Source organism: Lottia gigantea, assembly GCF_000327385.1.
Source record: "Lottia gigantea unplaced genomic scaffold LOTGIsca_92, whole genome shotgun sequence".
Lineage (NCBI taxonomy): Eukaryota > Metazoa > Mollusca > Gastropoda > Lottiidae > Lottia > Lottia gigantea.
The window spans coordinates 6,484-64,263 of record NW_008711014.1 but is presented as its reverse complement, the minus strand read 5'-3'; the positions used below and the strand labels follow the sequence as shown (position 1 = coordinate 64,263).

Below are 57,780 nucleotides of genomic sequence, written 5' to 3'. Positions count from 1 at the left end.
GGGGGGGGGGGGGGGCAATGAATCAGGTGTACAAGACGCCTGAGCATGCCATGCTCCACAAGCAACAGCTACAAAAATATCATAGTGGACCTCAATTTCTTTGGATATGGACTCAAGGCTTTAAAGCTTATAAAACGTTGCCCCCATTCAACAATTAAGTACATATTACCGTTCCTTGTATTGTCAGAAACCTACAGACCGATAAGACACAACTATCTGATATGTTATTTCTTCAATTTCCGGTTGTTAATCTTAAAACAAAACGAAGTAATCTTTTGTTTATTGAAATAGTCTAAACTATCATTGGATAAGCGCGATGTTATGATGACACAACAGGAAAGAAAATGAAAAAAGAAATGGCATTTTATTGATGGCGGCGAAGATATGCAGTCCACAAATAGAGGATTGAAGGCTTCAGTAATTGGTTGCTTGATTAAAAGTAGGAAATCGAAGAAGCCTATTGCTAGTTGTTTCTATTTGCATAAATCAGGTTTTTGACTAAGTAGATATGTAATTCCGTTTCATTTCATTTTAATGTTTGATTATCAAAAACGAAGGAATTTTAGGTTCTTGGCTGTTCGTACTAGAGGGTCAGACTACAGCCCGCATTCATCTTCTCACTATCTCAGCGTTTCTTTCACCCGGCGCATTTAGTGTTGTATTTCAGAACATTGTTGTGTAATTAGGCCTGGGACATAAATGATAAAATTGTATTATATACCAGCTGCGAAATGAGACATCTTGCTGTTTTTAAGCCGATGTAGTGTTGTGTATCAGAGAATTGTTCTATAATAAGGCTTTAGAACACAATTTGTATCAACAAGATTCTTGTAATGAGACTATTGACATTGCAGCAATATCAGATAGATAGAAACCTTTAATACAGGGGTTTTCAACCTTTCGTTGACCCCTTTCAGGAATCTTGATCGATTGCATTACCACTCTTCCCTCTATTAATCCTTACTACTACCCCTCTAAATCCTTACTATTACCCCTCTTCCCCCCACCTACAAACCCTTATTATTACCCGTCTTCTCCTATAAACCATTACTATTTCCACCCTTCCCTCTATTAATCCTTACTACTACCCCTCTACTTACTCTTCCCCCACCTACAAACCCTTATTATTACCCGTCTTCTCCTATAAACCATTACTATTACCGCCCTTCCCTCTATTAATCCTTACTACTACCCCTCTACCTCTCTAAATCCTTACTATTACCCCTCTTCCCCCACCTACAAACCCTTATTATTACCCGTCTTCTCCTATAAACCATTACTATTACTGCCCTTCCCTCTATTAATCCTTACTACTACCCCTCTACCTCTATAAATCCTTATTATTACCCGTCTTCTCCTATAAACCATTACTATTACTGCCCTTCCCTCTATTAATCCTTACTACTACCCCTCTACCTCTATAAATCTTTACTATTACCCCTCTTCCCCATAAACCATTACTATTACTGCCCTTCCCTCTATTAATCCTTACTACTACCCCTCTACCTCTATAAATCCTTACTACTACCTTTTCTCCTATAAACCATTACTATTACTGCCCTTCCCTCTATTAATCCTTACTACTACCTCTCTACCTCTATAAATCCTTACTACTACCTCTCTACCTCTATAAATCCTTACTACTACCTCTCTACCTCTATAAATCCTTACTACTACCCCTCTCCTCCTATAAACCAGTTCTATTACTTCCCTTCCCTCTATTAGTCCTTACTACTACCTCTCTACCTCTATAAATCCTTACTACTACCTCTCTACCTCTATAAATCCTTACTACTACCTCTCTACCTCTATAAATCCTTACTACTACCTCTCTACCTCTATAAATCCTTACTACTACCCCTCTCCTCCTATAAACCAGTTCTATTACCGTCCTTCCCTCTATTAAACCTTACTGTTTCGTGATTTTCTCTTAAGATTTCCCTGCGACCTTGTTCATGTCATAGAATTAAGCCTGACTGAATAGAACGACTTAAAATATTTTATGCTTGACTACAAAGCGCCTCATAACCCCCTCCCTCTCCCCAAATTTCAAAATTATCCCTCTGGTGGTAATTATCCCTAGGTTGAAAACCCCAGCTTTAATAAAATCATCTATTACGAATCAGCCTTGTCACCCTAATTGAACCAGAATTTAGTGAAGATGATCTAGCATATTCAATAGATTATTACCATTATATTAATACTAGTAGTAAAACGGGCATTTAACCTTTTTTAGACTGCAATTAACTTGGTTTTATCATATTCATGACTTTTAAAACATCGTTATCCTCTGACTAATATAGGAATAATATCTTGTCTCTAACGAGCACTATTTTCTCAGAATAAGTAGTTCTTGATAGCATTATTAAATACATTATTCAATATATTCAAAATTTGACATTTCAGCAATGTATTTATAATATATATTACCAATAAACATTATTTAAGTATACTCTCGGACAGGGATAAAAATTTGTTAAACCACATCGCAAAGTGGCATGAAATGGAATAGAGATCATATAGCAAGCCAGAAATAATATTGACTGGAGTAGATCTTTCATCTTTCTATAGTCTGCTTTTGATATTTAAGTCTATTGAAAGTGAGCCTCTTGTATAAAACCAACACAAACTAATCATTTATGATGAAATTTTCTAAAAAAAAATAGCTCGTTAAAATAAAATGTCAATTGTTTTCCTTGTTTTTATATTATTAGAGAATTTTTTCCTTGATTATTTCGATAAGTAAATTTCTTGGTTTAATTAATTGTAGTTCAAAGGTTTACTCCATGACAGGAATTCAAGTTTTAAAGGGCAAAATCCTTCGTCTTATATGTTCAAAACCATCAATAGTACATCGTACGAGGGTTTATAGATAGTAGCTGTAGTACACAGGAGAATGTTTGAGCTGATTGTTCCGTTCCCTGGAATTGAAAGGGCAATATTCGGATCCAATCACTGCTTTAAGCATAGAATTCCAAACCCACAAATTTAACTGAACTCCACTGCAATGATTTGCGGTAGGTAATGTCCGATTTGAGCAATTAGTAACCCTCCTGTGGTGTGTGAAGCCAATCTGTGGCCGAGATACGTCAAGTCGACACAATTTACATATAGCTGGTATTGTTTATATCAGAGGTTTTCAAACCTTTCCTTTCTATTACCCATTTCAGAATCCTTTTCCCCCTATAAATCCTTAAAATTACCCCTCTTCCCTATAAATCCTTAGTATTACCCCCTTCTCCCTATAAATCCTTACTATTACCCCTCTTCCCTATAAATCCTTACTATTACCCCTCTTCCCTATAAATCCTTACTATTACCCCTCTTCCCTATAAATCCTTACTATTAACCCCTTTTCCCTATAAATCCTTACTATTACCCCTCTTCCCTATAAATCCTTACTATTACCCCTCTTCCTCTATAAATCCTTATTATTACCCCCTTCTCCCTATAAATCCTTACTATTACCCCTCTTCCCTATAAATCCTTACTATTACCCCTCTTCCCTATAAATCCTTATTATTACCCATCTTCCCTATAAATCTTTACTATTACCCCTCTTCCCTATAAATCCTTATTATTACCCCCTTCCAATATAAAACATTACTATTACCCCTCTCCCCCCTATATATCTTTACTATTAACCCCTTGCCCCTTCCCCTATACAACATTACTATACCTCCCTCCCCCCTATAAATCCTTACTATTACCCCTCTTCCCCCTTTAAAACATTACTATTACCCCTCTTCCCTATAGATCCTTACAATTTACCACTCTTTCCCCTATTGATCCCTTCTATTAGCCCTCTTACTATTTCGTGATTTTCTCTAAGGTTTTCCCTGCAATCTTTTACATGTTGAAGAATATAGGCGGACTGAATACTACGAATCAAATTATAATTGTACAAAAAATGAGGATGGTATATAGGTTTGCAACCCTGCAGCCCTTTCAGAGAGTCCACAGAGGATGTATCTTGTGGATGCCAAAATGTTATTCGAGCTCCACATCAGTGGTGAGCGTCTTCGGTGAGTCAATAACATTCAGTGATGTGTAATGTCAAATCGAGTGCTGAGAAGTATAATAGGACGTAAAATTCCATTCACTTTATTTAATTTCTTTAAGAGTATAAGTTACTAAATAACGCCCCTGTCTGATAATATAATATCTCATCTCTTCCTTCGCGCTCTTTTTGATAAATTTGTCTAGTTAGTGTGGAGTTTATAAAATAAATTGAATTAGGAGTCTATTGTATTTGGAGGTAAATCTGTTCAGAAAAGTTCCAATCTATTTAATCAAAGGAAAACCTCCTTTAAGTCTGCCACTGGAAGTTTGCTATATTAATCGAGTTAACATCCAAAGTCTAATGCAGTGGTTGAAGTCAAGGCATTATAAACTTCACCAATTAGTTAATTATTGGGCGAACAGCATGTTCTGGAATCTGTTTCCATATTGTACGAATTACTCTGAAGTCTGAGAAATCTTACTTTAAATCCAGGCAAGTTTGCTTTTATGAAAATGAAGGATTCGATTAACATTAAGAATTATGCTGGCTGGAAAGATGGTATGGCGGTCAGTACGCCAGTGTTCACCTCAACGGCGTGTCCAAGAAACCTCTGCAATAATGGTGGAAACTAGTGTTCTATAATCGTCAAGTAGACTGCACTATTTATGGTTTGGTACTGTTCATGAACACCTTAATGTAAATTAAAGACTTCTGTTATCCTATAGAATTATGATTGACAGGAGGAGAGAGCGTCTGGATATCAGTGATCTATGCATCTACTCTGAGACCCCTCCCTTCCAACCTCCAGAAACAAGAGAACAACACTACAGGGTACATGGAAAGGCTCCATTTGAAAAAGGATTATCTAACTAGCAAGGGGATTTTACCAACTATTCATGGTTTGGCGAAGATCACGATCTCTGTTCACCAAATCATACCTTTAATCAAAGCTTTGCTTCTTCAGTTCTCTTCTCATCAGTGACAGATGTAATGATAAAGTGTCGAATATAAATGATATGGAAATCAAAGAAGTTGTGGTTGTGTATTATCATTTAGCATGATGCTATTCTGCTACTGGGTTTGTGAACACCTCATCCCTTTCAGAGAGTGCACACAACTAATATTATTTGTATGATCCTTCAAGGTGTGGGCACAAGGGGAGACAAACATCTTCAGTCAGTCGTTTTCCACCTTATCGATAATGTAACAGTGGAACATGCAATTTAAAGGGAAATGAATCTGATTGGATGATGCCGGTCTGCATTGCAGCCGATAAAAGATGTCGGAGAAAATTATCTGATATTATAAATCCTATCGGGAATGCAATAATCTTGTTGTGAAAGCACGGGCACACGCGAGATTTTTCTCAAGACTCTATTCGGCGACAAAAATCTCTGACCAAGACCGTTCATGTGCCCGCACCTTTAGCGACATTTAAGGGTAGAGTATACCATAAAATTGTATTATGTTATTTAATATTATTTATATTAAGGTATTAAGGTTGATAAACCCAACATCCCGACATTATATTGGGTATTCAGGTGTCTCGATTCCCTTTCCAGAATGGCTAAAATTGTTCATTTGGTATCTAAGTTTGCACATTCTGTATCCCTTTCAACATAGCCGGTATTGTTACTATAGTATATAAGTTTATAAACCCTTCATTCTCCCGGGGAGATCACATAGCTTATATTGACATTGAGGCTAAAAGTAAATGATTTTCTTAGTAGAGAATTAAAACTATATGTAGATATACCACAATCCCTGGAGTTAAGGTAGTTCGTATGAAACACGAATTCAGTTTTAAACCTAAACGAGGTTCTGATAGCTGTATTATATTAAACGATGCCGCCGGGACGCGACTTCAAATGGTACAACAACTAACTTTACATTTTACATTGTCTTAAAAACAGTAAAAAAAAAACAATTTGGAGAAGATGATTTGCTTGGTATGTTCGTGTTAACTTCTATTTGCAGTAATAGGTTGAAGCGATGAAATATAGACTAGAGAGATAGCAATCCTCGCAGGAAAAGTTAAAAACAAGTTTAAACAATTTACATCTCTCCGCTAGACTATAATATTATTCACCGCCGCTATCTTTTACTATCTCTTTCCCAATTTTAACATGTTTAAAAAACAATACGATTATCTCTCCGTGGTGCAAGGCTCATAAAGTTAAATGTAAGTCTCTCGTGGGGATTTCTTGTTTATATTCGAATTGACTCTTTTAAACTAAATTATTATTTTCTGTTAAGAGTTGGATGAGTTGAAAATTAAAACTTTAAAGATGGGTTCCCTTATTTTCATTTATGATATTATGCTAATACTTGTATGAATAGAAAGTAAATGTGTTCTAATGACTTGGAAAAATACCAGTTTGTCTCACATGTACATAATTAATTCATAATTAGCTAAATTCGAAGAGAATTACCAGCAGAATTCCAATGAGTGACCGATCAAGATAGGTCAAAAAGCCTTTTTTTACAAGGACATTTATGATTGATTAAAACTCTTAATTATATGCAATAAGAACATAATGATATGATAAAGAATACATGATAATTCATTCGAAACTTCAATTAATTAAATAGTTTGCCTTATTTGACACTAAAAAAAATAAGGAAACCAATCTTTAAGGACCAAGGGAGTTTACGATTCTTTACAAAACGGTCAAGTCCTGTCTTTTTGAATCTTATCTTCTTTAAACCTTCCAAACCATCATAAGTTTTATTGTGAACCAAAAGGCTAAAACAATGAATAACGTACATGTTCTAAGACTCGTCTGGGGTACCCTCAGTATTAAGTGTTACTAATCTCGGAGCGCACACAAGAATTTCATAAATCTCAATTACATTACTTCAGTACATTAATTTTTTGGATTGATTGTAATTGTTGTAATTAAATCAAAAAACGAAAAAATTGTAATTTATTTGTAATTCAAATAAAACGTTTAAAGAGTAACGAACTCTAAACTCAGTTGGTGCGATAAAATGTCCCCTTGCAGTGTTAAAAGCAATCTTAATGCAATATTGGTTGAAAATCAGTTGATCTCCCAGGGTGAAGTTTGGAACTTAAACAATTATTCAGATCATTCACAGTGACATTTTCAATCGATTTCCAACAACAAGGGAAATAATTCAATTGTTTTAATAGAAAAATGTGTTAAAAACAATTATTGTTAAGAAAGGATAACGTGTAGAGAACTCTTCAGGTGTATACAGAAAAAATCAAATTTACCAAACGTCGATTCTCATTAAGATTTTCAAACATTTCTAGAATTTAAATACCAGTTTTTCACATCACGATCTGTCCCGTTTACTGAATTTTAAAGCCACGGATAATCCATCTTCACAATGTCAAGCTATTACGAACTGTGTAAATCTAAAAATACACGGTAACTCGAGGCGGTCTCTATAACCTTAATGAACTAACGTCGGTATAAAATCTGCAACTTACTCGAACATTTTAAATTGCTATCAAAATTATATGAAATGCGAATCGATATTTAAGTTGATTAGCCAAAACTGCAATTTGGTGCGATAAATCAAATTTTCCAAGCGAAATTAAACCGTTGCACTTAAAAAATAATTGTCGTTTGTGTCATTTTTAAATTGCTAAAAAAATGGTACTGGATAATTATTGTAAAGTGCACTTCACATGTTTTTGATGATGTGAAATCTTCTAGTCGTAAATTGAAGATGAATTGCAATCAAAAGAAACTAATATATGTCTTTAAGATATTTATCTCAAAAAGGCAAAAACTCATAAACTAGTTGATTAAATAGCAGTTGAAAATATCATTCAAGCCATTAATGATAATTTGTCGAAACGTTTTTCTGATTTATAAAGCAATTTAAAGCAGATTAAAATATCTGAAGTGGTGCAGTTTTTTTGATCAATTTGTCGAGGACTCTACTGGTATATCAGATAAATCATGAAAGGAAAAAGAAACATCAAGTAGATGTATCATATATATATATATGTAAGTAAAGATATCGGAGAAAAACAGTGTTAAATTGTTTAGCTTTTACCAGAATTTCAGATGTGACGTTTCATTTGTCTTTCAGTATATCTTATCATATAAGTTTATTCTTAATTAACAGTTTAACAAAAGAATCACTTATCTAGTCATCTGATTTTTAACATTTTTTATGGCTGTTACTAAAATTTTAATTGTATGGAAATGAATGGAATTTTACGTCCTACTTTTCTGAACCATTTGCAGAGGGGGCACCCCCGAATGCTAGATTGAAGATGATTTTATTGCCATGGTTGTTGGTAACCGAAAGGAGATAGAAGGCAAATACTATAAAATATGGATTTATATATTGCAATAAATAAAAAATTATTTTGATGGTAATGATTAAGCGATTGATTATATATTTCTTTCATAATAAACTGAAAGAAAATTCTGGTCCATTTAGCTATTCTTCGACAAATCATTTAGAGCTGAAGAAATGCATTACTGCAATAAAACTGGTAAAATTAGCTACATATAAATTGCCTTTTTTCAATGCAAAAAATACGAATTAATAGAAAACATTTAAATTCATTGCGTGATGTACTTCTAAAATGAAAAGACCGGAAGAGCTGATAAAGTGAAAACTAGTTAATAAGAAATTTCCGGTTAAAACAGTATGCTTATTTGATAATGATTAAATGGATTGTTAATAAGACGTTTTGCTCTTCTAAGATAGCTCCACTATGACATATACACCTTCTTTCTGACATTCACAGCTTCTCTGTGACGTTCACAGCCTGACTCTGACATTCATAGCTTCTTTGCGACTTTCACAGCTCGACTCTGACATTCATAGCTTCTTTCTGACATTCATAGCTTCACTATGGCGTTCATAGCTCCATAATGACATATACACCTTCTCTCTGGCATTCATAGCTTCTCTGCGGCGTTCACAGCTGGACTCTGACATTCATAGCTTCACTATGGCGTTCATAGCTCCATAATGACATAAACACCATCTCTCTGGCATTCAAAGCTTCTCTGCGGCGTTCACAGCCCGACTCTGACATTCATAGCTTCTTTGCGGCGTTCACAGCTCGACTCTGACATCCATAGCTTCTTTGCGGCGTTCACAGCTCGACTCTGACATTCATAGCTTCTCTGCAGCGTTCACACCTCGACTCTGACATTCATAGCTTCTCTGCAGCGTTCACAGCTCGACTCTGACATTCATAGCTTCTTTCCAATATTCATAGCTTTTCTCTGACATTCATAGCTTCTTTCTAACATTCATAGCGTCTTTCTGACATTCATAGCTTCACTTCGACATTCATAGTTTCTCCCTGACATTCTTAGCTTCTCCCTTGCATTCATAGCGTCACCTTGACATTCGTAGCTTCTCTTTGATATTCGTAGCTTCTATTGGACATTCATAGCTTCCCACCGACACACATAGCTTCTCTCTGACATTCATAGCTTCATATTGACATTCATAACGTCACTTTGATATCTATAGCTTCTATTTGACATTCATAGCTTCTCACCGACACACATAGCTTCTCTCTGACATTCATAGCTTCTTTCTGACATTCATAGCTTCACTGCGAAAGTCATAGCTTTACTCTGATATTCATAGCTTCTTTATAACTTCCATGACTTCCATCTGCATTATCCATTATGATCTTCTTTCGTGCGTTTGATTAGTATTATAACAGGAAATGACCTCTTTACATTTTCTTCTGATATCTCAGTCTTGACAGACGTCATTTCCTGTCTTTTTAATTTGCAATAACAGACCTTGCACAGGTTCTACTTGAGTTTCTCATGATGGAAAATGATGCTATAAGTATCCTTCATTCATTCAATCCTTTAACGATATGGCGTGACTCGAATATTTTGTTAAAGTATGTAATTGGTATGTAATGAGTATGCTTGGCGTGTTATTTTATAAATAACTATTATTACCTTCTTGGTTTTGCTTTTTATCGAGTCAATAATAACTGTTTTTGTATAAATGTAATATAATATTGAGTTGCAATTATTGTAGACTGTTGTGATTAACTTCGGAACGTAAAAATTTACAATTTACTTTTTTCCCCCGAGGAAACAGTTACTGCATTTTGCTAGCAAAAATTATGGAAATTCTCGAGTTTTGTTTTCTTTATTTTCACTTTAATTCTTATACCAAGAAAATAATATCATACGAAATGAATGCCGACCCAGAAAAAATCACAACGGGTATTCGGGAAGAACCAGCTTATTAACCTCACTGAAGATATGATTCTACCTTGCTTTCGTAAAGAGTTTTCTGTGCCCTGAAATTTCGCCTGTATAGGTTTAATGCGTTTAGCAATAGAAGATTTCTTCCATTTTTCTTTTTTTTTGTTAAATTCAGTTTTGCTGTGTACCTTTATTTGTCTATTGATAGTTGATACGTATTACCTGGTTTACCAGGGAAAGTTTGTTGGGTTCTCAATTATGAAAATTGACTGTTCGATTGCCTATCGCCCTATACCCTTCCGATTTTCATCTATCAAAGAATCTTTTGCCGTGCACAGCCTGTAGCATTTATTGAACCCCTAGACTCTGTTCTAGACTGGTACAAAATACAAGGAGACTTTGCAACTGTCTTGTACACTCCAGTGGGTATATATTATTATCTGTGTGCAGTAATAAAGCGAAGGTTACCACTGAAAGTTTATTATGCTATGATTTCTGAATGCGATAAATTGAAATTTGAAACAGACTTCGATAAGACATACATCCGCCGGTCTAAATTTATCTGCAGTATAAACTTCTGTTGGCTACAACAAGCTGTGAATAAATGTAAGACGATAAAATGAATATTGAAAGAAATTGATGCACATTAACTGATAACATTATAAAACGTAAGGTGGGGTAGTCTCGTTCAAACTCAAACATAAACAAAGAATTCACCAAGTTTGAATTGTGCATTGTCTTAAGGTAGGAATAGATCATCGTCTACAACACCTCCAGTCGTCATATTTCCTGAACATGTCAGTGGTGCCAACCTCCCTAGACTGGGTATACAAATAAGGAGCGGACTCCCCTGGGGGCGGGGACCGAATTCGAAATGTGGCAAGACTGTGGACGCGTCATAGTCTTAAGCCTTTCATGAAGCGTCTAAAAGAGTTTTCCAGGATAATTTTTCGACAAATTGAATAGCTTTGGTGCATCTGACACATACTTTAGGTCAAAGCGTATAAAAATCATAAAAATACATAATGGATGTAATTGGCGGTGCAGTGACGACAATAGTTAATCACTTATTTTACTCTTAGACACCTGAAACCACTTTTCATTATGAAAATATTTACTCCATTATTTATTTTTATGATATACTTCCTCATGTGGAAAGTTCATAAGCTGCAACTAATATTTCACCAATATGTTGTATGGATTTCAGGTTTCGTTTTGTGGTTCTGATCGTTAGTTTATTTATCCATGGTTATCATTCTTCCCAGCATACATTACTAATGTTATGAGACCATATTTTGTAACGACCTGAACGGGGAAAATTCCTGGGAATATAATGCCTTAGCAGATTAGATATATTCTTGGGACTTAGGCGTGATATAACTCAAGTGGTGTTTTGCGTCCTACACCATGTCTGTACCATGTGAGCTAATGAAGACGGACAGCGCCATGCAAGATGCAATTAGAAAAATTTTGCCAGGACAGCGGCATTAGCATGCTCTTTTTCGATTTCAAACAGTCGAGGGATCTTTAACGTGCATAGCCTGTAGCACACAGGGGCTTCGGTATATTGTCCCTTTCGAACGACTAGACGCTTTGTCCATGTCAGCCCTCTTATCTGCATCATCGAAAAGGGGAAACCTTGTTGAAAAATCTGCAGGTATCATCTCGACCTATGACGGTACCTTTAAATCAGCGGACAAGCGTCAGCGGAAATATCTAATTTGAGGAATTGTCACTTCATTTATCAATAGTGAAATAGTAGCCTTGACTGCCTGAATATATCCATCAACAATGACACCATAACGTTCCTATATTGTAATTAGTATTGAAGACGGAAATTATTTAAAATATTAGACACATTCAGCAGAGCTAGGTTTTGGCTTCAATATCACGTCAATTCTAAATGATGAGGTTCTGTAGCACAGTCGGCTAGAGCGTTGGTTCTTCGCATGACGTCAACATTAGCTTGATGACGTCTAACAATAGTGTTATCGGGTTCTTTCCAAGGACCAGTTCACTCATAATTTCAGTTGACCCATGGGTATTGATAATCAGGAAAAGATTAATGCCATGAAGTTTGGCCAATAGATAGCTTTTAACCGTGTAAACCTTAATTATTATCATTAAAAAAAATTCTTTCGAAAATAGTAGACTGGTTATTTATCAGAAGATTGATGTTCGATGTACAACTCATATATTATTCTTTATTATATTATCCAGCTAGACTTGACGTGAGTGAAAAAACAGAACAGTAATACCACAGAGGCTTTAAACATAAATACAGCTTGCTCAATCGTTAACTAAACACCAATCTCTTTAAAACGTCAAGGTTATATAGTGTCTGTGAAATGTTGAATCCTGACTCGTTTCTTAATCTGTTCAATACTTCTTAAAAGTGTTAAGTTGGCTATTCGTTTGACCAATCATACCTTCGACTCAGAAACTGGAATTTTTTAGTTAATCAGTAATAGTGTTCACAACTCACTGCCGAATATTTTGAATCTTCAAATGCATGTGTGTCCGGAATTATCTGCGTTTGAAAGATAAGTTGACGACTCGTTATTTCTTGAAACTCTATCATAGAAATATAGAAAAGACAAATAATGGACTTAGAAAGTGAAATTTCTAGGTATATTTGAAAGAATTAAGCGATTTTGGTGAAGACTATTTCATATCTTCAAAACCCCAAATTTACCACCAAATACTTAACCATTGCCTTTGATGCGTTGCACGTATACAGGACGTAACACTTCATTTTATTGTTATGCTTCGGTGCGGTTGAAAGTATATTAATATACTCTGATTACATGATAATAAAAACGAGAAATTCACAAGAGAGAATATAATTAATCTGCTAATAATTCCCTTGGTTACAATTTCACGCTTAAAACCTCATTCAATTATTACTATACTGCTGTTTTTCATTGTTCAGACTGTCGTTGGGTCTTCAAAAGTAGTTCATATTTCCGACATTGGAGTGATTTGAAATCGATCGGGTGGGAAGTTAGTCTATACGTGCGAATTATCGAGGTATGGTGTCTGGTGCGGTGGACGTAGCGAAATAATAGATACCATAGGAAATTGACGAATCGTATTCTTACTCTGTTTCAATTTATTTAATCATTTAACAAACATAGGTAAAGATTGCCTGTGAGCCCACTTTGACAATTCTTCGCTGCGGCCCCTACTCAACCCCTAGACAAATAACTCTTCTTCTATCATATCGAAAATCCATTTACTATACATCACACCTTCGGGACACCCTCTTCGTCTACTTTCATCTCAACTTTTATTCAAGTTTCGACAACTCTATAACAGTATTTACAGACAACATATGAATAAAGGTTTTATTTTACTTCAAAACAAGGGTTAATTTTTTGTATGTAACATTCAAAGGTATTTAGCTGAATTAGCACAAGCCCATGTGACAACCAAACATAGCCTCTGTGAAAAATTGTGATGGATTACAAAAATGGTTGTAGAGAGGACCACCCACTGGAATATATCCCGGGGTTCATTATGTTATTTTAATAATTACCCGGCGGCTCAGTGATAAAAAAAACATGAATTAATGATAAGAGAGGACAATAGTAATATCACATTATAGAAATATTTCATGATTTGGTGCTATAAAAACAGTTATTCCATTAACCTAATAGTCTATAACGTAATTAGAACTATTGATACGTTGTATTTGACATATTAGGTGCCGATTTGAACAACTGATATACTACAATTAAGCATTGTAGTGACGTAGTTATGGTAATTACATTTTGCAATATTTAATTTAGACTTTAGAGAATTAAAACTAATTCATCTACTTTGTTTTGTTTTTTTTTTTTGTTTTTTTTTGTTTTGTTTTTTTTTTTTGTTTTTTTTTTGTTTTGTTTTGTTTTGTGTTCTGTTCTGATTTTATTTGGAGAGCAGCAACACCGTGCAGATCGTTTCGTTGGACCCAGGGGCCAGTTTCAACTTTGGATTTTTTTTAGTGTTCTTGTCTTCTGATTGCTCGGTGACTAAAATATGAATTTAAAATTAGCCTCACATTACCTTAACGATGTACAGTTGCCCATAAAATCAAGGTTGTGTCGGGTGTTTCTCGAGGTTTAAAGGCTTGCCAGCTGAACTAAGGGTCCAAGTTGTCACCCAGGCATAGATAGAGATCATCCTTTTTTATACCAAGTTTTCATGTTGCACATTTCAATGCCTTGCTGACTGTCATTAACTCACATTGAGCCAGAAAAAATATACTGGAACAGAAAAAGCAGGGCGTAGCATTCCAATTCCTTTTTATTTCACCGTGTTTCTCAAGCCTGAATGTGCCAAATCTGTTCTTTGGTTTGCAGTTTTTGTCTACAAAAAAACACTACTTCACTAATATTAAAAGCTGTGAATTGTTTTAACAAGTAGTTAATCCCGGAAGATATATATATAGTTAATATCACAGTCTTCAACTGGAATATAATAACATCTTCTAGTTTGTTATGATATATAGCGTGTTTATTGTTACCTTTGAGAGTCTGGAAAACATAGATATTATTCACAATTATGGCTTTATCTTTGTCAAATCTCGCTTTTCTGTCAAAATAAAAGAATAAGTGTCATAAACAGCTTCATTTAGTCGAGAATGTGGATCAGTTATGTTTTAATCGGAACATTCGAGGTAGTCTAATGTGTTACCTTTTAACGCTATTTGTGTTAGAGTTTCTAGACTTTGCCCGACAATTCTTGACCTACCAATTTCTCAAACATACGTGTTTTCTTAACAGTTAGGACTTTTTTTTATGGGAGTTGAGCCACACTTTGACAAAACCTTCGTTTACTATACAAAGCTAAACCATTAATGAGTCCAACACGGCCTTTCAAGTTAATTTACCTTCCTTAGGTGAAATTTTCCACGGACCTTCACCCACCACCATTGCGGGCCGTGCAGTCAACATGTGTGTCGCCCCACCCTCTCTCCCTTGAAAATATCTGAGTGGTGTTAGTTCCCACTCTCAGACGTTTGTCTTCATTCATAGAGCCTTCATCCATTCCCCCTATCCTTATATGATCTGTTCCCCAAAGGAAGCCACATATGGCATACGATCATCAGTCATGGCGTCAATATACGGCTGTAATCCGACATCTCCAATATATTGATAGTTAATTACCAATTCCTTGGCATATCAATTCCCTGGGTATGACATAAATACATGGAATAACGAACTCGAGTTTCTTTCAAACTCATCAAATTTGATTGTACTGAATTTATTGATGTAGAAATAGGAAAATACGTGAATTGTTTTATTAGTGTTTCCACAATGTATTTATAAACAATGACTGATTGATGATAACATCAATATTGGACCTACTAGTTCGTTGGTACATCGAGTTTTACGGATTATTTTCATACGAATTTCAGCTTCAGCTTCAAAAGATACTGTTAGTATAAATATAACTTTGCATTGATAAAAATAAAAACATTAACTTTGAACAAACTTCCTTAAACCGTCAGCACTGTATTGAAGATGATATTCAATATACGAACATGTTCAGACAGAATACAGTTTGAACCTAAGCTAGAGCCACGAGTTCTTAATAATTATGTTACAATTTGTATTACTTTTTCCTTGAAACAGTTAATGAAGACGTACATCATGCAATGGACTTTATTGCCAGAGAAGCTGCATAAGTTTACTCGTGATCGATTTGGCTCGAATACTGCGAACTTCGAACACTACTCTTTAAATTGTTCTGTAAACCAAACAATTACATGGGTTTGGTGTAGGCGTAAAAGTTACAGTAATTTGAACAAGGCATATATTAGAAAAGAATAAAAGACCAGAAACTAAATTATAGTGATAATCTATAGACTTTCATCTCATTGAAACAATTTGAAATAACAAACTAGCAATAAATTCAGGGCAATTATCAGATATATTGGCGCCACTTCATCTTGTAGAGTAATTTATGTGATAATGTGTAGGATTGCGACCATAACTCATATTAAAATAACTACAGTTGACGTTCAATAGAATTAGACTATATTACTTGAATGGAAAGTAATGAAAATGTACGATTGGCTGTTAGAAGGACAATCAAGCTCACTGGTTCCCATTAGGGATAATAGCACTCCGTCAAGCAAACACCACATAGGGTAAATTTGAAATCTGGTAAATCCACGACACCAGTAGGGGTCACCTAAGCGGCCCTTTAGATCTTAACTCAGATATCTCCTTTCAGTGTGTAATGAATGGCATTTTGTTTTGGACTATCCTACACTTTTTTTCGATTAGCTGTTATGAGAAAATTCAACCGTACACAGCTGCTAATGGAACGTAATCTTGGTCTAAACTGCCCAACTCTTTTCTGATATTAGAATTATCTACCGTGCAAGGCGTCAAAGGGAACATAATTATTCGTAGTTGGACTGCCGAACTAGTTTTGTCACTAGAATTGCCTACAATAAACAATTAGTAACGGATTGTGTTCTTAGCTGGACTCTTTTCTGATGTCTACCACAACATTTGCCATCCGTACACAGTTACTAATGGAATGCCCATTTTTTCCATTTCTGCCCGCATAATTGCCGACAGTACAAGGCAGCTAATACAACGTAGCTTGTTCTTAATGTCTCATTCACAGTTTTTTCCTTCCCATTGCTCTAAGCTCCATTTTTTTTACATAGGCCTATTCTTCTAAGACGTTCTCTCCTGGGATATGTGAAAGTATATGAGAATCTGTGGCTAATGATTCTATTATTGTGTTCGTCGTGTCTTTAGGGAGCTGTTGAAAGGAAGCTGTAAGCTGGGTAAATGATCTCGAGCTGGAGTAGAGGATTAGATGTTAAGAAATTCCTTTCTGGTTCATTAAAAAGGAATTAAAATTGGCTTGTTACTTTAACGAACCAAAAATCTTTATTATTTCCAAGGCTCGTGTGGTTTTAGAATTTTCATACAAAATCCTGTCTACAAGACGCCAATGGCTTCAAGCTAATATATTTGGGTACAACCATTATGTTTTAAAAAAACAAAATCCATTCCACAACATGCCAATATCTTTAAACTAATATCGCAGACCACAAAAAAATGCCACATATATATGCAAATGTTAGAAATATCCCACCTGAGAGAAATATTGTTTTAATCTTTTCTTTATCTCATTTCACAAAAACAATATACATAAAGTTATTTAAATAAATCTATAAACCATTAACAACAATGACACCATAATGTGTAAGAGCTGAAAGAGTAAGCTGCAACCGTCTAGAAAACAATGGACCAGCTGATTTAGCAAAAGAAGTCAGTTTCGAGACAACTTAAATATAGTTTTTTTAGTGATTGGTTTATTTAAGTACAGTATTATAAATCAATTGCAATACGCAACATTTCTGACCTTTATCTGAGGGATGAGCTCTGTTGTAGCTAAAACTTACACAAACTGTGAGTATTATGCCAATATGTCAGTCACTGGCTATTTTTTGTAACGTTGCTGCAAGGAAAGTATCAAAACATTTTTTGACAACTGCCACGTTAGCAAACGTGGTAATGTAACACCAATTATACGTCGTTTACGAAAATATCATCGATGACTGTGGATAATGGTAGCACATGTGCAAATGGCGACGAGAACGTGCGGTTTTAACCAGGGTTGTGCCCCTAGGTGATAATCTTTTAAGACAACTACTAAATTTATTTCTATTTTTTATACATTTAAATTGTCACAATGCCATACTTAGCATTCCATCTCAGTATATCAATCACATCGAGATGAAACATTTTCCGACCACTGAAATATTGTCATATTAGACTGTCACGAGGAAAGCAAAGGAAAGGCAACATGTTTTAGTGCAAATAAGCATTCTCAAAAAAGTCAAAGTAACCTTTTCAACCAGGTCCCCTGCGGCTAATCAAATAAAAGCCCACCCAAAATTTTAATCAAATCTTAACCATTGCAATTATGTTTTAACTTAATTTACCTGCATTTCTTAATTTACAAACCTATATTTCTATGTTTAACAACAATCATTTTGAACCGATGCCAAGAGATATACTTAGCTTCAAGTAGAGAATTTCTTCTCAATTATTAACGGTTACATTAGATTTTTACCAGTGTAATATAAATATTTTGTTTTTCATGCTGGATAATAATTTTAATGAAAAATATTCATTATTTGAAAAGAATTGTTCAAAGAGGAAAAATAATTCAAAAACATGCGAAAGCAAAAACAACAAAAATATGCTTTAATTCATAGAACACTGTTAACACAAGTCAGAAGCAATGTTTGCATTATGCCAATAAATTGAGAAAAAAAAAACATCTTCAGCAGAGTAGGCCTATGCAATATTTTTGGATTATTTCGTAAAATCAAACAAGAAAATTTCTAGATTGAAGTATCTTTATTCCAAACGTAGAATTACAAAACCTAAAATGTCTACCTTAAGACATACTGGGAAAATAAAAGTCTTAATTAAAGTGTCAAAAAAAATAAAAATAAGAAAAAATTCATGGACCGCCAAGGTGGATTTCACTTTCGAGTTTCCAACGAAAAGGTTTCAGTAAATGCGTTTTCTATTATATTTGCTGGCATTGGTTGCCTGAATTGTAATAATTATGAACCCCCGTCTTCATTAGCCGAATCAGTTGCAGAAAAGTAGGAGAATTTCATTTAATTTCACAAAAAATGTTGTCGGATGTTGAACGAGACAAATTGAACCCATTTCGACATTTGAGAATCTTGCGCACTTATCTATAAGTAGAGGTTTTATATCTTCAATATCCTATTGACTAGGTTATACCAGACAATTTCTTTCTGTGCTAGACTGCATTTAAACGAGAGTAAAGTCAATTAAATAAACGTTTAAACCTTGCTTTTATTAATTTGCTATCGATATGAGACGAGCTGTCAAAGCAATAACATTCTAAACATAACGAATTCCAAAATTCCTTTTAAACTTTAAACTATAGGAAATTTACTTACTTTTTCTATATATGTCTTTTCTATATATGACAGAGTATCTTAAATTGACTGGTCGTCTTTTTAACATTCAATCGCGGGTAATTCTAGACACACACGAATTAGAACGCTCAACGGTGAGATGTGAACACTATCACTGATTGGCTTAGCTAAAAAATTCCAGTTTCTGAGACTAAAGTATGATTGGTAAAAAAATGGCGCACCTCCCCCACCTTTTAATATTCACTGACATATATTGCAATTACACTAAAAAACAAGATTATTTTCTTTTCTACTTTGCACATATTGAAACAACAGACAAGTTTTTGGATTCTCCACGAGGAATGCCTGAAGGTGTTGGTATTCAACGCACACACCTACAGCAAGATTTTTCATCGGAGATAATATCACTGTGGGCTAAAAGCGCATATGCCTGACCTTACCAGTTATTTCCATCTTCAAAAGAAAATAGTCATTCGACCCTTCTCTTGCTTTGTGGATTGCAGTTATTTCGGAATCTCAACTTGTCTTGGTGTCATATATTTGATTGGAAATGCTTCTGAGCACTTAACAATTTGAGTATGCTACAACTGCCTACAAATATACAATATAGGACAGACAGTTAATATTATAGCCTACAAATATACAATATAGGACAGACAGTTAATATTATAGCCTACAAATATACAATATAGGACAGACAGTTAATATTATAGCCTACAAATATACAATATAGGACAGACAGTTAATATTATAGCCTACAAATATACAATATAGGACAGACAGTTAATATTATAGCCTACAAATATACAATATAGGACAGACAGTTAATATTATAGCCTACAAATATACAATATAGGACAGACAGTTAATATTATAGCCTACAAATATACAATATAGGACAGACAGTTAATATTATAGTCTACAAATATACAATATAGGACAGACAGTTAATATTATAGCCTACAAATATACAATATAGGACAGACAGTTAATATTATAGCCTACAAATATACAATATAGGACAGACAGTTAATATTATAGCCTACAAATATACAATATAGGACAGACAGTTAATATTATAGCCTACAAATATACAATATAGGACAGACAGTTAATATTATAGCCTACAAATATACAATATAGGACAGACAGTTAATATTATAGCCTACAAATATACAATATAGGACAGACAGTTAATATTATAGCCTACAAATATACAATATAGGATAGACAGTTAATATTATAGCCTACAAATATACAATATAGGACAGACAGTTAATATTATAGCCTACAAATATACAATATAGGACAGACAGTTAATATTATAGCCTACAAATATACAATATAGGACAGACAGTTAATATTATAGCCTACAAATATACAATATAGGACAGACAGTTAATATTATAGCCTACAAATATACAATATAGGACAGACAGTTAATATTATAGCCTACAAATATACAATATAGGACAGACAGTTAATATTATAGCCTACAAATATACAATATAGGACAGACAGTTAATATTATAGCCTACAAATATACAATATAGGACAGACAGTTAATATTATAGCCTACAAATATACAATATAGGACAGACAGTTAATATTATAGCCTACAAATATATGTCGATATATATTTAGTCTATTTAGTTGCTTTCTCATGTTCAATATTGATGAGATGTCCTTAAAGCTATCACCAGCATGTTCGTATGATGACAGTATGGTTAGATGAAATGATGTTCTCTAAAGCAAGACTTAAAGGCTAGGAGGGTGGGGGGAGATAGGGAGGGGGTCATCATAGTTAGTTAGAATCGTGTTAAAATTGGTGTATTGTTGCCTTGAATATTTGTATAGGAATATATATTTTGAACTGCCCGTCTGATCTCATCATTTCTTTCACTCAAATCTCAAGGTCCACAAAGCTCAAGGAGCTACTTACTCACTTATGATTGATATACTTCCTCACGTGAAAAGTTCATTAGCTGCAACTCCCGCTTCGCCAATGTGTTGTTTGGAATTTCGGGTTTCGTTTTGCGGTTCGGGTCGTTAGTACTTGGTTTTTTATTTGATATTCTGATATGAATATAACTGTAGTGTTGTTTTGTGTTTTATCACTGAAGCTACTAAGCCGACTGTCATTCTGTTTTAAGCTTCAACGGAAATTAAATTTTTATCCTGGTCTTGTCTAAATACATGTTGATCGTTGAACTATTTCTGTCGTCATAGTTTGTTCAACTCAATAAACCTTCTCACGTAACAGCTTTTCAAATTCAAACATCGTATCACAAGTCAACATGAAGGCGAGGACCATAACGCAAATTAGCCACCCAAATATACTGCAGCGGTCCGATCTTGAGTTAGGTAATCTCTCGTCTCTGACTCTCAACAGTCAGCATGTTTAGAAAAGGTGGGATATTAAAACTGTCAAAATGTTTCTGGAAAGTCGAATTTGTCTCAATAGGAAATTAATTTTGTTTTATCTTATGGCATTGACGTAAAATTCAGACCCGGCATTGTTTTGTTCGTGAAACCCCTGCCCTTCGAACCTACATGACTCGCAGGCGAAAACCGGGTTGATTTTAAATAAGCCTGAAAATGGTTTTGTAAAGTCGAGACCGTATAAAAATTGATATCATTTTTTAATTTCAAAAAATTGAAGTCAAGTCACTCAAAATCAGGATCGGTGATATTAATGCAGTCGATTGTTATACACTGTGAGTCGATCTGATAGTATTTGAATAAACTATGAAAATGAAAGTAGAAGAAAACCAAGCACTTATGAAGAAATCTTGTTTCATGTTTGGTCTACTGCGTCTATTATACCAGTCCCAGTAGTTTTACGTGTTAAGAGCTAACCGTTGTATTTTCAGACTCTTTGACAGATCTGTCCTGTAAATAATTCAGTGATGAAAGTGAAATGGACATTCTGTGTAATGTACAGTTGAGAGTCACGCTGTTCCCTCACAACTCGTTATTATACTTTAATTAATGAAATGATCAGATATAGATTAAAATTCGTAATGTTAAAGAGAGTTTAAGATCTCAAGGGTCTCAGAGAGAAGATGAACATCACAAAGTTGAAAAAAATATTCACGACAACCTTCACAGATAGTGGTATATATTGGTTTGAAAGCAATGCTTAAAAGAAAAACTAGCAAACTACCAATAAAACGAGAGATTGTATTTGTCAAAAGGTTGTTCATTTGCCAAACCTCTAGGCATTTATCTCTCCCAAATTAGCCGTAACCATTTTCGATGAGGAAGATGGCCTATTCAAGGCCACCAGACTTTACTCGATTATCATGAGAGACCGCCGCTATCATTTGGTCGGCACAACCACACATATTCTAACGCTACACCCAATTTCATAAACTTATGCTGATTCACGTTTCCATATCAAATGCATATTATATTCGAGTCATATCGAGGAGAGAGCTTCAGGGAAATTTAAGATATTTCAAATAAAAAAAAGCAAGTACTAACGATCCGAACCGCAAAACGAAACATGAAATCGAAAAAACGTATTGGCGAAACATTAGTAACAGCTAATGAACTTTTCACATGAGGAAATATATCAGTCTTTAAAATTTAATCATAATCATGGCATTCTATAAGTGTATAATAACTGTTGTGTATGATTAATATCATAATCAATGATTATACCACTTTCTCGGCGAAATTATATCGGATCCATCTATCGATATAGAATCTTGCCATATGACAAGTTCTCACAAATCAAGCGTTTGTTGAATAAATATTCGGGATCTCATTGGCCTAAATGGTATATATATTTGTACTGAATGATGGTTTAATGGTAGAAACATTGGATAGCAATCAAAGCAACACATTTGTGCATTACCATGACTTATGCGAATCTGATGTAATTCACCCAGAGCGAATAATAAACCGATTCCATGTCTACCATGTACATTTTAGATCCATTGATACTTATTAATCGAGACAGAGTTTCCCTCATTGCATATTGCATTTCTTGTTCATGTGTCAAAAGATAGAAAGAACAGCCATTTATTACAAGGAAAACAACTTTGGTTTTTACTAGTTGGCCTTTGTCCAGGTCGCTTGACATTGATCTTTCCTGGAATATCGCTTTGTTACAAACTAACGTACAATTGCGGTTCGGCTGACATATACTGCATTTAAGATTGTTTACAATTTCTACAAATCCCTCGGAATAGTTGCAGTAATTGTTTAAAAGTTACAAATAAACACCTGCTATATATTATCGCTTCCCAACTGCTATAACAATTGGGACCTTTATTTCCTAGGGAGAACCAGCAAGATCACATAGCCAGTGAGACTCCAAATTAAATTACAAAACATGAAGCAGTAAGATAGCATAGCCTTTGCGTCTCCACATAAAATTTACTGTACATGTACATAAAGAAGTTGTCAACTAATCCAGGGCCCACTTCATCATGAATAGCCGATTAGTAATTTCAGATATAGTTCTCTTAGATATTAATGTCTATCTTCATCACTCGGTGGTGTTGTAATACCTCAGAATTAAATTTACAACCGTTTTTTCCTGGTAATTGCAAATATAAAATTGTCTTTCGCGATGAAGAAATTGTAGTTTTCGATGTTTATTTATGATATGTCAGTTTTATGGTCGCCGTGGCACAGCGATAAAATGGAAGAAATGTCGTCCCCCGAGACTACAAAGCGATTTATAAAATAAAAGCTCACATCCGTCATTTATCTTGCTAATAAAACAAGTTTATGAGGGTTTAACGACGCTTATAAAGCTACCAATCTATGGCGTCTAAAACTCAAGTACCTCAATAAAGCTAGTATTATCGTTATGGATTTCCTCGTCGAATAAAAGATTAACTTTACACCAAGAGGAAATTAGTCGCTTACATCAATTAATCAGGATCAGGTAGCGATTGTCGTAAAAGAAGCGAGATGTAATTCCCACTAATGGCTTCTGGTGGAGGATGAAATTAGTATGTTTTACAAAGTTTACATCATGATTATCAATTAATCGTTTTAAGTTGTGGTGATCCGATATAAATTTCTGTTTGAAGATAATGTAGGCCACAAGCAAAGGATTATACGAAACACAATTTAAATAAACAATAAAGTATATAGCATAATATCAGGGTTGACGACATTTATAAACACATAAAACAAATATATATACATATATACCATAACGACTAGCTATAGTGAGAGTCACTATAAAGTGAAGAAAAGAACAATTTTAAGTAGATTTTAGAAACGATTCATATATATCGTTTTGACTACAGCATTTAATTCTGGAACGTTAAAAATATAGCGATATTAAAAAGTTGTACATGTTAGTATTAGCCCAAGATATTAAAACCGGCTACTGGCAGTTAATATCAAATATAAGCTATTTAACTCTCGACTCTCTTTTCACAATTTCTAAGTTCATCCACCCATTAATAAGTTATAAACCTGTTATCAACGAGTGAATGTCATTAAAATTGAATAGAAGCAAATATCCTTCTAGGTGTTTAAAGATCTTTTAAATAAAGTGACTGAAAAAGAATATTTTTTATTTTCATCTTAACGTCTACTTTCAATTTCGGGAAAGTAGCCCTGGGTGTATATACGTACCTTCCCCCTCCCCCAACAATGAAGCCCATGGTTTATACTGACATAAAAAAGGGTGGTGTCATTCGGTGTATGATGGGTACATTTCATACTTGTAGGGGTAAATGCCTTGATTGTGTATACGTATAACGTTTGCAGTAGATTATTCAACGATCAATTCGATTGGGTACCTTTAACGATTCCATTAGAAAATCGGATACTGTTGATAATCTGTCTATCGTAGTGTCAGGATCGAAGCCAGAATCTCTAGACTGGTAAGAAATATTTGGACTCACTGAACCATCACAGCGTAATCTTAAACACGCGGAAACTGACTTGTACTTATCCGAATCACATTCTTAAATTAAAGCCATGAAAATCAATAGAAATAGAAAAAAGCCCACATCATATTGCAATGATTTGAAAATTAAATAAGCTGATTTGGCTTCCTGTAAATGCAAGATTTTTCGGACCATTTTTATGCATCAATTATACGAAATAAAACAAGAGACAACCCTCACAATACCTCAAAAAGGTTAATGAACTTTTACCCAAGAGCCTAGACTTTGTATACATAAATAAACCAAGTACAAACCGCAAACGAAACTAAATCTATAACAACATTTTGGCAATACATTGGTAGTAGCAAATAAATTTTTCACACGAGGAAGTACATCAATCTATAAATAAGAAGGTATTTAAAAAAAAAGAGGTACCAGGTGTCTAGAAGAGTAAGCATAGCCTACCTGGTGCAACACCCGCAATTGCTGCTCAACATACACAACAAACACGACAAATAGGGAGGATAGTGACTTCCTAGATTGTTTCATCCAGTCTAATACCACTATGAATAAAACAGTAAAACTGTTATCATCTAATCTCCTTGGTTTCACTAAAAGCCAGTCTCATAATCTCTCGGAGATTTCCGGAATCTTCAAATTGTCATGTGGAAGAATTAGGTCAAACTTGAAGTGAAATTTAGTAGGACACGAAATATACACATTAATACCTAAATAATCTAAATTTGTCCGAAACAAATGATGTATTGTGAAGTGGAAAGAGTAGACTATCTTTCATATCTACGAATTTTTTCAATTGGCCATGACAAGTTTCAAGTAAGTTACAAATACAAGTTCTTGGTATTAGGTGCTGGCTTGATATATCGGAATACTGTCATTCTTTTCTATAATGCACGCTAATCACTACAAAACAACCTTACACTATACACATGTTCATGGAAGTGTTAAAATGGCCGTGAATGCCCAACTTGTTAAAAAGTTCCGTATTCAACCTATAACATGCCCTGGTAAGTGTTAAACTGGCTATGGGAGGTCTCCAATTTAATTACAGTGACGCCTTCCCAGTGTTGGTCTTGCGGATAAAATAATTAGCACAGATGGTATGGTTTTACTGCCCTAGATTTAGAAACCTGATAGACGACTTATTATGTCGGCTAAATTCATAGACTGACCATGTACTGTCAATGTAATTACAATTAAAGTCACCTTGAATTATATCTTGTCCTTATAGCTAGAACCATTGGTATGGCTATTCACTAGCTTCAACAGTGCCGGTTCTTATTATTTTACCATTTATCAATTCTCCCGAAGGAAACCGTGAAACAATTTGAGATTTTGAATCGTTTATCATTTGCTGTAAAATCTATACTCCAACCGAACAGACACAGTACAAAAAATATTCATTAATCTCAGTCCATGTTGCTTAGTTACTCATAAAAGACAATTATTGATGGCATCAATCTTTGCAGTAAACTTTGGCAATTTTCCGATTTGAAGGCGTGTTTAACATTTTGCAATCGAAGCGTGGTTATCGTTTTGTAAAACGTTTATTGCAACCCAACAGAAAAAATTTAGTTTGAAGAAGCGTTTAATCACGTATTACGATTAACTGGATACAAAAACTTCTCAAATTTCAGATTTAAAAAAAATTTAATTTAGCGGAATCCAATAAATTGCACGATGCCTAAAAAAGAGTAACGTTGCAATCTGGCCCAAACAACTGTCAAAGTTTCCAGATTGATTATTTTGGTAAGAAAGTTAACTGTAATGGTCGTGTTAAATTAATCTGATATGTCGTAATCAACTTGATTGAATTTCTAAGGTCTTGACATTTTCAATTATTGGTAAGAGTTGATGTATTTTTTATGAAGTTTTCTGGGAGACCGAACCACGATTAATGGCTTAGAGGACTGTAATACTCTATAATATAATCTCGACAATCTGATGGCAATCAGAGAAGGTTTCAAATTAAATCGATTTTAGCGTCTTGCCTTTTTGCACCCGATTGTTTAATGAAGATGAACAATGTGTGCAGTCAAAGGGATTGTAAAGAGGTTTTCCAAATTTTCACCATTCCGATTTTCAGTCAGGTGCTGTGGTTCCACTAAAACTGAGTGTTTCATGACGTCACTAATCGCGAATTGCCTTATGCGGTAAAGAACATTAATAAAGTCATAAAAAAATTATTTTTGTGGAATTGCAGAAACCACAGACGTCTCACTGAAAATTGGAACGATGCAAATTGATGCTTTTAATGTCCGTGATGAAAGTTAAAAAATTTAGAATACCTCTACACAATCCCTTTTAGAAGATTCTGTACGACAGTGACAATTAATTAAATGGAGTCCTTCCTTTCTGCACTTTATTAGTTAATGATGATTGTTTTTTTTATATTATTTTAAACTGTTTATTATTTACGTCTTCTTTACTGCAGAATACGCAAGCAATAACCCCATGTACTTGTTGAACAAAGATACTCTCATCTCATTTATCTGATAGAACTCCAATGCTTCGATTCCCTACAGAACAAACTATCTCCATTTATTAAAAGTAAAACCTGCAATTGTGTTCCGATAATATTAGATTGACCAATGCGTCGAATAACACAATTGCTTATGATTACACCGTATCAAAGACTTTGACAAACGAAGCACAGTCCGTTGGGACACGACCCACTTCCGTTACGTCTTTTATCCGACGATCGACCTAGATAAGATAGAAATGAGCTCATCTGGTTTATCAAATGGTAAATAGTTATAAATCGCACTAGTGTTTAGAAGAAATGAATATTTTTTCTATCAACCTTGAAAGCTCAGGTGTTCTTTATGTCATAAAAATGAAATTCATGACAAGGAACACGTGTTATATTACCCCAAAACACTTGTTATTTCTTTTGTTCTGAACTATGTTAAAGCAAAATATTTCAGATTCTGCACTTTCAATTTTCCTCTGAATGCACAACTAAAACAGGTGCACCTGTATATAAATTATGATCAGATATTATTACATTATTAACTATTATATTTACCGAGGCCCTGATTCTATTAATAAACGTTTCATCAACTGACGTGGAGACCACCATTTTGTAATTTGTTTCTTTCCTTAACGAAGTCAAAACCATTTTGATGAACCGTTCAGTATTAATGGGTATTCCGCTTTTTGTAAAAAGTTTTCATTATCAAAAACATCGTAAAATTGAATATACCTGAAAATATTTCTAAAGTATGTTATTTATATCTATGTATCTTCTTGATCAATCTGAATATGTTTTAAAAGTGTTAATTTATTACGGAGACTACTAATTGTTAATTAAGCAGTTTGACCTAGTTTTGATGTTTGGCATTATCATGGCTATCACATTTAAAGGTTTAGAAATGGGTTTGTTGGAACATTGAAGCCTTTATCCAAATTCGACTTATTAAGTGGAGGAAGAGATTTAAAAATGGTTGTGAACTACGTTTATGTGTGTTATTTCTATTTAAGAACCAAACGTTATAGTTTCGTATGGGTGGTATTGTGATCTTACCGTCAAGCCTCCTATGATTGGTTATTTCAGATTGTTTTCCTCATTGGAAACAATAATTTGGTGATACAATTACAGATAGATGTGCCTTAATGATATTAATCTCTAGCAGTATATATAGAATTAATGATAATAATAAAAAAACACGTGGAGCATCATATTATATATTTTAGAATGATTAGATGTTACAGGAAACGTTGAATTGTATCATGTACAATAGCAATAAAACTTAATTACAGAGATTTCACACGATGCAAGAGAGTTAAAATAGCAACTAAATAAATTAAGATAAATTGAATACATACATACTGTTACTTTATGTTTTACTTTATGACAAAAATCAATTGAACTTCCCTTGTGTTCAGCTGTATATTATTTAAAAACATTTTCATTAAAAGTTTTGTCTAAAGTAATCTTTAAGCCCCGCGCTCAGTTATGCGCTTTGATAATCCTACTTTCTCAAGCGTTTTGCTATCTTTACAGTTACCTATTGAATGACACAAAACGCTACAAAAATATTCGACACGTTTGTTTATCGAACACAGTGTAGATTCGCCAAGATTCGAAATACTTATCAAAGCGGCTAGTTCCGTAGACAAACTATTCAAACGATGAGCCGGTATTTTCCTGTATAATTAAATATATTTTATCCATAAAAACATGTGAGATGCCAACGTGTTCCCGAAGGATTTCAACAAGTTTCCGTGTGCAATACATGCCCAATAAGCTGATAACTAATATAATATGTGAGATTGCTCTAAGCTTGTTGTGTTGATATTGTGTTTGGTGGATGCAGTTACCAGCTAAACTATCATTGTAGATTAGGTAGTTGTTGGTAGTCGTGATAATAGGATCGGGATCAATTGGATAATTTGGTACTGTTGGTATTGCTAGTGAAAAAATATTTAGTTCTGGCCAGGTCGAGTTTCATGGCAGTGAAACAAGGTCCTTGGTAGTTTGGTATGAATTACTCGATCGTCTTCAATCTTCTAAAACCTTTTTGATAGTGGACTAATTGTTGTTGCTTATTTGGTTTGGTTTGGTAACATTATTGTAAAATATTGGTCATTATTAGCCATAGGTTTATATAAGAAGCTGTAAAAACACAAACGTCTTGAAATCTTGTCTTATTTTAGCTTAATTAGCTCCCATTGTATTTATAATCGTCTAGTCATAAAATTCATCATAAGCCGATTTAAATTAAGCACCAAACATAGTAGTTTTGTATTTGTTCTGCTGCCACAATGTGTTCAGACGACGCTCTTGAAGTAAAGGTTAACGATATACAAACATCAGGAACCAGTCTCTTAGGTTGCTATTATGATACCGTATACTGATCAGTAAATATCGTTGACCAGTCAGGGGTAGTCAAACTTTTTATGTGTATCGGAGACACTGATATCGTCGATTTGTACCATTCTAATTTTCAACCAGGCGTCTGTGGTTCTTTCAAATCCGCTAAACTAAGCGTACTCCAAGTACCAAAAGACTTTGACCACGTCATAAAACGATTAGTTTTAGTGGAATTGCGAAAAAAAAACTCAATCGAAAATGGAAAGATGCAAATCGATGTTTTCACTGCTCCTGATACACATTAACATAAAAAAGTTTTAGAAAACTTCTTTATTATTCCTTTAAGACTGCTCTATTAGACACGCTATACTATAATCGACATTGACAAGACTGTTATAGAATAATTAATTGTTGAAACCTTTCCCAGTCTATCAATAGTATTGGAAGAGTGACAAGAGACGTTTTGTGGATTCCTCAGTAGAATTTGAATTAAAACAATAACATGTTTTCGTGTTCGCAGTAACTTTAATACTACAATCTGTACAACACCATAGTTTACAGATTCACATTTCGCCAAATCTTTATATAGGAATTGAACAAATACTACCGAGAGTCTTAGATTTTTTCCGGGTTGATGAAAATGTCAACTTTGAAAAATTCTATTTTTGAAAATATGATTTAACAAAGGTGAAATTTCATTCCTATAGGTGAAACAATTTCACAGACAATTGTCTTGAAGGGAAGTGTATTTGTATCAGATTATCAAAACCAAAGTATATTTTCAAAGTCAAATTCATACAATTGAAATCTTAATTTAAATAGTAGTTAAAGACGTAAAAAATTCAACTCTGAGTTCAGTTTGTTCGGGAATAACGAGTAGTAAGCCTAAACATCCCTATATCCTATATTATGGTTAAGTTGACTGTTGATGAAGCTGATAATTACAATGTTAATCACTTTGATTGTATCGTCTACCTTCTAATGATGGACATGGTCAACATGAAATTGAGATACTTCATGAAAATTGTTTTCTATATCAGACCATTCCATTGGCGATTATGCGAAAACGGGTAAACGAATTCTATCAAAATCATGGCTAATGACCTTACTAGTGGACGAGAATGTCTCTGAAGTCATTCTTGGGTTGGTATAAAAGCCAAACCGACCAGCCATATTTCACAACTACCAATTACTACGACTACCAAACTATACCTAGTTTGCGATATCGGCATCCGCTGGAAGCGAACGTTCACTTGTCGTCTACCAACCAACCAGCCATATTTCGCTCCCGTTTGGTCGGTTTGGTATTTTACTCCATAAGGTTTCAAGTCTGGATTTCAAGTTAATTTGAGCCGCGTTCTGACATTCTCCGATGGTGGGGATATTGGGTCGTAAAGTTTCACCAGATGGAATTTTAAGCCTGAGTTGAGCTACTTAGCTAGTGTTATCAGTCATAATACTTAATTTATTGAATCTCAAATTCCACACACAAAAAATGAATTCAGAATGACAATAGCAGTTTAAACATTTCATTGGTTAATCACTGACATTTATTAATAATTTAATCATTACAAACAAACAATTTACCTTACAGAATTTCCGAAAATCTAAATTTTATCTTTCTTTATTTTTCGACAATAAGGTCCCTGACATTAAATGCAAATGTTCTAAAGCGATCCTTTTTTTAAAGATGGGTTTCCTTATTTTTTAGTGTCAAATCAGCAAACTATTTGAATAATTGTTGTTTCTAATGAATTATTATGTCTTCATAGCTTTATGCTCTTATTGCATATAATTAAGAGTTTTAACCATTCATAAATATCCCATGTATGTGCAGTTTGGATAAACAAAAAAGACTTTTTGACCTTTCTTGATCGGTCACTCATTGGAATTCTGCTGGTAATTCTGTTCTAATTTAGATAATTATGAATTACTTAGGGACATGTGAGACAAACTGGTATTTTTCCAAGCCATTAGAACAGCTCTATTTTATTTTCATATAAGTATTAGCATTTTCATTTCATAATTAAAATAAGGGAACCCATCTTTAATGATAATCATGAAATTGTCTTGTCGCCATTAAAACTGAAAATTGCCAAAGTATTTTGATATTGGATAAAATTGGAAATCTGCAGGTTCCCTTCGTTCTCTGTCTAGATAATAAACTCAGTTCATGTAACTAGATATTTGATGGACAGCCCGTGTCAACGTTCTATTATATATCTATCACGTTCCCTGCTTATCTTCCAAATATAAAATATTAAAACTTTGTGATAGTTGACAGGAAATTGACAACCTAGATAATCTGGTCATTAAAATTATATGAAAATATCATCGGGGGATTCATGGTTATCGTTTTCAAAAGAAAAACCTATTTTTGAAAAATAATGAGTTTGTTTAAGCATGTTTTATGTCACATTATCTCAGAAAAAAGAAAGTAACGGTTTTTAAGTAATGTGTAACCATGATGCCAAATGTGATTTTTATCTCTACTGATACCAGCCGTTTGATGGTGGTGATTTTGATACGCAGAGGCGTGCGTTGGTTGTGATTTATTTCATCATTTCCTCTTTGAAGTGCATCAATATCTCTAGAAATGAAGTGGAATGTTATACCTTCCAAATTAAGCTAGTTGATGCGCCCAACGCCTTGTGAGCAATACGATGCATTGGTGCCAGTATCTTATCTTTTTTAGCCTATATAGTCGACATAAGAAACTATGCTTAATTCTTACATGGAAACAACACTCTATCCACTTGAGACGGAAATATCTGTCAGTGAGGTGGGTCAGAGGGGCTGACATGGAAAAAGCGTCTAGTAGTTCGGATGGGACAATAAACCGAGGTCCCGCGTGCTACAGGCTGTGCACGTTAAAGATCCCTCGACAGTTGGAAATCGAAAAAGAGCAGCTAATGCAGCTGTCCTGGCAAAATTTCCCTCATTGCACCCTGCATGGCGTTGCCCATCTTCATTAGCCCACATGGTGCAGAAAAGTAGGACGTAATATTCCATTCATTTCATTTCATTTCTAGAAACGAAGTGGAATTGTATACCTTCAACGCCATGTAGTGTACACTACGATGAAATTTGCGGGGGTGAACAAAACTACTCTTTTTCGATATTGAGCTTTCGGGTGATTTTTTTGCCTATAATCCATTGCACATGGGGACCTGTTTACTGTTATGAGTAAATGGGTATCATAACGACATGTATCACTGACACTGTCGTAGGAGTCATGCGTCAGGTCTTCATTTATTTCATCATTCAAACTTTGAAGTATCTCTCTCGAAACGCGAGAGAACATGAAGTGAAATGTTTTGCAATAAATGTTTGTTCATAAATTGAGCAGCCCCCATATACTGTACATTGAGACAGATCGTGCAAACATGCTGCCACGAACATTCTCTTTTTCAACTTTGAATTGATTTTTACAAGGGGGGCTCGGTTTACTGTTCTACACGACCGATTGGATACCTTTTAATGTTAGTCATTGCGACATGTATCAGTGGCAATGACAGAGAAGTCGAGTGTTAGGTCTTCATATATTTCGTCATTTCAACTTCCAACTGATGTATACATGTATTAAGAACCAAGAGAGCTCATGAAGTGGAATATTTTGCAATACCCCTTAGTAGAGGCGAGCTGTCCCATATATTGTGCAATGAGATTGTTGCAAAGACAAAGCTGTCACTGACTGTCTTTTTCAACATGCAAGTGATTTTAGCCAATATTCCGTAGTATACGGAGATCTCGGTTTACTGATCAATACGAGCAAATGGAGGACACTTTTCCATGTCTGTCCTAGGGACATATATCATCGACAGAGGAAAATGAATTGAAATGAACAACTTATACCTATGGATCCAAACCAGGTCTTAGGTAAACGGGTAAGAGTCGAAATGTAAAATTATGAAGTTAATGTGAGATTTTTGTTAGAAGTAAACAACAAAAAAACTGTGTATCTTCTTTAAAATTGATATATTTAACTTTCAGTATAATTAAGAAATTCCTAGCATAGAATAGCAGATATATGTCATTCCAACGTCTATTTTTCTTCTACTGCCCGGATTCTATTGATGCCACAAATAGCTGATGCCATCTTCAAAACTAAACCCGACGAAGTATTTGGAGCCAGAAACGGTGTTACAGATTGAAATTTTATTTTTAAACGGTGTTGATAGGTACTGCTGACACGATTTCGTCTTCCAAACAATGACTGACCATGTATTTGTAGCAGAAACAGATTGCATTGGATTAATTCATGCCATTGGCAGTATACTTCATCTTCAAAACTAAACCTGACGATATACTTGTAGCCATTGATGCCGTTGATTGATGCCTCTGGTAGCTGATACCGTCTTCCTCAACAATGACTGACGATGTATTTGCAACTATTTCTAGCCTTCTGACAAGGTACAATTGATGTTGTTGATGCCGTAAACAAAACGTTAATGTAAAATATGGTAGTGAGAACTAATTACGCTTGAAATAAGTGGAATAACTCAGATAAGACAAGACTAAGAGTGGAAACAGTTTGAAGAACCTGTATGTGTTGTGTTGGTTTCATCACCGATATCATAGATTAAGAGAAGTGGTTGCTATTTCTAAACTCAGACCTTAAAGTGGTTTTACTGCCAAAAACCCAGTTCTATGAAAACTGTTGAACAAAGATTGATTTAGACAGACTTGAAAGCAAATCATTACTAAAGACGAACTATTAGGACTCGATCTTAACGATGTACATTGGATTTGTGTTAACTTCTTTAGTCTAGTTACATCAATATTTGATTATAGTGATTGTAAAGAGGTTATCTAAACTTAAATGCACCGAGGACAGTACAGGCATCGATTTGCACCATTCCAGTTATCAGACAGACCTCTGTGATTCTTGAATTTTCACTAAAACTAATTGTTTACGAAGCTATCTAAATGGTCCTTTCCGATAGTTACGTTATTTTCTTGAAAAAGATAGCTCTTTGAAGAGTTGCTCTTCAATGTCAGTTGGGTTTGGCTACGTTTCAATGAAAAAATGAGCCAGAAAATTATAATTTGGGATTTTCTGTTAAAGCCTTAAATTAGCAAATACCATTAATAATTGAAATCCTTGAAAAGCACTGACTTATTTTAACAATGACAATTAATGGCAGAACTACATGACGTCGTTTTATTATGTCCTACCTTACATGATGTCAATATTTGAGATAAGAATACTGAAACCTATGTAATGTTTTGTTTTCTGACAATTTTAGATGATCACGCTTGCAGAAAATGACCGGAAAAACTCGTTCGTTAACCGATATATGTTTGATGTCATCGGTGGTTGGATTTTTAGCTTATAGACAGCAGAAAGACCACAAACATATCAGAATCCCCCGTGCTATGCTTAGAATGGAGATATAAATTGTCGATGCGTTATGTTTAAAGTTTAATCATTATAGTGTACAAATTAATATGAAATATTGAAATTTCAGTTGTCAAGTATGAGTCCATATCGTATTTGATATTGCATAGGTCGTATAGATGTGATAGATGACAAAATAAGCACGTGTACAATGACTAATCAGAAGTTGTACTCAATAACAATTGACATTAAGAACCTATGTATGAATCTTATTAGACGTATTTCAATTCAGCAACATGGTTTCTAAGTCAGGAGGGTTTGAGATCAAAGAATTAATGCATTTCCATGGATTATAAGAATGTCTGTTAAAAGAGTTGTTATTGCCTTTCATCGTGGAGATTTAGTTGAGAAATTAGCTATCTGTGCTTTCATAAATGGACTCAAAGAAGTTTAATGATAGTAAATGTAGTTTAACATCCTCCTTAATGCCCCTGGCTGAGCTAATGAAGGCAGATAACATTATGCAGTATGCAATGAGGCACATCATTGTACTATGACAGCGTTTCTAACTTGTACTCATTTGGTTTAATGCCTCATCCGCAAACACCACTAGACGTTTTTGTCTTGTAAACCTCCCGACTGGACCAATATGGGTACAAATAGATATATAATAATTCATATAGTATTTTGAATCACAAGTGAAACAGTAAAATGATTCAGAGTAAACTGCCATGTGGGTGTTGGGTGTGTTCCATGCAATATATATCTAAGTTTCTAATGTGTATCGGATTAATAAGTACTTGTGGTACCAAGATATATGTATTCTATAAGTTCTAGATGTAATTAAAATCGATCAGTGACCTATTATACATGGTCAACTACAGATAACGACCAAGCAACCTATTTCAATTACTCGACCCCGATTTATTTTCTAGAATTCTTGGTTATTTTTAGAAAGTAATTCGTTACGATTGGTACTGATTTATAATCAAATTGTCGAGTTGAAATCCAGAAATCTAGTGGTCTACTAAATGAACGTTATCAATTGTGCTTGAACATAATCACCTCTCGTAGCAAAGAATGAATTGTTAACTTAACGTCTTCTTTAACGAATAATGATTTGAGCTATAGTTTCACGGTGTGAATCTGTTTGAAGGGAATTCTACTTCTTAGATAGAAAATAAGATATAAATTGGCAAATTATAGTATTTTTTGAGTGGACTTACCTGGTGTCATAACAATACAATAGGTATTGAAGGGAAATAAACATTATGAACAATAAACGCTATTAAATGCGTTTGGAAAATGCGTTTTTGTGAATGACAGGAGGTTGAATATCTAAGTTCTAACTGGTATATTTCCTATTCTGATATGAACTATGAAATAAGCACAGGAAAACCATTGATGCCTTATATTCAGATGTCGTTTCTTTCTATTTTCAGTTGACAGTATACGATGTTATATTTGTTCCAACACCAACAACCTAGCATGTGGATTAGATTTTAAAACGTACCAGTTTAAAACAGAAGATTGCATAGATCCTAACGCTAAATGCGGTAAACAGACACAGATGCCCCTAGAAGGTGATGTTTCTACTCGTGAGTACTAACACAAGGGCATCCCCTAACTAATCCCAACCTACTCCTGTAACCTTTACACAGTACACGCAATCCACAGACCCCTGATTGATGACATACATACTCTGCAAGAATAGCACTATACAGGCATACAGTAGTTGTCATGACGTTGTACTAAGGATTTGATTTACCTGTCAGGTCAAATATTTGAGCCTCCTTGAAAGATTAAAGCCCATCTTCATAAGACCTGCAAGATACTCGACTCATCCTTGAATATGTGAATGTCACTGACAGCAATATATCTTTAGTGATGGATGATACCTTTTAGATAAGTCACTTAACTAAAGTTAGAACAGTGTTAAGATTGTAAAAATCATGTAGTAAAAAGATCGAAGAATAAGTAAGAATACATTACAATATTGTGTGAATTAACTGTCTCAGGATAAAGTTACTTTCTGTGTCAAGACGAGTTACGAGAACAAAATACTAAGACGGCTTAATCAGAAGCCATTTATTTTAATTTCTGGCACGAAAATAAGTTGCTCTATCACTAGATTGTGACAGTAATACTAATTTCCAGTATGTAGGTCATTTTTGTACATATTTGAATGGTGTATCATTGGAACCGCGTTTAACCGGTTGCCGACAATCTTGAAACCCCGATAACCACACACTTTTTTTTACTGGAAACGGCATATTTATTATGTAAAACCGGTACATGTATACTTCCGATTTTGTTGCATCTTAGTGTGTCCGTTGATTGCGCATGCATGTACAATAGACAGGACGTATGAATAAACATGGATGCCGTCCACGACAAGTTTGGTTTCAGTTTAGAAGGATTATATACTCGAAACTTTCCCCCGACCCTTTCCATATAGTTATATATCGCAGAGTAAGACATTGTTTAAGAAGGACAGGCCATGTTCGCCAGAATCTGCGATTAACTTTGTCAACTTCCTCACTTTTTTGTAGACCAATGTCCACATCGCAATTTTAGTACATTTGTAAGGTGCATTCAACTTTGGCCAACATTAATACTCGTATCTGACCTTGTCGGTTACTGAAGAGACTGTACACCTAACCAAATTTTATATTTTCTATTTCCAGATGGTTGGGTCGGTGTTCTAAGATCCTGTTATTTACCAGGATCGCTTCCGGGGATTAACGAAACCAACGGATGTCACATGTGGACGAATTACGATCAGAACTTTACTGCATCTTACTGTTTTTGCGATACAGACAAATGTAACAGTGCATACACTTTCCACTCCGCCCCTCATTTCATTACATTTGCAAGTGTTTTAAGTGCTTTGATTCTCTGTATGCAATAATAGTGTTGTATAATTTGTATGGAAGCCAATCTCGGCCATATCAGCTCTTCTGTCTTACCTTTAATAAAACTTTGGACGGAAGGCAACAACTCCCAGAAATGGCCGAGATTGGCTTGAATGGTTTTGTATGATATTTGCAAATTGTTAAATATGTCAACCGCGTGATACCCTAGCAACTGTTTCTAAAAATGTTATTTAGTTTTTTGTCAAAATATTGAATGATAATCTGCAGCAAGTGTGCGTTGTATTTTAGTATGCAATAATCTGTAAGACCATTGTGAAAAACAATTGCATAACGTAGTTTCTATCAATCATTAGGTGAGATCAAATAGGGACCAGAGAATTGTCAAAGCTGGTCCAGTCCCATCCTTTGCCATCCTTCCTAATAAAACACGGAATTTCTATACAATGGGTGATAAATGCACCTGACCAGTAAAGTCCGGCTTTGCGCCCCACTTCAAAACACTTTATATAGTCAGAGAATGACCTGAAACCTGTTGGTGAAACTGGTTTTTGTACAGATAAACGAGACAACACAATGGTGCCAATAGACGGTGTACGTTTCCCGGTGTAGTGTACGATACCGATTTATCGATGCAGTGGAATATAAAAGAAGCCAATCGTGTCAACACCGTTCTTCTATTTTCTACTGTATGAATCATCCCGCACCATACATCGCATCCGACACCATACCTCGACTAATTGCATCTTAAAAACGCAAATAGACGAGGGACAGTGTCCGGCGCGATGTACAGTGTGGGATTGTCAATACAGTAGAAAATAGAAGAAATGAATCGTGTCCGGACCCGTACCCCGTGTGTTCACTTCTTCTATTTTCGTTTGTATCGATTATTCCGCACCGTACAACGTTCCGGACACCATACCTAGACTATGTGCATCTTAAGTCGTAGGAGCCCAAATTTTCGAATTTGAGGCTAAGGAGATGCCTGAAAAATACTCTCATCTGTATTTTAGGAAGCATAAAAATATACCAGTGCTTTCTGTTTCTCACCACTGTCCAACCTCCACATTCGCCTCTGTACGTATTCCAGTTGTATTTTATAAATGTGTACATTCAAACTTTGTAATTGAACAGTATCAGTCAAAATTCCTAAACGCAGTATAATCACTATGAGGTTGATTTTCAAGAATATGTAATGTAAAAAAAATCGTTTGATATGTAAAAATTTCATGTACAAATATATTATGCATGTCCAGATATTTCATGTCGTCCCCATCATGCACAGGAATGCTTTAAATTGTGTAAAGCTAACTAGCATAGATAGCAAGCAGTATTAAGTGCTCAGTGTAAAGTATAGTTTCAACTTTCTCCAAGCCAATCAATCAGCAACTATCCATTAGCCGCATTTACACTGACTTTAATCATAGTTAATCTTACTCGGTCTGAACTCAGCCTACTTGAAACTAGAACGAGCAGTAAGTTGCTTAATTGTACGGATAATTTTTGACAGTCTAAATGCGGCTATTGTCTCACCAACGTTAAATACATATACGTGAAATCTAATTAAAATTAGAAATATTATTTCGCTCTCTTTTTTTTTCTGATATTTGTCTAATCTAACAAGTTTTCTACCAAAGTCCAGTTCTAATGAGATTAACCAATCAAAGTGTGTCATGCAGAACCCGTGTCCTGATAGCGATGATGAATTATGGAGAAGCGAAACCAAAAAAGGCTGTAATATTGCTCTACTTTGGGTTTAGCTATCCCTCAATCAAGATCAAGTAACGGGTTCAGCAAAACGCCCTATCTTTGTTTGACTCTAGCCGTGCAAAATTTGTATTAAATTGTATATAAATCGTATACTGTATCCTTTATACACATTTGAAATAAACTTCATATACCCTCTTCAATGAGTGGAATTTTACGTTTTAGTAAAATAAATGCCACCGTGTAGTATAAGTTTGCATACCACTGCCATCAAAACATATCGATTAAGAGGACTGTGTTTTCCTTTCAATATCCCCTCTAGTTTTCTTGTGTTCTGAAATGAAATGAAATGAATGGGGTTTTACGTAATACTTTTCTGCACCATGTGGGCTAATGAAGACGGTTCTTGTGTTCTGAGCCTACTAAACAATTATGTGGTCCTCTGCCTAATGATTCATATAAACACAACTGTCCACCACCAATGTTAACCCTTACCTATATTCCATCAATGAATGACGATGATAGTGTTTACTGCTATCAGCAACGTAACATATAGCTTTCATCTATTTCTATACATTACAGTCCATTGTATTTGATATGCTTGTTTTCTTTATCAGTCCATTAAATAACGTATGTATCTATTAATGGTTTAAAGCTAGATCTAAAGACTTCTGTAAGAAATGACAGTGAGCTAATGTAGGCAATGTCTCTGAGAAATAGCAGATGTTTCAATATATGTCAAGTTTCAAAACAACAACAACATTGTTAGATATACACAAATCAGGACCGTAGCCTTGTTAGGAACGGGAAATGTTTGTTTAAAAATTTCCGACCTGAAGCTTTGAACTTCCAGACACTGGAAAGTAACTATGTAACATTGTAAACCATCGAGATCTGTATAATAAATCGAAGAGAGGTCATACGTATCTTGCTCGAGGATCTGTTAGTACAGGACGGGTGAATGTTAAGGCGCAATGAATCGCCTGGAGAGTTGAAGATAAATGTAAATATTATCTGAAAGACCCCGAATGGATGAGAATTCTACGCACGTGTCATAAATTTACATGGTAATTGTATATTAATTAGGTAATATACCCGCAATAAACTTGATTATCTTCAACAAATATTCACCCAAGAGACGATTATTGGCCATAAATTTGGTTAAGTCGAGTGGAATTGTCGCCTCAGTGTCGATAAATCATTCACTTATATGACCATCAAGTACTGAACGCTCCTGACTGGAGATTTAGACAAGCAATTTGAGGTGGAGACCGATGACGATAAGGGGCTTGAAATTAAATCAACGTCAGTAAACACTATTCATTCAAGTTGCTGTATTCTATTATGTATAGAAAAGGAATAAAGATACAATTTACTCTGCCACACTGCCCCAGTTCTATATCACTAGTTAAACACAGTCATATTACACAGAAGCGACGGCTGATCCAATATAGATAATCCGATATCCTTATAAATCTACAGACTAAACGTTGATTTCTTACTTATTTATGAACTAATAAATCCTTCAGCGACATAATACAAAGGTAAAGATCACATTAAATAACGGAACCAAATTTTACGGTATATTTCTATTGATGATGACAATGTAAATTGTTGAAACGTTGTGTAAAATAAAACTCAAGAGTAAATATACCATTTTATTGTATTCTGTTACATATTTATAAATTGGAGTCGCTTGCGTGAACCTTCAAAATTTAAAATGCTAAATCCATTATCAATCCAAAAAATTTGTTGTCAGCCTAAATTCTGCAGTTATTTCTGAAATGCTCGAAAGCTTTTGCAGTTTTGGTTGTTTCAGTTGTAGACAAAAATAATTTATAGATTCAGAGGTTAGAATAGTTTGTATAATTCCGTGGAGTTATCCATTAACCTTTATAACGCCACAGTGAGTGTACCATTACAGATGAAATTGAATCAACCACGAGCACAAAAAAACACCCAATTTGAGATTTGGATTTCTCTTATCCGCGATCACGTACCGGTTACAATTCTATTCGCTCAATAATTACGTTCTATAGCCTTAAATACATTTTAATCTGTGCTATAGAAATCTTCATCATTATCTTCAGACGTTTTTTGTGGAAAATGTATTCTTAGCCTGGAACAAAACGTGCATCATTGAGACTTATTTATAAGAAAACCCAAGCGATAATATGACAATCAGTAGGTCCAGCACGTCTCCGATCTCTGTTTATTAAATTGTTTATTGTTATCATCATGACCGTCAAATTATAGCATTAATTAAATAATAATCGGCATAAAAAATGAAATGAAATGAATAGTTTTACGTTCTACTTTTCAGAACCTTATGGGCTATTGAAGACGGGCTACAAGATGCAGTGTGCAATGGGGAAAATTGGTCATGATATTGGCAATAGCCTACTCTCTTCGATTTCCAACTGTCAAAGGATTATTAACGTGCAGATCCTGTAGCACACTGGGCCTCAGTTTATAGTCCAATCCGAACGATCGGACGGGGGAAACCAGGTTGAAAAATTCAGAGGTGTTATCATTTAATCGGCGTAGGTAATGCCCAGAAACATAGAACAAGTCATTCAAAAACTTTAATATCCTCCCAAGATATCCTTAGAATAAATAAATACTAACGCAACAGTATTGAGTAATAAATTATCAGTAATTTCATTGTGAGCCATTTGGAATCTGGAAGCCGAGACGTGCATTACCATGCAATGTGCAATGAAGTAAAATTTGTCTGGACATTGTTTTCTAAATGTAAGGAAACTATAAATATCAACGCCACTCTTTATTTCAAAATTAAGTTATAAATTAATAGTGATAGTAATTTCATTGAATTGTGGGCCATTTGGAATCTGGTAGCTGTCCAAGCAGAAAGCCAAGTGTAAGGCATGTAGACATATTAATAACACTTGATTTGTTTAGAGCTATTATTTCATCATAAACTAGCTCCACAAATACAATTATCACGTTAAATAATCCACTCAATGGATCTGACTATCATTTGATTGTATTGTTGTGAGAAAGAAAGATATATTAGAGTAGTTTATATTAGATCTGGCTTTGTTTTCACAAACACAGACCTGACCCTGGTAAATTAAATAAAAGGAATGTCAGCTCCATTCTTCAGTGTGTTTTCAGGCTTCCACATAATATTGTTTTGACCAAAGTGAATCCGATGGTTAAATGTGAAGTGCACGCAGCATTGTTTCTTTGAAATATAAAGGGCAAAACAAATGGCATGTTGGTGAAGTTTTTTTCGAGCATCGCAGATTTTTTGATGCGCCTGGATACTTTCGAAATAAATCGATCAAGAAACTTGACGAAGTGAAATGAAATAAAATAAGTTTTACGTCCACTTTTCTGCACCATGTGGGCTACTGAAGACGGGCAACGCCATGCAGGGTGCAATGAGGGAAATTTTGCCAGGACAGCGACATTAGCCTGCACTTGATCGATTTCCAATTATCGAGGGATGTTAAACATGTACAGCCTATAGCACACGGGGGCTCGGTTAAGAAGCATGACGAGGGCAAATTTCTTTCAGATTTCTTTGTTGGATTCGTTTCTAACAAATAGACATGGTAATTCTTGCTGATCGCATTCATATTTACACATTCTTTTCATAGGTATTCAGTTATAATCTGTATTCTTAGATTTTAGTATACTGAAAGGCATACGAAACTTCACGTATAAGATGCTATTTTTAAACGCTTATATGTGCAAGTATATACATCAGAGCAAGTCTTATTTAAATGTCATATCAAGCAACAAAAGAAGCAGTAGAACGTATATTGAATTCATTGACCACTGAACAAGTAACCATTAGTGTCTGTTAAGTTTTATCATTATTTTATAAATAACGTTTATTTTGCTTTCAGTATATAAATGTCTGAACGATCTTGCTGATAATCAAGATTCTTATATCAATATAAGAAACTTTAAACAAACATCGTGAAAAAAAATATTACCACTTACAGGATTTTTGCTGTCTATTTTCTTTTATTTTTTTGAGATCAGGACTGAGAATTGAATTTAGATTAAATGTGAGTATTTATTAAGGAATTATCAACTTGAAAAATCGAAGCAGTCTGCCCCTCAACAAATAAAGTATGTTAACCTAAAGCTCATTATGGATGTTTATTGATCTTATTCATCAATAACCAAAGATGAATTCTTTGAACTTTCCAACCTATCACGTGGGTATATTGCTCAAGAAATAACAATCGCCTTACCACTAAGATCAAGGTTATTTAAAGGGGGGCAACTCAAGTTGTTGGGATAACTTTTCATATGGACCATCTTATAATCTTAGAAAAAAATGTTTACATATTAAAATGTCTATACTACCTCATCCATGTTACACAGTAAATGTTTATATCTTTTGTGTGATTTTCCGTAATTTTATTCTTTCTGTAAACTTGTATATAATTTATAGTCTAGTGGAACCTATTGAAAATTATACTATGTCTAAATAGGCTGTCAAAATTAAGTTATTATTAACATTATTAATATTATTATTATTATTATTATTAGGAAGGTGAAGGAGACTCGATTCATATACAATCAGTTGTATTAACCTTCTTTTACATTATAACAATATATCAGGAATTTATTTTAATTTTTTGATATATTTTATTGTGGCTGTGTACTAAAAAAAATTATCGCGATCATTGAATGTAACAGCAGTTTCGTTTAAAAAGAAATAACTTCGCTTGATAACACAGGCGTTTCATTTTATTAAAATAATTTAAACATACAGTATCAAATTAATTTATCTATAATTATCAATATATTCATATGTTATACTGTATATTAATTTATCTATAATTATCAATATATTCATTTGTTATACTGTATATTAATTTATAGAAAGTATCAACGTATTTGAATTAATTTCATAGCAAGTTTAATATGTTTCCAAAGGACATGGTGGAAGTTAAGAGGTATTGTAATCTTATTGGCTGTGCTGCAGTCATGATGACTATATGTGTACCGTATTTTTTCGGTAAGTATAAACATCTGAAACCCTTGCTTATTTTCACAAATAGCTACTCGCAAATAATAGGACATTTGATGACTCGATGATGATGGCTTTATATGTGACATATTATTTTGGGAAGTGTTATAACAGAATTTTTAAAAAGTATCCCGTTTCTTTATTATTTTGTAGTTATTTGTAGTTACATTTTTAATTAGTTTTATTTCTTATAATTATCAATCTTATTTTCGAGTAATATAGTTTATATTTCTAGTAAAAAACAGAACGATATTCTCCATGACTCTACGTTATATTCCCCATGACCCTATGTAGGTATCGTTATTTATCAGTCGATTAACAGCATCTAAAATAGGATTTACAGTATATGAAATGTTCACCCTAGATGTAATTAGATAAACTATACAATATATCTCTATATTTCTAGGTAATTTGATAACCTAGACAAATATCATATCTCTATATTTCTAGGTAATTTGATTACCTATACAATATCATATCTCTATATTTCTAGGTAATTTGATAACATACACAATATCATATCTCTATATTTCTAGGTAATTTGATAACCAATACAATATCATATCTCTATATTTCTAGGTAATTTGATAACCTAGACACATATCATATCTCTATATTTCTAGGTGATTTGATAACCTAGACAAATATCATATCTCTATATTTCTAGATAATTTGATAACCTAGACAAATATCATATCTCTATATTTCTAGGTAATTTGATAACCTATACAATATCATATCTCTATAATTCTAGGTAATTTGATAACCCATAAAATATCATAGCTCTATAATTCTAGGTAATTTGATAACCTAGACAAATATCATATCTCTATATTTCTAGGTAATTTGATAACCAATACAATATCATATCTCTATATTTCTAGGTAATTTGATAACCTAGACAAATATCATATCTCTATAATTCTAGGTAATTTGATAACCTACACAATAGCATATCTCTATATTTCTAGGTAATTTGATAACCTAGACAAATATCGTATCTCTATATTTCTAGGTAATTTGATAACCAATACAATATCATATCTCTATAATTCTAGGTAATTTGATAACCTATAAAATATCATATCTCTATATTTCTAGGTAATTTGATAACCTAGACAAATATCATATCTCTATATTTCTAGGTAATTTGATAACCAATACAATATCATATCTCTATATTTCTAGGTAATTTGATAACCTAGACACATATCATATCTCTATATTTCTAGGTGATTTGATAACCTAGACAAATATCATATCTCTATATTTCTAGGTAATTTGATAACCAATACAATATCATATCTCTATATTTCTAGGTAATTTGATAACCTAGACACATATCATATCTCTATATTTCTAGGTGATTTGATAACATAGACAAATATCATATCTCTATATTTCTAGATAATTTGATAACCTAGACAAATATCATATCTCTATAATTCTAGGTAATTTGATAACCTATACAATATCATATCTCTATAATTCTAGGTAATTTGATAACCTATAAAATATCATAGCTCTATATTTCTAGGTAATTTGATAACCTAGACAAATATCATATATCTATATTTCTAGGTAATTTGATAACCAATACAATATCATATCTCTATATTTCTAGGTAATTTGATAACCTAGACAAATATCATATCTCTATAATTCTAGGTAATTTGATAACCTACACAATAGCATATCTCTATATTTCTAGGTAATTTGATAACCTAGACAAATATCGTATCTCTATATTTCTAGGTAATTTGATAACCAATACAATATCATATCTCTATAATTCTAGGTAATTTGATAACCTATAAAATATCATATCTCTATATTTCTAGGTAATTTGATAACCTAGACAAATATCATATCTCTATATTTCTAGGTAATTTGATAACCAATACAATATCATATCTCTATATTTCTAGGTAATTTGATAACCTAGACACATATCATATCTCTATATTTCTAGGTAATTTGATAACCTAGACAAATATCATATCTCTATATTTCTAGGTAATTTGATAACCTATACAATATCATATCTCTATAATTCTAGGTAATTTGATAACCTATACAATATCATATCTCTATAATTCTAGGTAATTTGATAACCTATACAAATATCATATCTCTATATTTCTAGGTAATTTGATAACCTAGACAAATATCATATCTCTATATTTCTAGGTAATTTGATAACCTAGACACATATCATATCTCTATATTTCTAGGTGATTTGATAACATAGACAAATATCATATCTCAATATTTCTAGGTAATTTGATAACCTAGACAAATATCATATCTCTATAATTCTAGGTAATTTGATAACCAATACAATATCATATCTCTATATTTCTAGGTAATTTGATAACCTATACAATATCATATCTCTATAATTCTAGGTAATTTGATAACCTATAAAATATCATATCTCTATATTTCTAGGTAATTTGATAACCTAGACAAATATCATATCTCTATATTTCTAGGTAATTTGATAACCAATACAATATCATATCTCTATATTTCTAGGTAATTTGATAACCTAGACACATATCATATCTCTATATTTCTAGGTAATTTGATAACATAGACAAATATCATATCTCTATATTTCTAGATAATTTGATAACCTAGACAAATATCATATCTCTATAATTCTAGGTAATTTGATAACCTATACAATATCATATCTCTATAATTCTAGGTAATTTGATAACCTATAAAATATCATAGCTCTATATTTCTAGGTAATTTGATAACCTAGACAAATATCATATATCTATATTTCTAGGTAATTTGATAACCAATACAATATCATATCTCTATATTTCTAGGTAATTTGATAACCTAGACACATATCATATCTCTATATTTCTAGGTGATTTGATAACATAGACAAATATCATATCTCTATATTTCTAGGTAATTTGATAACCTAGACAAATATCATATCTCTATAATTTTAGGTAATTTGATAACCTATACAATATCATATCTCTATATTTCTAGGTAATTTGATAACCTATACAATATCATATCTCTATAATTCTAGGTAATTTGATAACCAATACAATATCATATCTCTATTTTCTAGGTAATTTGATAACCTAGACACATATCATATCTCTATATTTCTAGGTAATTTGATAACCTATACAATATCATATCTCTATAATTCTAGGTAATTTGATAACCTATACAATATCATATCTCTATATTTCTAGGTAATTTGATAATCTAGACAAATATCATATCTCTATATTTCTAGGTGATTTGATAACCTAGACAAATATCATATCTCTATATTTCTAGGTAATTTGATAACCTATACAATATCATATCTCCATAGTCGTGGCTTGTATGATGAATCGAATCTTGGAGATGAAAATTGGATTCTAGCACCAGTAGCAATGCTGCATGGCGTTGGGACATTTCTTGGTGCTTGTTTACACAAGAGACTTCACATAAAGTGTTGCTTTTTAATACCATGTGGTATTTTTCTGTAAGTATAAAAATATATCAAGTTTGTCGTCCTTAAAGAGGCTGTTTATTATGATGAGTATTTCAACGTGACCCCACTTATCTAGTAGAGCTACGGAACAATATATTTTGTTGTATTGATCAAAGTCTTGTTTTGGTTTTTATATCCATGTCAATGGGAAAGTTATCTTTGTTTTATGAAGTTCGTCTTTATATTTTTTTAATGTATGTATAGGTGGGGGTTTTTACTAACATATTACACAGTGTCCTACAGTATATGGTCGATAGCTCTGACTTTTGGTGGTATATCTGGGGCAGCTTCGGGGATGAGTTATGCATTGTCTGTGTATGTGGCTACCCAGGTACGGTTTCAACTTTTCCAGCACCCTCAGTCCCCTCTCGGATTTTAGGTGTACTTGTCATGTGGGGACCTCCCCTTGGAATATTCTCTAATCTAGGAAGGCGTCGAATACATCAAACGCAATTTTGGCAAAGAAATGAGAATAAACTGTGCATTTCTTCTGACCCGAGGGGTGCCTTTTTCGGAGGTTTTGAAGATGTAAATAGTCTTCTAGAACATAATCCCTTCAAATATACTTCAAACTAGAAATTTTATTGTCTTTGTCTATATTGAGTCTTCATCTTAACTTTCAAACGGATACGCGTGGATTTGATGACTCAGACGGTGAACTGTGAACACTATTACTGATCAGCTTGGCTAAAAAAACTGCGCGACATTAACCGTTGCAATGAGCTAACAGTAGGACGTTAATCTCCATTCATTCCCTTTCAGACATTTTCAGAGAGGGTAGGCACAGCAACATCAATAATTCTAACGGGTTTTAGTTCAGGAGGTATATTTCTTAATGCACTGATTACTCTGATTATAAATCCCAAGAACCTGTCACCAAATATGGAACTAAACAAATATAGGTATATACAATTTCATCAATCTAATAGAATTATATCACGAACTTAGTTGACCCCATCAGGACTCCCTTATCAAATCGGAAACAAATTAAACGAAATTAGCGTCTCAGTTTTTTTTTTTCAACAATTTGCAATGTAGTTTCTAACATATCTAGGTCGCAATCAGCATGTAGTAAAAAATAGTAGCATTAAAGGGATTGAAAAGAGGTTTCTAAATTTTTTGTAAGTGTTGGAGACACAGAGGGAGGCGGCCATAGGACTCAAGGTAAAAGGCGAAGGCTGTAATAGCTTGATATTGTGAAGGCGCCCCATCAACAGTGACAGAAGTCTGGAGCCAGAATGGAATCAGATCGTGTATTACAATATTGTACTTCTCATTTCAGAATTTTTAACCAAACAGAAATAATAGACAGAGTTCCATCAACGTATATATATCTAGGAATTATATTGGCATCTATTCAGTTGATTGGGAGTTTGCTAATCACCAAACCAGATTCCACAACTCATACAAATTATGTGAGTTAAATTCGAAAATTTGAATTGAAAATTGTCTACCGTTTGTACATGGAATCATTATAAGAAGCGATGTGCTGTTCTCTTAGGGTGGTTTTTCCCTTACTAATATGGAAGCTTGGTACTTCAATATTTAATTTCTGAACTCGAACGTTATCCCAAGGGCTGCATGCATCGCTCTTACCTTCACTAAAGTCGAACTTTACAAAGTTAGGATTAAGGCTTTCATTTTCTACATTTGATAGTCAAAGACTTTCGTAAAGATCGACCGGTGCATACCTAAAGTTCGACTTGTCTAAAGTGTAACTTTAGTCAAAGTTTAGGTAAAGCACGAGCGCTGCATATGGCCCTTAGTGTTATCTCCCATGTATAAAGAAAAGTACTATATTGTTATTATATCCTCTTACTTATGGTAATTCATTTCAGGAAGTACTGAACGAAAATCAATCATCTTCACAGTAAGTCATATCTTAAGCGGCCATAGCGTGTTTTGTAATCAACTTCACACGTCGCGGTCTTAAGCCTACCATGGCAATAATTATTCCTTTTATAAGGAAACTGTATTGTAAAATTGATCTTCTTCAAGCAAACCGGTGCCTACAATTGAATACCGGGCAACATATACCAGTCTGGGCTGGATGTAAATGAACACTATAGTAATACGTTGTTGCCCTTTCTATCTCCAGATCGGTTGAACCAGTAGACGTGACCACAAAGGAGATACTGAAAGATGTTAGAAGTTATACTCTGTGGTTTATAGTTTGTTTTGGTGTGACAACTCCTGTCTTAATCCAGTCGGTATATAAGGTTAGACTCTATTACCTGGTGCCAAAACTATAAATCAGAATCCCTTTATAATCTAATAAATCAATTCAATTAAGTACTGAGTAATTTTCCTTTAACCTAAGTAATTTTGAAACACGCTTCGAAGTGTTTTGCAATGGTTACTTAGTTTAATGGATATATCGTCTTATATATAGATTATATTCTTTAGTCATAGCACCTGGTAAGTCCAACTGATGAATATTTACTCTTATTGACCACGTTTGAGGCTTTAAATTTGATGTCCTTTCTAAGTATAATATTATCTGCGATAGTGGTTAAATAGTAACAGATATCCACCAGAATAAAAATTTCATCAATGTACGATGTAAACGTTTGTTTCTTTCATCTGACGTAACTCATGTGCAACTTATCCATTGTTTTTCAGAATTTTGGTCAAAACTTCATTGATGATGACCAGTTTCTTGCTACCGTGGGCTCAACTCTTGCCTTTTCGAATATATTTTTTAGGCTGGCTGTTGGTATATCGGCTGATAAATGTGGTATTAAGGTATGCTTTGGTGCTCTTATTTATACGGGTTCACTTATCAATTCCGATATAAAGGCAATTCATTGTAAAAAAAAAAGGGGGGGGGATGTTATTTTGAAAATAAAGGGTTTAGATTTTACATCACTCTAGGTTTTTTTGCATCTATTTTATATGTAGCATTTAGCAGCAATGACAGGTGTGGTTCCAGGCAGGGTTTGCGTACTCTTCTGGTCACCTGGTGCCACTTTTCATTAAGAAATGCTACCTCATAGATGCAGGTGTCAACAACATTTTCTCCCAGATATTATAACATTTGTGATCAGTCTCTCTATTGAATATGTTTTTATGGTTATTTCCCTTGAACTTTTAAAATTCATCTGTCGCTGTTTAATTTGTGTTGTACGTTCCTATATTTGTCATGTTTATTGTGTATGTTAAGTAGCTATGTAAGGAATGCTAACTCTTCTAGACAGTGATAAATGGGCCGCTACCGATCTTTTTCTTTGTTTTTTTGCGGAATATGTTTAGTATTTATTGTTCGACTTTTCACCTACTGTTTGCACGTTGTCGTTTCAGATGACATTTCTATGGACGTATATTCCTTGTATCATCTTGTTGTTTACAATTTATCAAGTTCAGTTTCTACCTAGAATATGGTATTTAATTTGGGTGAACGCCTTGTCCTGTTTACTATCCAATGTATTTATCTTATTACCCATTTCTGTCAGGCAGTTGTTTGGCTCAAAACATTTTATGATGAACTATGCTGTATTTTGGAATGGTGCTGTAAGTATTTTTTTTCCTTTTCTTTGTACAACATTTACATTAAAGGGACAGATTCGCAATTTTTAGGGTAGATTTGGGTCTAGATTATATGTTAATAGTTTTGAAGAAATCGGGCAGATTTGGTTAGTATGATTTGGAAATCGAGTGTATCAAGTTCCTTGTATCATTATTTCCATATCTCCTAGGTTATAAATCATACTACATAATTGTTATACTAAATAATTTAATGCTACTAATTAATATTTAAGGAATACCACCTCTTAGAATGGACATAAAATTAAGGTTTTTATCAACTTGGCTTGGAGTAGGCTATTCTAATTTGGAACAACAAAGTCCCTTTGTAATCCAATAAATCCATAAAACTACTGTTTTTGTTGTTTTGTCGAGTTATTGGATTAAACAGAGATTCTGTTGTATAATTATAAGACCTGTTAAGTCCACTGATGAATATATTATACTCTTAAATAACGGAACTCAATTTTATGGTATACTAAGTTTAGTTTTATTACACACGACGTTTCAACAATCTACAGTGTCAACTTCACCTGAAGATTCAACAATCTACATTGTCATCTTCACCTGAAGATGACAATGTAGATTGTTGAAACGTAGTGTGTAATAAAACTAAGGAGTAGTATACCATAAAATTGTGTTCCGTTATTTAATGTGATCTCTACCTAAATGTCGGTAAAGGATTATATATTATACTCATATTGGTCAAGTTTGGAAGGTTAAATTCTATGTGTATTCTAAGAAGAGGGTATAATTTCATGCGGACGTAAAATAACAATCGGGCCTTCTTCCATCAGGCACTTGGTGGATTCGCATTACCACTAACAGTAAAATATTTAGTAACTATAGGTTGGCAAACATTATTCTTCGTATTTGGTGGAGTTGTCTCTCTTAGTACGTATATCTATACTTCTAATCTGTTTATGAATTAATCTGGTCTGATCAATGACAGAATGACACTTTTGATGCCCATTCCCTACTGAAAAGCTACAGTGAAATTTGTATTGGGCGAGCAGTCAGGGAAATGCATACTGAAGACCGATACACAATCTTCATCAAGGAAGCTTTAGAAATTGGGGGTTGATATTCCTAAATTGGACTTAAGTCCACGGAGCAACGTAAATTTAGTTTTTGAAACGGGGGTTACTGGTAACAAAGAAGTTTTTAGCCCAATGAGGAGATTAAAAAACTGGCAGATTAACCCTTTTGATTAATTCTTTTTTAATCTATTTTCCAGGTACTGTGTTGGTTATGCTGTTAAAGTTACCTTTATTTCCAAAATGTAATAAAAATGTAAAGGACTCTCTTATAGAGTTAAAACCCCAAATGAACGACAAAGACAATGTGAAAGAGGATGGTAACTGTTCTGTTTCTGATTGAGTGAATTGAAACAGGCAGTGTGCAATAGGGGACAATTTTGTAAGGACAGTGACTAATCTGACCCATTGTAGGATCTTACAACCTGTACAATTTGTGGCATATTGGTAGTGGCGTAGCGAGGATTTCATTGGCTCCCCTTTTGCGAATAAGAGGGCACTAGTCATGATGGGAATCAGGAAAATCTCATTCAGGAAAGCAGAGAATACATCTTCATGATTATAAAAGTGAAAGTAAATAAATGTTTCATTTTGTTTGGCCTGAGGGAGACTATCAGAGACTGGTTGCAAGAGGCCTGACTTCAAAGGGCTTTGGCCCTTGGACATCGCTTGGGAGAGACATCTCATTTTTGGCCCCCTCCAAAGGCACTTTCTAGATACGTCCCTGCCTGCAGCATACTGGACCACCGTTAATTAACACATTGTTCCAAGGGTAATCACGGACAGAACTAACAAACCTGTAGTTAAAATTATCATGAAAGATGCTGGTAATTAGTGGGGTTTCGTTGGGTTTTTTTTTTTGTGGATATTCAAAATAAATCATAGAACATCTTTGGGCTTCTGATTAGCTCGTTCGTTTCACTGTTGGCTTTGTTTTTCTTTTACGTCGCAATCATCCACTTATTATAAATAATAAAAAATTTTCACCTAAGCTTTTCATCGTTTTGAATAATCTTTTCAGAATTTAAAATCAACTTTGTCTGAAAAAAATCAGCAAATAGACACAAAATGAGTTATATATTTTATATTTTTCGTCAGAGATAAATAATTCATTCTTGTTTTATTCATTCTCGATTATTTTGTAACAAACTTGGCTATACCCAGACACGGGTCTATAGCTACAACCTCTTCTCCACACTCGGAAAAAATGTAGGCATATGAAATAATTTCAGTAAATATTTTCGTAAGTAAGTCAGACTCAACTCTTTCAGAATATCGGTTACTACCTTTTCAACAGATGAACTTTGTATTCTTTTGAATTGATTGTTTGATGTTTTTTGAAATAGATAAACAATGATTATAATCAAAATATTAAACAATGTCGAGACATTGTGCTTGTACGGAGCCCCTTAAGCGCAATTTTCAACACTTTTTATTATTATTTCGTTTAAACGAAATAATATCACATATTTCGTTTAAACGAAATATTATTGTGTTTGTACGGAGCCCCTTAAGCGCAATTTTCAACACTTTTTATTATTATTTCGTTTAAACGAAATAGTTATAATATATTCTTTCGTTTAAACGAATTAATTATTTCATACGAAATGAATTATTATTTCGTTTAAACGAATTATTAATTCGTTTAAACGAATTATTATTTCGTTTAAACGAATTAATTTGTTCGTCTATTTCGTTTATATCTTTTTATTTCGTTTATTTCTTTTTAATTCGTTTAAACGAATTATTATTTCGTTTAAACGAATTAATTTGTTCGTCTATTTCGTCTATATCTTTTTATTTCGTTTATTTCGTTTAAGTCATGAGTTCAGAACGCAACTTACAGCACGAATGCACGAGGGTTGCGCTCGAAACTTGTGACCGCTATTATTATTTGCATCGATACGGAACTGGTGATCGCTGTGGTGTGAGGACCCCCTTAAGCAGGCTAATAGAGATACGATTTAAAATAACACTTGTTTTTTGAAAAAGTCCAAATGCACAATAGTCCCAAATACACAGAATATTGTTGAGGAATAAACTGCGCATACTAGTAAGGTCAGCACTTAGCATCATACTGGAAATAGCAATAAGAACCTGTTTCTCGTCCCTTATACGCTCTTTGCTTTTAACAGATAGGTGTGTGAATATCTTGTTATCATGAAGAATAAGTTATCTTTCCTCAGTAGTCCAGTCGACGATAATTCGGGAAAGATCATTGCCAGGATGTTTGGTCAAGTAGTAACTAGTACTAGCTAGTACCACTACCTGATAGAACGGATCCTCGTGAACCTGAGAAGTCATACTTGTGATAAATGGTTGTTTCCTTCTTTCTTTCTTTTTTTCTAACAGATCTGGTATATTTCTTACGTATTATACAGTGTCTTACAGTTTGTGGTTAGTGGTTCTTAGTTTTGGCAGCTTGTTGGGTTTGGCCTGTGGGTCAATTTATCCGCTGACAATATGTATTACTACCAAGGTAAATTTAAAGGGATATAGTCCCTTAAATATTTGCTTCAACACCTGATAGAGGTGTTAGTTCTGCATATAGCTGATCACTAATAGTAATATAAAGGTATCTGAATATAAGGATTGTATTAAACAAACTGAGCGCCGGATCTTGATTCTGAAAGGCACAAGCTAAAAGTGGGCGCTATAAGCTGGTCATTGGTATTTGGATTATTTATAGCTCCAGACGTTTTCAAGTGACTTACAACTACTTACTAAAACCAACCACAGAAAAATTTTTTCACCAAATGTTGAATTAAACCAATCCAGGTATCTTGAATTATCTGCAAGTAATAGACTCAAAAAAGCAAAATATTTGGAACAAATGTATTTATCTTGAAACAAAAGGGATCCTTTTAAAAAGTGACAACGTGCACACAATATTGTTAGCTACTTTTGTGTGTCCGTTTTGAATCATGAATCATTGAGGCACGTGAAATGTTTTCGAAAAATACAGGTAATTGCGGGTAAAATCTTTCACTTTAATTCGTTTTTTACTCCGCTTTGACATATCTTTCATTCCAGGATTTTTAATCAAACAGAAATTTTAGACAAAGTTCCATCAACATATATATATATAGGAATCGTATCTAGTTGTATTCAAATACTTGGCATTTTACTCATTTTCAACCCCGAGTCAACTTCAAATGATAATTATGTACGTCAAATTTAAAAATATATCATTGAATTAGTTGCGTGACGTCATTTCCAGAACACCATATGAGAACCATTTGCTTTTGGAGAGTTCAGAAAGCATTCGTGGTTTAATGAAAATAATACCACCCGTAACTAATAGTAGCGAATACCACTCGATAGCTTGTTCATTGGTACCTGTTTCTTGAGAATGCTAGATTGCTAAAAACGATGCTCACATCTCGATGTGTCACCTTAAGCCACTTTGCGTCTTGATCTCTAATCTGCAATTTTTTGGAGAGTCCGCCCAAATTCTCCATATTATTTATAATGTAAGCTTGTTCATGGGAAGATGCAATTATAAAGGCCTGTTGGTTTTTACATTCTACAGGACGAACTGAAGGAAAGTCCAACAGAGTAAGTTATTTAAGATTTATAAACCATTAGCCGACAATGATTTCATTTACTTTAACTCATCTTCACAATATCAATCTACCAACTTCGTCTTCATTGTATCTCGGAAAGCAGCAATTTAATTGGATTGTACCTTAGCAAATACAGCCAATCAGACTCCTAGACTGAAAGACTGTAAAAAAATATGGTTTATTGTTTACAGATTTTCTGCCAAAGCCCTGATTGGGTGTAATCGCTTGCCTACAATCAAATCAACTAGCTGCATTTCAATAGCTATCTATTAGAGTCAAGATATACGATGAATTTCGTCAAAAAATAACTAAAAAAAAGTAATACGTTGTTATATGCTTGCTCTATTTGTAGATCAGTTGAATCAGTAGACGTGACCACGAAGGAGACTCTGAAGGATTTTAGAGCTTATATTCTGTGGTTCATTGTGTGTTTTGGAGTGGCAGCATTTATCTTTATTCAAGCAGTTTACAAGGTATACCTTGGTGGAGTTTAAATTTTTAGTGTCCCAACCACCCAACCGCCCTATGTACACAATTGCGCCAATGGAATAAAGTTGAATTCACGCATTAACTACTAAACGGAACTAATTATATTCAATATTTGGTCTTACTGTATTGGTATAGACGAGTAGTCTGCGTTTTATGCATTCAATTTTCTGTATTCCAGAGTTTTGGTCAGACATTTATCAAAGATGACCAGTTCCTACCTGCCGTGGGTTCCAGTGTGGCCTTTACTGCTACAGTATTTCGATTACTTCTTGGACTATCAGCAGATAAATTAAAGTAAGACTTGATCAAATTGTATTTGCAGCTTTCATTCTTGTCGATTACGCTATCACAGGTTGGCACGCCTAAAAAAATTCCCGTTTCTCAGAATAAAGTATGATTGATCAAAAAAGAATGGTGCATCAGTCCCTTTAATATATTATGTTAATTTAAAATTATTATTATTATTTTCAGATAACATTTCTATGGACGTATATTCCATGTATCATCTTGTTGTTTACAATTTATCAAGTTCAGTTTCTACCTAGAATATGGTATTTAATTTGGGTGAACGCCTTGTCCTGTTTACTATCCAATGTATTTATCTTAACGCCCCTGGCAGTCAAGACGATGTTTGGATCTGCATATTTTCTACTTAATTTTGCCTTAATATGGACTGGTTCGGTAAGTATTCTTTTCTGACATACTCGAATACATGGATACTTGTCTATTACGTATAGACAAAATCGGCAGAAATTTCATTTACAAGGAGTTATAAGACAGCTCGAGTGGCTTTATCTTTAAATCTGTAACAAATGTGTTATATTTATGTTAATGAAATCAGGTCAAAATGATTGTGGTCTTAGCTTTGCTTCTCATGCAATATA

General features: G+C 33.9%; 2 protein-coding genes across 2 annotated transcripts; both read left to right on the top strand.

Moving 5' to 3' along the window:
- Positions 1-25,957: 25,957 nt before the first annotated feature.
- LOTGIDRAFT_169984 (hypothetical protein) lies at positions 25,958-38,076 on the top strand (the record flags this gene model as incomplete). The annotated part of the gene is made up of 3 exons (XM_009068624.1): positions 25,958-26,015; positions 36,608-36,763; positions 37,853-38,076. The coding sequence occupies 3 exons, from the start codon at positions 25,958-25,960 to the stop codon at positions 38,074-38,076; spliced, it is 438 nt and encodes a 145-aa protein (XP_009066872.1).
- A 6,595-nt stretch (positions 38,077-44,671) lies between these two features.
- On the top strand, positions 44,672-53,184 carry LOTGIDRAFT_169983 (hypothetical protein; the record flags this gene model as incomplete). Its single annotated transcript, XM_009068623.1, has 12 exons — positions 44,672-44,750; positions 47,824-47,865; positions 48,084-48,273; positions 48,487-48,613; positions 49,045-49,184; positions 49,565-49,697; positions 50,121-50,152; positions 50,381-50,501; positions 50,905-51,027; positions 51,583-51,792; positions 52,602-52,698; positions 53,042-53,184. 12 exons carry the CDS (start codon positions 44,672-44,674, stop codon positions 53,182-53,184), a joined length of 1,437 nt encoding a protein of 478 aa, XP_009066871.1.
- Positions 53,185-57,780: the final 4,596 nt, after the last annotated feature.